Source organism: Poecilia reticulata, chromosome 2 (assembly GCF_904066995.2).
Source record: "Poecilia reticulata chromosome 2, P_reticulata-male-v2, whole genome shotgun sequence".
NCBI lineage: Eukaryota > Metazoa > Chordata > Actinopteri > Cyprinodontiformes > Poeciliidae > Poecilia > Poecilia reticulata.
Genome location: NC_088831.1, coordinates 33,966,784 through 34,027,731, shown reverse-complemented (window position 1 = coordinate 34,027,731; position 60,948 = coordinate 33,966,784). Strand labels below are relative to the sequence as shown.

Sequence of the window (60,948 nt, the reverse complement as noted above, 5' to 3'; positions counted from 1 at the left end):
GCTGTCCACCTCAGTCAGTTTATTGGTTATTGCAAAGACATTTCCTTGAGGCCAGATCCACATTGTCATGTCTGATTGAGCAAAGCACTGATGGATTCATGCCGAGTTGCCACATTGTCTTCATAATTTTGGGGATAAACAGGTTTCACTAATTTAGCAGTAAAAGCATTAAAGTTATACTAGGAGGGTGAATTCTTTAGTAAAACTGCCTCGCCCAAAGGAGAATGCTGGTTTTACAGCCAACTATTTGTGTTTTAGTTTCACACACACATGGAAAAAGAAATACAACGATCAGCTATCAAGCAATTTTGAGCATAGATAGTAGAGAGTGCTTTGCACCTCTCAACCACTAGAAACTATGGTAATACAAACTTGTTTGGGTTTTACATATTTGTAAATCTGGTCAAGGGGCAAAGTAGGATAGTTCTAAAACTGAAGTCTGTTGGCAGAAGAAAACTTTATTTTTGTAACTCTGCAGTAATAATAATGTAGATGTACATAAAATGAGACTTAGCATGCATTCACATGCCACTTTATCAGTTTCACTATTCAAGTACTAGATTAAACAGTCCTTAGTCTTAAGCACTGCGTCTCTAGTACGTTAATTCAACAATGTGTTGATTTCTGGATCTGTTAAATATTTCAGACAATGGGTAAGAGGGCAGAGCAGTTATGACAATGGAGACGAACAACTCGTTAGAAGTTTTTCATCTTCAGTTGATCCAATATTTCCAGACTGTAGGTGGAAACCGAAGTACCAACGACAAACCTATTACATACATGCACCATAAAGATAGAATTTGAACCCATGACTTTCTTTCTGTGAGGCAATAGAGCTAATTTGTGCACCACTTTATGGAGCCCTAATTATGTGCAAAACACAAAACAAGGCATCAGATTTTGAATCCTATGTATTTAATTTTAACAGCTACTGAAATCCTCGATTCATGAATACATAAAAGTTCTTCTTTAGGACTGAAACAGTTATTAATCCACAGTTGAAGTATGCATAATTTTTGTTTACTCAGTATTGCAATCTTCCATCTGTCTGATGGGAGTCTGGTCCAAACCGCATAACCAACGAGTGTTTGAAAGGATATGTGACGCACTGAACTAAGTTTGAATTTTCAGTTCTGGGCTGAAATGAAAGAGTGACTCAAGAGACTCAAACATTGCTATATGTGAAGCAAAAGGCAAATGTTGCAATACATTTCAGTCAAAACATTGTAACTCGCAATCATTTAGATAAACTTTGAGACCTGCCTAGGTAGGCAGTTCTGCAAATAATAGCTCTGCAAATCTGCAGGGCATTTGGGCCTTTGGATGCTATATGTGTGTGTGTGCACTGTATGTAAGAGTTGATTTAGTTGTGAACCAGTTTCCAGTTCCAGTAAAAGTAGGCCAGCCAGTTAGTACATGAGTCAGGCTTTTCCCTTGAGAAAGGAGACTCCCTGATGTGACAACCTCATTAACAGCTGATCCACACACTGCCCCTCTCAAGCCTTGCATCGAACTGAGTATCACACAAACATAATGAAACCATTCAAATGCACACATTGCACCATATGCTGCACACACCCAAAGTCTTGGTTCAGTGTTAATACTGTGATGGATACTGTAACCACTTGTTTCCCCTGGCGGTGAGGTCACTGACTTAAGATTGTTTTAATGAAACTGACATGAACTGTCCTGAACTCAGTAATACTTCCTTAGTTCTGTCTATGAATGCACTACTGGATGTTTTTGTTAGTGTTTTTTTTTATCTACACATTTAGCATTACATGGTTTACATATTTATCACCTTTAAAATCAACTCTTTGTTCATTAACTGGACTATTTTTACCGGAGCTTGACTGTGGTTCTACACATAAAGGCAGTTTCTCAGGAAATGTCTTCATTTCTTCAGTGTTTATTAAAATGTTACTAAAACATGCAAAAAATAAAAATAAATGTAAAAAACTCTTTAATCACCAAAGCATGAAGACTAGGTCAACTGCTTGAGCCAAAGTTTATGATGAAAAGAAAATAGCAACATTGCTTTCTGTATAAAAAACAGGAACAAGTGACTGAAAAGTATAAAACAAAAAAGCATTCACATTAAGACTCACCTTAATATATCAAAGCATTGTTGAAAAGCTGCAGTCTTCCTAAGTTTTGTTGCCGACCATCTCAAATGTACCCATCTTCCAGCAGAATAATGGATCATATCACACACCTAAAATCACCCTATTTTTTATATGGTAGTGGTTTTACTTTACTCCAGTGGGCTTAATAGTCATCATATTTCAATCCAATAGCAAACGTTTGGGATATGGTACTGTGGGGGATTTGCGTCATCAGTGTGTGGGAAGTGATCATTAATATCTAAATATCCTTAAAGATTTTCAGCATTGATGGACAAACCAATTCTGATATTCAATGACCTTTTTTAACACAAAATTTGATAGGATGTATGGGCTAAAAATCCATTCATGCACAGACTCATAGTGCTAAAGAAAACAAGCACTGGCTGACCTCAGAAAGCCACAACAGGATTTCTTCAAAAAGCCCTGCCTTTTTATGTTACATTTAGTTGTGCTCCACAACACAGCCTGATTGTTTCACAGTGTCCTCCATCCCCCTCTAACAGCTAGATAAACATTCATGTTAGTTCAGCCATCAGCTCCAAATTGCCCTGTGGTGCAAGTAGGTGTGTGTGGTTGTGTGTGTCTCACTATTAGCCTTGTGACAGACAGGCGACCTGTCCACAGTGTACGCTATCTCTTAAACATTTATTTCTGCACCAAACAACTGTGCTCTATGTGCCCTGAACATGATTAAGGAGGAGGAGGTTGGGGAGTGGTTGGGGGTTTGGGAGGGGTGGACTGATGCCTATCCCCAGCTGTCATTGGGTGACAGGCAGCAGACATCCTGACAGGTCCCTACCTACCACAGGGCAACAAAGAGATTCACAGGATGATCAACCATTCATCCACAAACTCACTCCTAAAGTCAATTTAGAGCAAGTAGTTAACCCAGAAGCCACGTTTTTGAAGCATAAAAACACGAACAGGGAGAGCATGCAGATGACACGGTGCAATATGATATGAAGTAGCAAGGTCAGCTAATGCTTCAGTCTTTTTGAGTTTCTAGAGGGATTGGAATATTGTAGAGCTGATTTTGACTCATGAAGATACACATCTTCCTAAATTATTTGGATGTTTTTTTGCTAACAATCTTGACCTGCTAATGGGTTTAAAGAACAGCATAAACACAACCTGCTGTGTGAGATGATATCACCTCATCAAATAGGTGAGATTTGTTTTTTACTGCTTATGACATTAAAATGCTTTACGCTGACTTTCCCTTATTAGGCCTTCAAGTGGAAGAGACAGAAGCGTGTTATTATTGTGATCTCTGTATGTTTCTGAGTGTTAGTTGTGTGTGCTTACAATGTATCTCCGCTAAAACCTCATAATTTCATTTGCCATCTGTGTTCCCATCAAGAAACGGCTGAGAAAATTTTTTGACAGCAGCTGACTAAAGTCAGAGCGACAAACTAAAGTCTTGCTCCAAACACATTCTTCTCCCACACATTCAAGCTTAATTTCTTGTCATCGTGTTGACTCATTATTACAGAGGCGGATATCTAATAACATAAAGCCAAGAAAAACATTTTCTTGTTATCTGCACAGGAAAAGTGCAGGATGTAACAAACCATACCCATGGGTAAAACTGTACGACTGTAAAATGATGTGCAATGTACGCACGCAAAATACTGGACAATAAGTGTGGTTACAGACGAGTGTTGCTGCACTGCTCTTTTGGCAATAAAGTGTTCAGAGCTTGTTTGGCTGAAATGATTTAAAACATTCTGGTGACGCATAAATTATGAATCTAAAGACATGGGCTGAAGATATTTACAAAGCCTATGAAAAAGTATCCACCTCCTAAATGAATCAATGATAATAATACAAAATACGAAATAAGTGATCTATGTGCACCCGTTATAAAGTAACTTATGTAATAGACGTCCAGGCGGTCGGGGTTGGTAGTCTCACAATGAATGTAATGGAGATCACTTGAATGCAGTGAGTGTGTCTCAAGTGATTGTGAAACAGAGACACATGTGTCTGGAAGGTCCATTCACTGGTCAATCAGTATTTGTGGAGACCATGACGGCATAAATAGGAAAAAACAAGCCGACAATTCAGAGAAAAGGTTGATTTTAAGAAATATTTATAAGTCGGGATGGACACCCTAAAAAAATTAATTAAATCTGTCATTAAGAAATAGATGCATTGCACCAATAGATGCAATAAAGTAATCAAAAGCCATTGTTAATCTCCAGTTCTAAACATATTTAGTTCCAAATATATTTAGATTGCTCACATATTCTTTGCCAATATGTTATTCTTATCTCCTAACTTGATAAGGAAAGATGGAAGTTAGAAATATAGATCTGTGGATGTTTTGTGATTTGTTGTCCACAAAGTATGAGCTGAACTGGGCAAGATAGCTTTCAGGTTTCTGGGTCTGGATTAATTCATAGTCAAAGCTTCAACTTCAAACTCTTGTTATATTGAAGGATTCTAAATTTTTTGTGAGCAAATTTCAGTGTGTGTTGTTGATTTTTATTGTAATTATGCTGCTGCTGTTTTGATCAGGTGTTCCTTGTTAAAGATACATATAAGTTCAATTAGATTAAACTGGTTTAAATAAATGAAGAAACATTGACAAGGCCGATTTTGGAAATTACACAAATCTGTATAAGTCACTAAAGCATTTCATAATATGAAGTGACTTTAACAAATTCCCTGACTCAGGAGGTCTCTCTTTCACTGTGATTGCCATTGGAAAGGGTACAAAACATTTCACTTGTTAGGAAACATTTAAGTAGACAAAAAAGTGTGTAAATCCTACACTAAAATTATGCACAGGTTTTATGGCTGATTCTGTGTGTAGCAGATAAAATTGCAGCCATTACAACAACCTAAGGGATTTGAGTTTAATCATGGACTCTATTAGTGATCATCTAAAACAGATCGATCTGAACTCTAAATCAATGCTTGGAATCCATTTAACTCAGTGCTGAGTTACACAAGTTGATTTACATGCATTCAGTGTATGTTGTTATCAATATGCTTGAGCAGGAAAAGTCCAAGAAAAAATAAAGATGGAATAAGCAAGGTATTTTGCTTTAAAAAAAAAAAATCTAAACAAAAGAAAAAAAAACATTAAAACTAACGATGTTGTTTAAAGTTCAAATATCTTCTGAAGATAAATTACATCTTTGACAGCCAGTAATGTAACAGTTTCTTTAGTACTTAAATTTTATTTATGGATTATCACTCATAAAAAAAGTACTGAGAGAAAATACTTTATTGTAAAGTGCTGATGGATGTCTAGATTCTAGCTTTTCTCTGTGACTCATTCATGAAAGTTGGGAGGACCGTGACATGTTGATGTGCCAGACTTAGCAGGCGTGAATAATGTCTGGCTGATGATGTGAAACAGATTAATCTGAGCAGATTAATACAGCAGCAATGTATGTTTTTGTGCAAACTGCGGCGTGTACTTTTACATTTTCTTGACAGATTCACTGACAATATCATTTTGTAACATAAGTTGTCTTTTCAAGCTCTACATTGACAGAGAGTAATGTCCGAAAGAGCTGAACCTGGCTTTATATTCACAAAATTGATGTCTTGTCACAGGGTGGTAGATCAAAAGAATAAATGAAAATCAAATAAATTCACTTACTTGACCAGATTTGGAAGGTAGTTAGCGAAACATGTGCAGATACTTCAAGTAATGCTGAAAGTGCTTTTACTGACAGATGGTTTGCTGCTGATGTGGAGTCAACATGACACATGTGACAGGCACTCAGAGCTCCTTGTGGCTGAAGTCATGCCTATTGGCACACATTTCCAGGCAACTTGGTTCAGCCAGGATTGTACTCATTCCTTATCCTGTCATGTCAGAGGCTGAGGGGGAAGTAAATTGGATGCAAAAGCAAAAACTTCATGTTCTTTAACATTTGCAAAGTGGAAAGAGCCGTTATTTCACAACCAAATTGAGTCAAAGACTGGATAAAAGAAATCAGTAATAAAATCAGTTTACAAAACGAATTAGAACATTATGGAGACGATAATTGGAATCACATTGTCTCATTCAAACTAGGCCACAAAACAGCGTTCTTGTGTTGCCTCCTTGATCCGCCTCCCCTTCAACACCTCCTACATTCACAATTCATATAAACTGTCTAATTTACTGGGTGGTGTGTTGCAATGATTCTAATTAGCAGTGCGTTTTATCCGCATGTGAAAAACTTGACATCAATGAGCTTCATCTCCGGAGAGCGTAGAATTGTTTTGCTTTTCAGCATTTCAGTTAATCAACAACACTCATTGTCTTGGCATCAGCAGGTTCAATGAAGGCACTTTAATTTGAGCTGATTGCAAGGCACTTTGCCCATAGACAGGGAGATGTGGAAGTTATTAGAGACTTTGCATAAAGCACTTCTAGGTAGAGTTGCAAACGGACTGCCACATATTCCCCTCAGTGCAATTAAAAAAAGGAGCGGCAGAAGTACCTCACAACAACAAAACTCAGCAGGAGCTTTCTCAGTACACAGTTCAAATAATATCACAGCGTAATTATGTTTGGTGTTTGACTTGTGTGCAAAGTTATGCAACTTTGTGGAAATAATGATAAAGCTCCATCTTCCTACACATCTGATAATGTGAATCCAGCTTGGCAACACCAACAAAGATCTTTCGGACATATTAAAGCTCTGTGACAAAAGAATTACAGCTTAAAAATACACTATATTCTGCACATATTGTATGTGTCACTTTGATTGGAATTTATATAAATACTACTAAAATGTGACAGCAATAAAGTACTAATAATGCTACCAAATGTTACACTATGCAGACGTTAGGTCTGCACTGATGAAGTTTCACTTACTTTGGTTAGTTGCCATGAGAAAACAGTTTGGGCAATTCAGCTATTGTTTATTTTACTCCAACACACAAAGACATTTGTGAACATATATATATATATATATATATATATATATATATATATATATATATATATATATATATATATATATATATATATATATATATATAAACCACTGAATGCAGCAGTGATGTGAAGCATACTGCAACTGGACTCTAGAGTCCTGGAGTGATAAATCATGCCCCTCTACCTGGCAATCCAAAGCATGGTTGTACAATTCAGGGTGAGGCTCTTGCAAGCAGACCAGCAATCTTCTGACTGGATTTCATCAAGTGTGAAGTTTGGTGCAAAGGGAATGGTATTTATCAGAAGTCTTGCTCTGCTCCATAGTTCCAGTGAAAATAACTCTTACTGTTTCAGCATCCGAAGACAATTTTATTCTTCTGTCTTTGTGAGAACAGTTTGGGAATGGCCCTTCTCTGTCCCAACATGATTGAGCACCAGTGCACAAATCAAGTTCCATAAAAATGTGGAATATGCAGCTTAGTGAGGAAATACTTGACTGGCCTCAACCCAAGGGAACACCTTTGGAATGAATGACAACAGAATCTGTGGGCACGGTCTTTTTGGCCATCATCATTGCCAACAGAGTGAAAAAAAAAAAATTAATAAAAAATGTCTGAACCTTAAGGACAGCCTAGATTAGTTAAACCTGTCATTACTGCAAAAAGCAAATGATTGTAATCATTAACAGCTATTTCAGATAAAGATATAACCTGTTTGATAGCTTGAAGCAGGCTAAAGGATCTGAAAATTGCAACTCACTGCGTTCTGATACAAAGACATTCAAGAACAGGTTCTTAATAAAGTCACTAATATGACAAAGTATGGATAGGTCCACAAATCCAGTTTCTGTATACAGCTCCTTTATATAGCATACTGTTCATATCAGGCATGATTAATTGAAAGTGTTGGTATTTACTGTATTCGGAAGATAAAAACCAGGTTTGAAATCATGCGGAGTGGAAGGGGTGTAGCAAGGGCTGCAGAGTTTTATTACATTCCCCAAAGAGGAGAGCATGATGTCATGAACATGTGTCTCATCTACTGTACGGAGCCTGTTTCCTGGCCAGACAGCTGAGCCGAGCATCAGGAGTTTATGTTCTCATAATTTCTCCAGAAAAGGTTTGAGTCCTCCCACTTGCCCTCATAAAAGGTGTTTTCTTTTCTCACTCAGTCACACAAACACTTCACAATATCTGTGACCAAAACTGTAAAACCACAGAGGGAGAACAGTGTGTTTTGTTTTATTTAATTTTTTTTATAAAATGAATCCTGTTAAAAACAAAGCAAGAACTCACAGCTGGATAGTAAGACATCCAACATACATAATAAAACCATTATCTCCATTTAGTACAAAAATATGTTACATAAAGTGAGTCTTTACAAAACAAATAATTTAATGTAATGATGGAAACGTTACAGACAAGAATTGAGAAAACACAAACTGCTGACTTTGTGCACAAACTTACTGCAAGTCATTAAAAATATACACATAATTAAATATATGTATTTAAGTCAAAACAATAGTCCATTAGATAAGCTTTGTACCAAATCTCATTCCCAACTGACAACATTTTGAAAGTCCTGAAGAGGTTTTTATACATTTTAGCTCTTCACACTGAAAACTCCACCATCAGATTTGTTCAAGATCACCATTACAGTAGCCCCTGTGTGTTACTTTTTGCTACATCTGCACCATGGTGACAAATCCATGTAGTTCAACATATAGTCAGCAAATAAAAATTCAATACCAAGCAGCTACATGTCAAGCTTACCTATCAGATCTATGTTTTGTTTTTGTTTTTTGTGCTACTCTGTGACATTTGAAATGATAAAATAAAATAAAAAGTTTACATAAGATCAAACAGGGCCTTAGAATAACAGTTCATTTGGCATCAAACTGCAAACAGAGAGAAGACGAGAAGAAAAATGCCCTATAGTTTGATGTAGGGGTCAATCTGTATTATTCAGTGACTGTCATAAAGCTTTAGAAAACTAGCTGAGCTTCAGATTAGACAGTTTAGGCCACAGCTATACTTCTGCAGTATTTGGTTTCTCTTTTTTTGAAAAGATTGGCATCTGTGTACTTCCCGGAAGGAGTCAGAGCATGGCTACAGAAAGGTAAGGGTCTCTAAGTTAGACACCTGTCAAAGTACTACGTACCTGCCTTACGTTTAAATAGAATAAGAAAATGTATTCCTATAAAATATTGCTTCAGCATTTCTTTCCTAGCTGCTTCACACTGTACTGAACAATATCATCTCCAGCTAATCCAAACACCCACACAATGTTTGGATACATTGAAAAATCCTTCTGCTTATGCTTAACAAATTAGAGGTGTCATCTATAGTACATAAATTCATCAGCGTTATGAAATTTGTCCCAGTGCTATTCAACTGACACAATAGCAATCTAATAAAAGTGTTCTTAATTTCATGCCACACTATACAGATGCTTCATCTGTTCTGATAAAAGTTCACTAACGTCTGCATGCTAAATGGCATTAACAGTGGCATTAACTGAATGCAGTCTACAATGATTTCTTAATAAATTAAATGATAACTATTTTAACTGAATTAAATAAGGAATTCAACTTTAATCTAAAAATCATTAAGTATGAAAAAAATTATCAGTGACTTCACAGGTGAAGTAAAGCGAATGTAAAAAGTGCACATACTCTGATTGAAATCCAAGTTAAAGTAATCATTTCAAAACCTCTATCTATTAAAGTGACATATATCATGTTCAATAAAAAAACAAGTACTTTTAGAGGGAAATAATACAAATAAAAAGTAGCAATTAATCAGATTTCTTAAATGTGAACACTCTTAGATGGATCCATATTTTAACATGCTTTGAAGAGGGCCATGGGCATGTAGCATGCTGACAAACTCCAACAAAATAAGAGTAAATGTTGTTTTTGAATCAAAAGGTGAAACTTAGGATATGGACACTTCCAAAACAAAATGTTTTTTTGATATTTCCTGTTTTGTACTTTTTCCCCAAAAAAATATCTGGACATCTCACATTACAATTGTAAAATGTTTTTTAAAAAAAGTGCTTTTTATGCTTTCCTTTTCCACAGAACAAAAACCCACTATTTTAACAAGGGTGTGATCACTTTTAAGAACCACTTTTATGTACTCTATCTTGGTGCAGTAGAACACTTTAAATTTTACACCGTTCATTCTAACAGACACACATTTGACAGTTACACATATGTGTTACCTCAGTGGAATACCAGGAGTTGATGATCTAATTGAAATAATTCTTTTTAGAAATGCCGATATACCCCGCAAAAAAAAAAAAAGAAAAAAAAAAAGCCTTGTCACAGAAGCTGTATGTTTTTCAGCCTACATTTCGTGTTCAATGAAAACTATGCCTGGCAAGTAACTCACTGCTCTGCTGTTCTTTTAGTTCCTACAGCAGCTATTGCAGACCATTTTTCTGCCTTGCAAAATATCCATGTTTGTGTGGATGGTGCCTTGTTATGCAAATGTATAATAATTTAATAAAGCAAATAAAAGCTGTCTTTGTACAGATTTTTTTTTATCACAGTATTATACTCAGAGTCTGAGACTGAGCAAAATTAACTATGACTTCATCCAAAGGATTAAGCATTTTATATACAAAAATACCCTCACAGATGTCCTCTGTTAAGATTGTCAACATAATAATTTTAGTTTAAGCAAAAAGTCCAACTATTTTTCACCAAACCTGAAGGAAAATATCTCAGTTGATTAAAAGTACACATTTGGATAGTTTTGAAGTCACTGCCACATTAAACTGAGTTTTAAAAATTACATTGATGTTTAATGTTAATTCTTGGTGGCAGGTATTCTCTAAGCTTCTCTGGTTTAACACAACTAAATTGACTGAAATGTTTGGTGCCAGAGTTTTGTAGAACTTGATGATACGCTGAAGAGGTGATTCAGCCTTTAGAGTTACATGTTTTGGAGTAGGGACACATCAAAACATGCAGAATGTTTACCTTTAATGACTGGAATTTCACTCTAGCTATTTTTTGTGTGCAATAAATGTGTCAAGTTCTGGTATGAAACAACCTGTGATTTGCAACTATATGCACCAGAAGTATATATGATGGATATTTTCTGTTCTTGAGTTACAGCAGTATGTCCGGAACAGAGTTTTGCAGTTTCTTTGGGCACCAGGGAAATACAAATATTTCTTTCATTAAAGGCTGTTTATCTGTATCAAGTTTGAAAGGGTTAATGTTTATATAGTTGCTTTGTATTGTTACATAACATGCAGGTAGGTTGCCTTGCTGTCCACTCCGATTACATTTTTGGCGATGCACCTGTAAAATCCTGTGTCCCTATGTGTCGGGTTTTGTATCACCAATGAACCCTGAGGACTCAGGTAGAGGTTGCCATAAATACGAGGCTGACCCGTCACACTCAGTTGTGTCAGGTCTGGTGTTTCCCAACTAACTGTTGCTCGCGGGGTGGCTATGGTCATGCAGGGCAGCTCCACAGCAACACCGCCTCTAGTGTAGGTGACAGGGGAGGGACCGATTGTGATGCGTGGAGGGTAGGCGATGACGATGACAGGAACCATGGTGACTGAGACTGAGGAAGAGTCAAGACTGGAAAACCTGCAGATGTAGCTGCCTCGATCAAACACAGAAACCTGTTTGATTATTAGTGTTCCATCTTCTTGCACCACATAACGTCCTAGATCGCCACTGTCACCTCTGGATAGTATCTTACCACTTGGCATCGTCCATGAAACAGAGCCCCCGGTTGTAGAGGCAGGGCAATGCAGACGGAGAGTTTCTCCATTAATGGTGCTCACTAGAGGGGCGGTGCTGGTGCGTACTGTGGGTTTGGAGACTGAGCCGGACGGTGGTGGAGAGTTTATAGAGTGAGACCTGTCTGGCACACCAAGGCCCCTCTGTGAATGCTGCAGAGGCGATACTGTCCTTGTGGGTAAAGACTGAGTTGCATCTAAATTTCCCTTCTGCGGTATTTCCACTTCTCTGCCTTGTTGGGATCTCACATCCACCACTGGTTCTGACACTTCAAGCTGGACCCGCATCAAAGCGTCACCTCTTTCAGTTTTTGCAACACAAACCAAATTCCCACCGTCACTCACCCGTACATCTCGAAACTCTAAGGAGCCGTTCCGATGCACAGTGAGTCGGCTGCCGTAGTAAGGAGCCGGCAGCATGCCATTTCCAGGAAGAAGCCAGGCCAAACGAAGTGGAGGATAACCTTGGTATGGGCATGGCAAAGTGACAGCCTGGCCTTTAACTGCTCGGTACTTTGCTATTTTCCCCCCACTCAGATGTGTGTCGGAATTACTACTTGAGGAAACACTATTTCTTCTGTTATCATTAGCTCCCCCTGCATGACTGTTCCTGTTGAAAACATGTCCTCTTTGAGTGCTTGTACCAGCTCCATTACCTGACAAACTACCACTAATACTTTGGCTATTTGTTGAAATAACAGTTAACCTGCTGTTGTCTCTGCTGGTATTAGCATCATTACTTTTCTTTCCTGCAATGACTTCATTATTATTCATCTCAGGATTCCTTTCAGTACTTTCTCCTCTGCCTGTGCTTTGGCTGTGATCTACGTTACCACTTCTACTCTGAATGCTGGGTGTGTTTCTATTTAATCCAGTACTGTCTATCTTAATGCCTGTGCTCTGTGCCTCATTTGCCCCAGCCATTATCCCAGTATTACCCCGTCGTGTTGAAAATCCTCCAGCAGGACTTTTAAACTCATGTTGGCTGTAACTTCTTAGAGTAGGATTGGAGCCACTGAACACTGAGTTGAGATTGGTATTAGGAACTATGTTTACTCTTCTACTATTGTTATCACTATAGCTGTTATTGCTTCTGCTCTTGCTTGCAGTTACAACATTAGATCCAAGATTGATTTTTCTTGCACTAATGACTCCGTGATTGCCATCAGATTTCTTTACACTCCAACCTTGTCCTTTTTCCACCTGTTCTATAATTCCAGAGCTAGAAGTCTCCACTTCCAAGGTCACCGCCATGCTCCTCATTCCAGCTGAGTTGCTTGCTCGACAAGTGTAATTTCCAGAGTCAATCTTTTGTGCGGAATGCACTTCCAGGGTTCCATCGGAAATGACCACAACTCGCTGAGAAGAAAGGCCTGATCCCAAGCTCTGTGGGATAACAATGAACGATGGAGAAAACCAGGTAACTGTTGGGGCAGGATCTCCTGTGGCCCTGCAGGGAATTGTAGCAGTTTCTCCCTGCTGCACTTTGATGAAATTGTGACCTCTGCCATTAGTGAACGTTGGTGGGGTCTTCTTCATGGCCTTTACTATGACCTGAAAAAAGTTAGGTCTTATAATCACATTTATATTGACAAAGACGACTTTGTAATAACAATCAGGTGATGAAGTAATTTTTCTGCAGAGTACATAGTGTTACATACCTTCATGGTGTCTCGGCCTGCCTGGTTCTCTGCGTAGCAGATATACTCGCCTTCATCTCCTTCATCAACTGCTGGAATCAGTAACGTCCCATTGTGAAAAACAGTACGTTGCCGTCTTTGACCCCTGCTGTCCTCTTGAAACAGCTCACTCTTCACAGTGTTTCCATTTGGTAGCGTCCAACGCACAGCTGGATGAGGCAATCCAGAGGCCTGGCAGTCTACCTGTATAGAATCCATAAGTATATTTTTCCACATCATTATTAGATGCAATAACAGTACTGCATGTTAAATAACTGGATGTTTTCTATTCATCTAATCAGTTATCAACTAAATTGCTCTTAAATGATCTTTCTAGGAGCTCACAACTACCTCTATTGAAATGTAGGGTAACACATTTTCATAATCATATAAAATCTCATTTATTGCGTTGAACTTTCATGAGATTATTTTTCACTTAAATATTTATGTGTGCATTACTGTTCCCTTAAGGCAGCTGTTTGTGATTCACAGAAGCCAGTTACATAACATGTCCAGGTTTCATTTCTTTAAATAGGAAAATCTTTAGTCTTCAGATTCAGCCCTGTTTTCACCTCATGACGTACAGTTCTCTGTAAGATCATTTTTTAGAACTTTACAAATGATCACCAGTCATATGTAGCGATGATCTAATATGCTGAAACCTATTTTTATTCAGTAGTCCAAAAAAATACACAGAAGTTCCACTGAAACATATTTTTTGTACATAAAAAAATAATGATCTTTCTTTAGTTTTACCTTCAGAGGTTTTCCAAAGGATACCATCTGATTGATTGACTGTTTTGGGTCAATCCTGGGAGACTTAGTGACCACAGACACACGCAGAATTCGATAATCATCAGCAACCTTGTTGCGTGCAATACACAGGTAGTCTCCACTGTCCTTCTCTGTTACTGCCCTCACTGACAGCGTGCCATTAGGATGCACCTTTACACGTTGGTCAAAACTTAAAGTCAAACACAAACAAAAGGCCAGAAAGTTATATTATATACAGGATATATTGAAAGAATTAACAACGACTTTATCACACACTTAGCAAATATGTACCTGTAGTGCATGTCCACAAGCTTTCTGGTGGGGGTCCTCCATACAATGGTTGGGGTAGGGTTTCCACTTACAGAGCAGTAAAGATTCAGGGTCCCCTCATAGTTAACAGTAGTAGTAGAGGGTGATGTAGAAACAATGTGGGCTTTAGTGAAGGGGGAGACAGGCTGAGGCTGCAAAACAGTTGAGGTTTTTCCACTAGTATGGAAAGAAGAAGCAACCCTTGTGCTGTTTCCTCTGGGTGATACTTTGGTGTTATTTGTTGGCACCGTGGAAGGTGAGAAAACAGAGAAGGGATTTGCTTTTTTGATGTCAGGAAAGTGCGATGGGTAAGGTTTTACAGTTTTATTGATTTCAAGAGATGAGCTAGAGGACGAGTTAAAAGGGCTTGAGCTGAATGCAGCTAAGGTTTGGCTTGGGATTACCGATGTTCTGACTTTGTTGAAAAAAGATGAATTGGATGTTTTTTTGTCTTTTGCCTCCCCATCTTTAACCGCTACCGTCACTGTCCTCTTAGTAGTCCCTACAGCATTACTAGCAGTGCACTCATAATTCCCTGTGTTATTTGACCCCACATTGCGAATATGGAGTGTCCCATTTGGCAGGACAAAGAGGTTTCCATTAAGAAACTGGGATGGTCGAACAAGCGTCCCATCTGGAATTCGCCAACGCAGAATTGGTGTTGGGGCCCCTCGGGCGGAGCAGTGAGCATAAACAGGCCAACCTACAGAGAAAAGCAGGTGTTCCTCCCTGGGTTGCTGAATAACCGGGGGCAACGAGGACACATGGAGACGCACTGAGGCGCTGGCTGCACCAGCTGAGTTGGATGCCACACAGCGATAGACTCCTCGGTCAGTGGGTAATGTCACCGAGATGTGAAGGGTCCCATTTGTGTCCATATGGATTCGATTAGAAAAGGTGCCAGAGGAGGTTAAGGTAGAACGATTAGGCAGAACCCAGGAAAGCAGAGGGGCTGGAACGCCATCTGCTTGGCACTCCAGGTGAACCTGGCCACCCTGATGAATGGTAACTTCCCGGTAAAGCATCAGCTGCATATGAGGCGGGCGAGTCCAGATTTCTAGTGTGGTGAGCAACCTGTAAGAAAGAAGAAGACACACAATACAGAAACTTTAACACATTCTACATTTCTTCACTCTCTAAATGTGCACTGGATTCTGGTAAGTATCTAAAGACCTAAATGTTTATTTGACTCAGTGAAGAAGAAAGTAAAAGCTGATTCATGATCTCATATAGACAGAGTTGTGTTTGCTGGATGAGTATAAATCAGTTATTCATTATGTTTGCAGTAACAAATAATGAATATGGTTTATTTCAAAAACATCCTATTCCTTTGAATTGCTGAACACATTGCCACCTTATCACTACAGATTTTGCTTTATTGCACTGAGTTTTTGCGTAAGAGGCCAGTACAAATGAGTGTATAATTGTGAAGCAAAGGGAAATGCTGTGTGTTTTCAAAGCCTGTTTTTAAAAATGGTCTGAAAAGTGTGGCATGCCCATCTGAGTTAATACTTTGTACAGTGACCAGTCATTGTAAATACAACTGCAAGTTAAATGTGGCAGGTTAAATGTGGCTTTGCACATTTGAATATTTCAAATTTTCCTAATACTTTTTCACAGAATAGCTCAAGATCAGTCAAACCCAACAATCTGTGAACAGCTATGTTTAAGTTACTCCACAAATTCTCAAACGAAATATGTTTCTGTAGAGCTTTCTACAGGAATAAGTAAAATGGAATAAAGAATTATTTTGGAATCATTTTAAGAATTATTGTTTTTGTGCATTTCTGTAATAATTAATAATATTAATAATAATAATAATAATAATAATAATAATAATAATAATAATAATAATAATAATAATAATAAGAAGAAGAAGAAGAAGAAGAAGAAGAAGAAGAAGAAGAAGAAGAATTCTTATTATTATTATTATTATTATTATTATTATTATTATTATTATTATTATTATTATTATTATTATTATTATTATTATTATATAATATTCTATTATATTATAATGATAATTTTAATAATAATAATTAATAATTATTGTTTTTGTGTATTTCCTCAGTCCTTATGACAGTTTGTTCATTTATGTAACAAAGTAAAAATATATTTATAATAAGAATAAATAATCCAAGACTAGCTCTATTTACTGATGAAGGGACTTCTTAAAGTAATTGGTAGCAATAGACCCACAAAATTCTGTGGTGTCTGAGTAAAGGACAATGGACATAAATGTACAAAACAACATGTTTTTTAGATTTTATTTTTAATAAGTGTGATAAACTGCTGTTTCCCTCCCAAATTAAAATGATTTATTACTTTGTGTTGGTCTATTATGCGAAATATCAATAAAATGTCTCCAGTTGTAACATGACAACATGTAAAAAAAGTTTAAGAAGCCTTGACCACTTTTGGAGGCACTGTATAGCAACATTGTTGCTATTTTTTTCCTCTTACCATATGCCTCATTGAATAAAACTGATTATAATGTATGTTGTATTCTAAATGGTTTACTATTCAGACAAGCTCATCAGTATTCATTTCTAAAATCAGCATTCCCACCTGTCACGGCCCAGTAAGCTGCTCGCACTGCAGATATATGTTCCTCTGTCCTGCACCTGTACATTCTGGATAACAAGGGTGCCATTTGGCAAGACCTCAAAACGCTGAGCCCTGGAGTGGATTGACATCACCGCTCCTGAAAGAAAGGCAAAGGGGTGAGGCAGTAAGGCAGAAAGAGAAAACAGTAATGAGAAGGCAGGGGTGGGAAGAACAGAGACAAATTTGGAAAAAAGTTCCAGAGCGAGAAAGGAGAAATATGGGCACAATGAATGGCACAGCTTGAAGTGAAGTCAGTGATGCAGTGCAGAAAATGTTCCATTACTTGCTTGCAGTGTTTTTCCCACATGGCAAGCCAGAGAAAAGCCTATTATGTGCTTGCTAGTGTATAATGTTTTGTGTTAATGGATTTTTTTTTAATATCACAGTAAAATAAGTTCCTATTTGCTCTGCCATACCAAAACTTGTTGCAGGCTTAAGCAATCAGAAAATTTTCCATCAAAGAGTGAAATTCTGATATTTTATGGCTTTCTGTATAACAGAATCAAATAATAAGCCTTGTCTTGTCTCTAGTTTAAAAACTTCTCCAGAGAAAGGTATGGAGCATATGTGTGTCTGAGTTCATGTCCTCTGTTTGGTGTGTACCTGTAGCAACCTTAGTCCATGTGATTGAAGGTTTTGGCTCTCCCTGAGCTTCACACACCAGGTTTACAGAGCTGCCTGCCGGGACTGACATGGTGCGGATGTGAGGGTCTGCGATCCTTGGCTTAGATCTGACAACCGGAACCTGTGCAGTGGATAATTAAGAGAAGTTAATCAAATAAATAAAACTTTCAAGCACCAAAATAACACTGCAACACTGGAGATATAGTATCAGTTCACCAGAATTTTGTGGGTCTTGTATGTCAATAGACAATATACAATTCTGTTGCAATGCTGCTACACAACAGTTACAAAGACAAGGATTTGTTATAGAGAGAGAGATGACAAAAATAAAAACAGCTAATGGAAAAATCAAAAGCCTTGTCGATGTCAGGGATTAAAGGATAGAGTCTGGTCTTACATAATCAAAAAGCAGTAAACTCAGAGGCAAACTTTGGCGACTTCCCCAAAATAAAAAAAGCTGCAGCGTTTCCTCTCAAGGTGTGTCTTTGTGTCTGCCAAATGTCAGTGTGTGCACAGGTGGTAGAGATGCAGTTCAGCTTTGTAAAGTCCTATGTTGGTAATTTAGGCCTTTGCTTTTACCTTTGCTTTGAACTTGATTATGGTGGATATTAATTGAAAGCTCAAGCTACAACCTTTAAAGCGATCGAGCTACACAGGGATTTTTTTACTGCCTGATTGTTTTTTGTTGATGTTTATGGGCCAAAGACGGAGCGAAGATGAGGAGAGGAGCTGCAGCTTTGAACTTTTAAACAACACATGGATTTAATGAACATAACTGTGAGTACCATCAAGTAGGTAATAACACCATACATTTTGCAGCACACACTATAAATATATGATCCAAAACCTTCCATTAGTGCATCACATATAAAATCAATATCTGGGAACAACTAATTGTACAGTCAGTAAGTTCATTTCAATTTATTTGTGGTCTTTGAAAGATTTCGTTTTAGTTTGATAGACAGCAGACTTCTGGCTATTAATTAAGGATTAATTATCTGGAATCCCATAAGACTAAGCTTTAAAAAACATTATGTTTGTTGACTGCAGATTTCTTTTAGCCATGTGGTTTTTTTTCTCTTCAGATCACAGTGTGAGGTTTAAAAATCCATCAAATAAGTGAGTAGTGATGAACCTCATTTGGATTTTATCAGACGGTCATGTGGGGACAAATTAGATTGTTTTTTGATTTGTTGTGCATTCCAGCTAAGTTTTTGCCCTCAGGGGTTTTCACAGTTGGATATTTTGTGTGTGTTTTTTTTTTTTTCTGGGTCAACACTCTTAAAGAACTGTTGGTTTACGTTTTACATTTAAGATCCACATAGTTTATTACAATATGCATTTAAAGAATTACTAATTAAATGAAAAACTCAATAATGCAGCAATAAGAAATGTGGAAAGATTTGGAATAATTTAACAAATGAACAAAAAATAGAGGTTAGGGCAGAGGTTCCCAAACTGTGGGGCGCGACCCCTAGGGGGGGTGAGGGCAACGCTTTATTGCGCTGGGTTTTTACCTTAGAATGGCCAACTCTCTGTTATTCCTATGTCAATTTGATACAGTAGAGGCTTACACACTTCCCATATATGTGTCCTAGTCACTTTTATCAGCAGTTAAAACTGTTTAATCCATTGTTAACATGTCGTAACCTGTTTTTCCGAGCCAACTTTAAACGCAACATGAGCTCTACGACACTCGCGCTGGGTTTACACCTGTGTGGCAGTGAAGGAGACCTGCTGCTGCTGTGCAGAGCTACGCAGGTGTGTGTTAGAGTCACAGCAGCAAACCAGCAAAACGTAAAGAACTTTTCACAGTTTTTCTCCCAAACTAACCGACTGAGTTGAGTAAAGTTGTTGGATGCAGGTAATGCTAGCTAAAGGATGACTAGCTAACAACAATACAGCACCTTAACCTTAACAAGTAGCCTGTATGCTACCGATGTTTTTGTCTATGTTCAGCTACGTACATTGCCCCCAAAAAAGTCGATTTCCCCCCCGCCCTCCACCCTCCACCCCTTTCACACGCGTCGTTCAACCAGACATTGTAATGCATAGGGGGGGGGGGGGGTAGAAAATGTTTGGAAACAACTGGGGGGGCGCAGAAGAAAAAGTTTGGGAACCACTGGGTTAGGGAATTTGATGTTATTCTTGTCCTGTTATGTAATTTGTGTTTATCCTTCATGATCATGCCTGATATAACCATAAAACAAAAGGAGAAAGCAAATATTACACTATTTTGAAAAAGCACCCATGAACTTGCCCCAAAAGTAGTTAACATTTTGTCTTATAACACCCATTTAGGTGTATTTTGTTAAAATGTATGAAACAGGTAAAGAAAAAATTATGTGAAAAAAAATAATACATTTATTTCAAAGTGTTTATATAAATAAAATCATATAAATTGTATTTCCAGCCCCTCTGGGACTATGTTTTGTACAACTACTGTTAAGCACAATTACAGCGTCAAGTCTCGGCTAATTTCTTCAACTGGTTCGTACATCTAAATTCAAAAACTCTTGCCCATTCTTGCAGAATGATGCAGAGCTCTGCAGCTCCAACGGAGGTAACAAAGACCCCGGGGCTGCTTCTCTGAAATGCTTTCACTGTTTGGCTTGTGTGAATAGGTGAATAGCCATGGCCAGATAGCTTTGCAGATGTGTCACACACATTCCATTTTTGGATAATGGAAAGTGTGTGAAACTTTCCACATGTCACAGTGGGACTGTGATATGTTTGTAATCTAACCTGCTTTAAGCGTTTCCACGTTATCCCTGAACTGTCTGGTTAGTTTTTCTAATTCATAGTGCCATATGTTCACCAGTATCCTCAATGTATAATTTACTTCCAATTCATATTTTTTTAATCTATAAAATAAAATCCTGATCAGATACATAATAGTTTATAGTTGCAACATGACAATTCAAGTGAAGCAGGGAAACTTACCGTTGGAGAAGCGGGAAGTGACAGGGAAGGCTGATGAAAACTGCTTCTGTGTGAATCTGGAATAGTGTTAGCTCCATGGTTCTTCCAATCAGTAGGTGACTGACTCCTGTTTTGACCATTCGCAGGGAGGTCAACCTGGCCAGTTGCTTTAGTGTTTCTTGTTATTGCTTTGGTACTTGTCAATTCCATTGTGGTGGTAGTGGAAAAAAGAGTTTTCACTGTAGAGTGTTTGGTTGTAGTTGGAGGTGTTGTGGTCAGAATGCTTTCTGTTGTAGCTGGAAGTGTGGTTTTAGAATCAGTAGATGTGGTAGAAAAAGAGGAAATGGACACTTTAGGGATGGCATTTATCGAAACTGGAGAACTGCTTTTGCTGGTAGAAGGATTAGAAGTGGTGCTTAGCCTTGTAATTATTGGCCTGAATGTAGTGTGGGAGGTCGAAGTTGAAGGGATAGTAGAGGAAGTAGTTGGCAAAGTGATTGTAGAAGTCATTGAGGTGGACAGAGCTGAAGTCTGTCTGGGAGTGCTGGATATTGGAATGATAATGGGGGTTGAAAGAGACATGGTGGGACTTATTATAGCAGCCGTGGTTGTTGTGGGGAGTGTGTCCTCATTAGTTGTAGAGGCTGGTGTACTTTTAGTGCTGCCAAAATAACTAGCTCTCTTGGGAGCAGCTGAAGAAGTAGTTATGATTTTTGCTGCACTGGTGGTGGTTAAAGATGCACTGGGGCCTGAGGGAGCAGTGAGAGAATGAGTGATTGAAAAGTGGGACTCACCCAGAACATTCATCTCTAACTCCTTGCTGTGTTTGCTCGGGGGTCTCTCAGCATGTTTGCCTAAGGTTGTTTGTGTTGCTGTATGAGCCCATGCAGCATGTGTAAATGTCCTATTATCGGGTTCTAGCACATGCGGCTCTGAAATGATAATGGTAGCATGAGTGGGGGCTGGTGTGCTGTTAAATGTAGACTCCTCAGTTATTTGTTTCTTGCCTGAATGAATCATCATGTCTGTGTATGTGTGCGGGGTTGTAGAGGAGGGACTGAGTGGAGGTGATTCAAAATTTGAAATAGTAATAAAACGAGGGTTGGAAACAGTTGGCGACACAGGAGTCACAGTCACACCATTTATAATAGTCCTAATATTGTTTCCCAGTGTAGGCATAATAGGTGGAAATGTGGTAGTTGATAAGGGCAACAACTTTGTGATTTTATCTGGACTTGAGTTAAGTGTCACTGCTTGGTTTATTGAGTTTATTGGGTCGGAGCGAGGATGCTGTGAGGGTACAGGCTGAATCTTTGGCCTGTTAATTCGCCTACGTTGTCCAATCTTCCTGCGGGTGTCCCAGGGTCTTCGAGATCGGGAGTTTGGAATCGCATTTGGGAAAAGTCCCTGTAGAGGATTCTGTGGCCTGGTCCTATTAGGGCTTAGATTTGGTACTTTCTCATTCAACACAATTGATTCTATTCCATTTGCTCCTGATAATGAAGTAAGTGTGACATGCTCTGTTTCTGTCACTGGGTTCACTGTTATTACTGTTTCTTTGCTTTCTTTCTCTGTCTGTGTTTTTATGTCAATTTCTAGATTCACGTGTGGCCGCTCAGTCACATTATATATCTCTTCAATGGTTTGTGTTGCTTGTATTATCTGTGCATCCTTATCAGGAGGTTGAATGGGTTGTGGTTGTTCTTCTTTTACTGTAGCATCATCAACTGAAGACCCTTCAGATTCAGTTTTCTCCTGTGAGCCATGAGATGTACTTCTGTCTTTATCGTCACCCTCTCTTCCTTGTCTAATTTCTTCATCTTTTTCTTCTAATATAGGTTGAGTTGTTGTTTTTTCTTCTGCAATTGCTTGACTGTTGGTGCTGTTGGCGGTCTTTTGACGAATCTTTGCCAAGAGATCAGCCCATTTCTGAGGGTCTATCCTGTGTTTCTTTGTGGTTACTCTCTGTCTGTTCTGAAAGTGGTGTTTCTTCTGCATAGTTGGTGAAGTAGATCCTCCAATCCGTTTTAGATTTCCCTCTCCAACACGACCATATCTTTGTGGCTTCTTAATTCGATATTTTCTGTTTGGGCGTGGTTGGAGAGATGTTGGATATCTTCTTTTACCAGAGGAGGGTTTCTCATCCTCTTCATTTTCTTCATCACCTGATCCTTCATCAATCTGCCCAAAATTGGGGACTGGTATCTTTGTTGACCTGCCAGCAGCTGATTGAGGTCCTCTGGGTAATGAAGTCTCAAGGGCAGAAATATGTTGTGCTTTTAATATCAGCTGCATTGACACGGTGTCACTACCATACTGGTTGACAGCAATGCAGCGGTAATATCCTGTATCCTTCAGAGTTGATGTAAGTAAAGACAAACTTCCATTTGAATGTACTTTCAATCCACCTGATACAGCTAATCCTGGCCACACAACATTTCCATCTGGCAAAATCCAACTTGCCAAAGGTTCTGGTGAACCAGATATCCTGCAGGGCAGAGTGACAGCATCTCTAATGGTTCCAGTAACCGGGAGTCCACTTAGCTCACCTGAATATGGAACGGCAGACTCTTGTACTGCCAGGCGTAATTGAAGGACATCGAAATCTCTTCCAGCTCTGGCAACACAATGGTAAAGCCCTCCATCAGAGAGCTGTACTCTTTGTATTAGTAAGCCTGAGGCTGATAGCTGGAACCTGCCATCTAAACTGCTGGAAGAAGTATTGAGTTTAGATCCATCTGGAAGAATCCATTGGACACTGTGATTACTAGAACTAAGAACAGGGCAAGACAGCTGTATGTTCCTACCTGCTACTCCTACTGCTGTAACTGCTGTGTTAGTGTGATTAGTTAAAATCATTACCCATGGGTGAGAAGTAGGGGAAGACATTGAGGGATTAAAAGTTTGATCAGGATGAGCAGAAACCCTTGTTGAGTAGATAAGTTGGACTTTATGCCTGTTAGACTGTGCTCTGTCAAGCTGAATACTAATTGCTGATTGCAGTAACCATTCTGGTCTGGCTTTAACAGAGGCTTTGATCCCAGTGTGATAATATCCATCTGTCTCTGGTGCCTGTCTGTAGCGGTAGGCCAATGCTGGAACTTTACTTAACATGATCTCCCTCTCAAGGCGAGCTGCAGTTTCACTGTAGTAAGCCAAAATCCTCCAAAGTTTCTCGTAGCTTTGTCCCAGAACAGGGCAGTCAAGGGAGAGAGACAAAGCGAGCGGGAGAGGAAAAGAGGAACTCCAGGAGAGATCTGGAGGAGGAGCAATGTCTGGGGAATCGGTAGAGTGAGTAATTTTACAACTCAGATCAACGTTGTACCCTTGTTGGTCAGAAAGACCCAGGGTGACATTCCCTAAAGGTTCTCTGAACATCTCACTTGGCTGGATTTTGCTATGGTCTGATTCCAAGGGTGTTTCTTTTCCAGGGAAACTGATGATCGGTGAAGTGCAATGTAGAGTCGTCTGATCAAGCAAATTCTGGCCCTGGAGAGACAGGGGCGAGGCACAAACTGGACACTGAGGACCACCAGGACATTTTAATAAGCCTAATGACAGAGAGTGTGAAAGAGAGAAAGAGAGAGAGTGAGTGAATGCTGTCAAAGCAAATCTCTCATATTAATAGATATATTCTTTTTTGTCATTGTATTTAAATATAATGAAATGTGACGCTTTAGTAATTTGCACATATTTTTTTTTAATTAAGTCATTGATTAGTCACACCAGTTTATTTCAAGCATTCATTACCCCTTTTTTATTTCTTGCTAATTTTCTGTGGTTGTTTCATCTTGCAAATCACAATGCATTGCTTTTTAATCACAGCACAATCATTACCCTATATATCAGCTGCCACACATCAGTGCTGTCATCATGTATTAGTCATGGCAGGTTAAGCCTGGCATATCAATGGCACACATTTCATGGTTCAGCTTTCTTTCACATTTTAATAAAGCCTACAAGACAGACTGCAAAAATAATATAGAGCCAAACAAGGACGTATGTGTGACAAAATGATGGTCAAGGGCATCTGTGTAAATTAAATCTGTCGAAAAGTAGGTTTACCCACATCTAATGGATTGGTCACAAATTTTTAGCCAGTTATAAAAGCCTTCTTGATTTTCCCATTCAATTTTCTAATCTACAGTTTGTCTTCTCAAAGACACAGCAATAAATAGTATACAATAAAACTGTAGATAAGAAGAGGCATAAAAAGAAAATCATTTTTTCTAGACTCAGCAGTCACCTGGGTGAGCAAGACTCCATGAGAGAAACCAGTTCATCCTACAGTCGCAGCTCCAAGGATTAGCCTGCAGGACCAGACTCTCCAGCAGAGGTGCTGTTGTCACACTCTTTTCAGACAGGACAGTTAGACTGTTGTTGGAAATGTCTAGATGTCTGAAAACAAAAGACACTGGCTCAAACATTGTCAAAAAACAAATCAGTTAAGCCTCCATAATCATTAACTTTCTGTGCATATATGATTCTGTTCCTTCTTTTATTTGTTTGTGCAAATAAAACCCAGCATGCAAATGTTCACATTTTCTCATGTAACTGATGAGGAATTGTCTCAAGCGCCGCCAGGGCTGTGAACTGTTATACATTTTTGTTGTCAAATCTCACCTCAAAGTAGAAAAATAATATGTATTCAGGATGGAGAGCGTGCACAGAGCGTGAGGGTGCAGCTGATGCAGCCTGTTGCCTTGCAGACGAAGCAGCCTGAGGCTAGGCAGCTGGAGCAGAGCCCGGGGGTGGATGTGTTGGAGCAGGTTGTGATCCAAGTAAAGACGCAGCAGTGATGTCAGGCCAGAGAAGGTCAGAGATGAAGAGATCTCTTTCAGCTTGTTATAGCTCAACTTGAGTATCTGCAATGGGGGGAAAGAAGAAAGTGGTGAAGTGAGGAGAACAAATTAGAAAAACAGACATCAAGGCTGACTGAAAAAAGCAAGTCTTATGCGAGGGATCGTAAGTGTTTCAGTGGCTGCCACTTGCTTGGAAATTGAATTTAGAACAATTGGGAAACAGAATAAGGATTTGAATAATAACTCTTCTTGGAATTTATGACCATTTTAGAACATACAGCTCTCCATTTCCCAGTTTAAATCTAAAAAACATTCCACAGCACACAATATGATATGAACATAGGACAGAAGCAGGGAGAACTAAAAGGATTATTTTTGCTCTGGTGGGGTGCATTGCTCCAATGCAGTTAAGCTTTTGATCCAGAATATCACACTGCTGGAAATCTATTAAAATTTAATACACATTTGAGGAATTTACCCCTCTTATATGCATACAAAATTACTATTGATGTTGTTGTTGTTGTTGTTGTTGTTATTATTGTTGTTGTTGTTCCTCTGCCCTCCAGGGAAGCTACTTAGCTGGAACACTTCCAGCTGCTGACAGATTTAGCACGTGACAATGTCAGCGCATGGAAATATGGATCCTATTATCCCAGTAAGGAAAATATATCAGCATCTGTCTCGAAGATGAAGGGTACAATTGGCTGTGTGATATCAGTTCCCCCAAGGACTCCAAACGCTGCCCTAAGGTTGCTGCTAAAGTGTCCAGCATGTTTCTTGTCACTGAAAAAAGGCAAGGAATCATGGTACGTAAATTATGCATTAGCTTGAAAGAAATTAGAAATAAATGGAGATAGGAAAAACGGAATCATGTGGACTGTTGCAGCCTTTTGACAAACATCTCAAATATTGTTAATCCCTTCCTAACTCAAGTTCTAAACTGATGAGATCATTTCTGACAAGCGGTTTGTGTTCATCTGTCACAGTCAGAGATCAATGAAGACTTTATCCTGCAATTGGAGTGCAAATAGAGTTTTGGGAGCTTAACTTACAGCAAATAAAAGAAAAAAGAAATTGAAACAGACTTCTTTCATGAACGATTGAGCTCCTCCTGCTGTTTCTCCTAAGTTCAGTGGTTAGCCAAATTTCACCTACACAGTATACAGCACACAGTAGGGTACCCAATCCCCATTGACCAGACATATAAATAAGCAATAGGAAACTTGTTAAGGTGGCTACTGATAGAAATTTCTTAAGTGCTAGCTACTGAGATGTTAATTTTGTCAGTTATTTTGTAGACATCTGTTACAATGCTACCAATTGTCTGCACATTATACTGAAAAATTGGGGAAAATAATGAACAAAAAGAAAAGAAAAAAACTATTAAAAGAAAGGACTTTATATTGGCTACGTCTTTGGGTACCATTCGGTACTGTATCTTGTTGCATTACCTGGAGCGATTTCATCTCTTTAAACACTCCATCCGGAAGATCTTGGAGGTTATTGCTGTGGAGCATTAGGAGCTCTACTCTCCTTAACCCAACCAGAGATTTGTCATGAAGTCTGCTGATACTATTAAACCTGAAAAAGCAAAAGGGCATCATTGATATACTGAGATATATATGTATACTTCATCTTCATCAGGGCAACCACCAGAGACCTGTCAATAAGACACAGAGTGGTGCGTCCTTGCAACAAGCTGTTCCAACTCTCAACCAATCGCAAGGACTGAGGATCAACGAACCCTCGGCCATGGTCTCCGTAATCTAGTTGAATTTAGTCAGCTTCTGAACCCTTGTTTTATTGAAAGTCTTGAATCACTCTTATCCTCACATCTCCCCTGAAGTCAGTTTGCCAAGGGAAATGCAACAAGCAACTAAATCACTGAACAACATTGCCTGCAGGCTCGTGAAGTTATTCAAACCTCTAAGAATGAAATTGTTTGGAGGGTTCTGCATTTTAAAAGGAGTCAGTATTCCTTAGGGCAGATCCAGAGTACACTGAAGGTACGCTGAAGTGAAAACATCTTCCTGTAATTATGTAATTATACTGTTTCTTGTGTCCGGCATATAGAGTCTGCTTGCCAACAATATGTTTCTGCTATTCAGTCTAAAAAAAACCCTTTGAGATACCTTTTAAAATATTAGAAAACTTAAGCTCAAGAATTCCTTTGTCCAGAAAAGTCTGGCTCATTTCAGGCAAAAAGGGAAGAAATCCCTCAAGAGTTACCTCTGGTTATGGGACCTCTTTCTAAATCTATTGCAGTGCAAACTAAATTCAGTTCAGTTCAGCTCATGTATATTGCGCCAATTTGCAACAAATGTCGCCTCAAGAGACTTTACAAAAAAGTAAGCACACATGCATGCCACTTTATCCTAGATATCAAACTAAACACTGAACTCAATGAATTATCCAAATTGGTTCAAAAAGTTCTCTGTCTAAGAAAACCCTGCAGATTGAGTCACTGACTAGCAGCATTCACTGCTATTCACTCCTAAATAGGAACTACTTATCTTGGCATGTGTTAAGAATATATCTTACGACTATTAAAAGATCAATTTTATATTGTATTATAGTTTGGAACAAACTACACTGTATTTCACTGCATCAGAATATGACCATTGTGTTGGAGAGAATTCTAATAATTAAAAACTAAAGTGTGAGTTCACATACCCTAAATTAATCCGTCTCGTATGCGCAGGCAGGCCAGGTGGGATGATGAGCAGTGATCGGAAGGTGCAGTGAACTTCATTGGCCTGGTAGCAATTACAGCTCCTGGGGCAGGACTGGCCACTGGACATCTCAAGTGTGAGCACCAGAAGAGCCAGCAGTGCCAGTGGTGCAGACCCAGTCTGATGCATCTTCACCCACGGGGAGAGAAGCTAAACTGAGGTTATCACCGGCAACATGAAACAGGATGTCAAGTTTAATGTAGACAGACAAGTGCACCACAACCTGCAGCTCAGATGGGAATCATTATATTCTATACACACACGCACATTTAAAAAGTTCAACACTTTACAGCAACAAAAAATCCAAAAGTGATTTATTGCTGTGCATCACATATTATACTGATTAACATGAAGACAAAATAAAAGTGGAAAAATCTATGTATGGATATAGAAAGTTACCAGGAAAGTTAACTTGCAATACTGAAATTTATTTTAGAAAATGAATGTTTATTTGAAGAAGAAGCTTTCAATTTACCCATCAACATACATTTAAACCCTAATTGCTGGTCATGAGCTTTCGGTGGTGACCAAATAAAACAAGATCACGCATACGATTGACCGAAAAGACTTTTGTCTAAAGGGTGTCTGGGCTCTCTTTTCGAGGCAGGATGAGAGGAGGGAAAAGTCAAGAGGGAGGGCCACCGCTCCTCCACATCGAGTGGAGCCAGTTAAGGTGGCCTCAGCATCTGGTTAGGATGCTTCCTGGATGCCTCCTTGGTGAGATGATCTGGGCACGTCCCACCAGAAGGAGACCCAGAGGAAGATTCAGGACACGCTGGAGTGACGATGTTTCTCAGTTGGCCTGGGATTTCCCTGGAAGAGCTGGCCTAATTGGCTGGGAGGGGAGAGTCTGGGTCATTCTGTTTAGCTACCTGACCTGACCTCAGAAAAGAGGAGGTGATGGACCGACGGACGGACGGACGGACGGACGGACGGATGGATGGAATTTTACTGGCAGCATAGTTTACAAAGGAAACTCGTAAAACCAATGTAGTGGGAATATCTCGGATTTAAATGTAGATCATTTGTAGACATCTAATTAAATCAAAAGTTTGTTTGATTGTATTGTTATTATCCTTTATCTTAGAAGGGTGAAGGTGGGGAGAATATTTTTAAGGCAAGAAAATGGACATTCAAGTTTACTTAACTGATAATCAGATATATTTTGCATGCCAAAAGAGAAACGTGTCTGTGTGTGGGGCGGTATTAAAACTGGCTTCAGCCCACGACTGCTCATCCTCCTGAATACGGCCCTTCATGAGGTTTAGGATTAGTAATGACAGATTAAAGTCACAAACTGTACACGGTTAAGATCAGTAATAAATCTGCAATAAATCATCTGAGATATATGTATATATATTTTTAATCATATATTGCAGTTTTGGACTTTGACAAATTTATTCATGATGCTAGATAGAGTTAATTTTATTGTCAGTCACTTACAGACGGAGAATGAGACATAAGAAGTCACAGAAACTTCGCTGCGCTTTCATATCCAATCTCACACAAGCGCTGACATTTACACCACTTCAACGTAAACTGAACACACGACTGAGACTTTTCGTCTTGTTCAAATCTTACAAAGACATTTTTTTTTAGAATATATTATGAATCCAATGTGATAAAAAAGAAAAAAAAACATACCTTAAACTTTTCTGGTCCGGAGGCATAAATTATTGTAAGGAATTATTCATTTTCTACATCAAATTATGATTTCAATCCATCCGTGTACTTCGGCAAATTAATCCGCACTTTTCCACCTTCATTCATCCATTTGTCACCACAGTGTTCGCAAAGAATGCGGGGGGGGGAATCCTGCAAATAAGCACTTTTTAAAACTTGAAAATTCCCACAAAACCACTCCTACCCCTCGGCAAAAAAAATAAATAAAAAATCAAGCAGGTCTTCTTGTATGTCACGGGAGGAGAAAAGGAGCGCTGCACACGCGGCAGGCGGACAGCAATCGCGTCTGGAACCTGTGTAAACGCGTTTTGTGTGGGGAACAATGAGTGTGTATTTGATCTTGGAAAGTGGGACAGGGCAGCAAGTGAAGAGAAAGACGCTCAGGCAGAGGGGTCTATCCGAAGAGGGGCGGAAACTATGAAGTAATAAGTCACTGTGCTTCAAGCTGCTTCTTCTGCTGCACAGAAATGACATTTTGTAAGTAAACTTTTTTTAAATTTATAATCAAGTACAAATATCATATCTTCTTATTCTGAGTCAGATTTCTTATTTTTGGTGAAAGTTTTAGCTCCCACGTGCCTCTCTGTCGCTGATAGTGGCAGAGAGGCAATTTGGACAGTCGCCAGGATTCACCAGGGTGTTCCTCCAGTGGTGACAAGTTGCCAGCCTTTCACGGGGAAACACAGAAACACACAATTTTTTCCTAGCCTTAAGAGAGAAATAGAGAGACTGTGTTACTCTCTGAATATGACCTCACAGTCAGGTTTATGGACTGTGGGAGCTGGAGTACCAGAAGAGAACCCACATGAAAGGGGGCTGAACATGAAGACTTGATGCAGAAAGAGCAAGCTGAGATTCAAATCCTGGACTTCCTCACTGCAACGCAGCAGTGCTACCAGCTGTTCTGTGGTGCAGACCTTATTATCCTTTATTATTTTTACTTTGAACACTTGATCCATGGTGGTACATCAGCATATTGATGCCTGGCTTTCAAAATATGTTGGGCCAATTAACATTTATCCTCTTAATTTTGGTGTTTGATAACTGAACTTTCTGGATTAGGAGTCAATATCGCCGACAATATCTCAGACAGAGATGGTCCAACATCTCTGATGCAACATTCTCAGACATCAGATCGGGACTTCTTAGAGGGGAAACCAGAAATAGACAGATGCTCCTCAGCTGCTGTCTCCAGTAAGCAACCCCCGACACTCCCACACCTCCCCCCCACTGTGTTGGAAGGCTTGTGACAGAGTGTGATTGATTCCAGACAGGGGCAGCTTTGCAAGACAATGTTTCAGTTCACTTTATTTTCTTCTTTTGTATATTTACTAGCAAAGGTCTTCAACTAATCTCATGCAGCAGCTACATCAAAGAACTGCAGCGTTAGGTGTGAGAATAAGGTCACCCAAATGAAGAGTTGTACATTTTCTCATTAGCTGCCTCAGTAATGAATGGCTACATTAATCATGTATGACTGTCAATAGCCTGCAGCTCGGCAGTCGACAAGTGAACATCTGCAGACGTCTTAGCAAATGTGATTGGATGTTTTCCAGTCACCAGCCACATTCTCTCTGATGTTTTTCAGTGCATGATCCAATCTTTGCCACCTTATCACCCTTGTCTCTGCAGGCAGCGCTGTTCTGTGAACAGTTGTCAGAGCTGAACTCATCCCCCATAGCTATATTACTGCTCCGGCTCACTTCATTACATCGCTCAATGTTATCGAAACATGGTGGACTATAACAGATGAATTGCTGCTGGTCTGACTGGAAACAAGTAAGGAATGATGACATGATGTAATATCAATGGCTCATTGGGGAAGATGAATGAATGACTGAATGAAATGAGAAGGCATACTTTGACATATTGATGCCTTTCCCTTGTAGAACAATGCATAGCTTTAAATAAATGTTAAAGTCTATAAATGAATAAATGACATTCTTGCTCGCAGATACTTAAAGATAAACATTTTTAAATTACTTTTAGTATATAATTAATTAAAATAAACCCTAAATCTAGCATGAAAATAACTCAAAATCATATTATTCTGTGGAGTGCGGAAGCACAGGGATCTCAGCATTTATGATTCAGTATTCCCAATTTGCCAATTTTTTTGCTTGTTTGTCATGCGCCTTTTTCATCTACTGTCAAATTATTATTTTTATTTTTTAAGTTGGGAACTGTCTTTCATTATTTTATTTATGCAAATCTGTATTCTGCAATAACTGAAATTGTAACATGCAACAAAAGCTTTCAATTGTAACTTGCTAAAAGTAGTTCTACAGATTCAGGGACGCTGTTACACCTAAAAACAAACACAGTGATGTTTCGAGGTATATTCACACATGACTGGTTTGAATGTAATGTGGATTTTGAAACTTTTAAATATCTATCTGAATGGTTCTGTGTTGAGGATGGAATGTCACAATTTCAGTGATGAAGAAAAAAAGAATTAAGTGCACAAATAGAAATTCATTTGAGATTTTCTCTTATCAACGCAGTTTAAAATTTTACATACAGGTTCCGTTGTATAAATAAACTCTCACTAACATTTCTTTTGTTTGTTTGTTTTTTTTTGTTTGTTTTAAAAAAATACCCAAAATAAAATCAAAACTGGTCTTTGAAAGGTTTACATTGGGCCTTCTGAATGGGCTCACCAAAGCCCAATCCTCAACTTTGCTGAGAAAGAAAAATTCTGCTGTAAGAGATGGGTGTCCCTCATCACTGTTATTTCTGCCACCCTATTGGGTAAGTGTGTAAAATTGATGCCTGAGTTTTGTTCCTGAAGCAGGGATTTTTTCCATAATGATGATGTCTTAAAGGTGGCCTTCCTAGCAAAGTAGGTTATCTGTGCCAGGATAATTTAATCTTCAATCACTGCTGCCAGGGGCTTATGCATTCTTTGCTGATATCAGCCTTGACTATCATTCTTGCTTTTTTTGTTTAAAGTAAAGTAGTATAAATATCAGTTCGTTCAATAATGGATGAACACTCAACAGATTTGTCTTTCAGTCCACCTGTACTCTGAGAAATCAGTAGCATTTCGGCTCAAAACTGATGAATTGCTTTCTCTAACTCAGGTTACATTTTTGGATGCAGTGTCAGACTTCAGTGAGAGATAAATGGATGTACAATGCACCCCTCTAGCCCATCTGGTGATTTTGATCCTGGTGGCAACAGCCTCTCATGCAGTTCATACTGAGCCTGTATGTTAACTAAATGACTGAAGACAGACTGGATAATAATTCTCTTTCTTCATACCTACTGACAGCCAAAGTGCTAGAGAAATGCATCCTTACTGAGAGAAACATCTGTGACCAATCACATTATTATAGCAGGAAACTAAATATTGAACGAGAGCCCTGCAATGTGGCTGTCTTAATCATAAAAAAATCAAACTTCTTTGGTGTTTTCCAACTGTGCTGCATTATAAATAAGATTTTTCATGACTGTAATTAGACTGGGTCAGTGCATATTATAATGAGGGAAATGTCCAGTGCTCTGAAAGTTTTTCTTAAAGATCTTTAAAAGCACTCAGCAGAGACTGGAGGACTTGTCAAAAGCACTGCAGTCATCAGTCAGCCTTTCATGGAAGAGCAGTTCAGTGGAAATCACAGAGTAAAAAGACAAATGACAGCCCACTTGGCGTTTGGCAAAATGCATTTGAAGGACTCGGTGCCTGAGGAAAACGATTTTCTGATCTGACGAGCCAAAAACTGAACGGTTAGGCCGAATTTCAAGGACTGTGTCAAATAAGATATAAGAAGTGCTCATCAGGATACTGCAATCAAGCTTCAGAGTATTATGGTGGCCCACTTTGAACAAGGGAAAGGTTGATCTTGCAATACACCAAATAATAATCTAAGCTTCAATCATCTGTAATGTGTAAAATAGACTGTTCTGTTTGCTGCCAATTCAACTCTGCAACTAATTAAAGAAATGTATGATCATGTTTAATATAGATACTGTGTGCACAGTTTGTCACTCTAAACTTTAGGTAAAAAAAAAACACAAGTGAGATCAGAACATGCCAGATGCAGCTGTGCTGACCAACAAAATGTAAAGGGTGTAAAGTTCTTCTCTATAATCCCTGTGAGATTTTAAAAAGCACTCTTGGTCATGAGTGCACTCCACCTTTTTGCTTCTGAGGATTTGTTGCAATCTAGGTCAATGACTAGAACGCTGATTCATGAATTCAGGAAGTAAACAACTCTGTGCCTAGAAGAGACCAGCCTGCTGATACATTATTTCAAATCATGCATACATTCTTTTTGATCTGGTGTTGATCTGCTAAAAAACTTTGCCTTAATGAAGTCTAAAATAACTGACAACATCCTGTTTTTTTTGTGTATGTTTTTCTTAAAACAAGATTATAGTACATGTTGTATCAGTTGGTGTCACTAAAGAACTAATGACAGAAGCTACTGTGGCAGGTCTTATATGATTCACTGCTTTAGGTGAATCTCAATAAATGGCAAAGTTATGAAATAATTAATTTGTTTCAATATTTAAATTCAAATAGAGCAACTGATACATTGTTTTGATTCACTATGTACAGTAATATATTTAAAAAAAATGTGTACAGTTTATTTTGATGAATATCGCTCATAGCTGATGCAAATTCAAACTTCTTTCTCCCAGAAAATTAGAATACAGCAAAACACCACTAGAAATATTTTAGTGTTGGTATTTCTACTGTAGATATTGTTATTTAAGAAGCAATTTTCACAGTATTTTCAAGTACTGCAGAGTAAATACACTCAATCTTAGGTTGAAGCTCCTTTTGCATGAATCAGTTTGCATACAGGGGAGGCGATCAGCTTCTGGCACAACCCAGATTGCTTTATAAGTAGCTTTTATCCCATGTGCATGGTTGGGTCTGGTCTCCCATCTTCCACTTGAAATTACCCCAGAGGTTTAGGTTTTGCCAGGTTGTTGTCCAATCAGGCACAGTAACATCATGGTTATTAAATCAGGTGTTGATTCTTTAATCTGTGTTGGCAGGTGCCAAATTATAATGGATTAATGAAATGAAATGAAGTGCTCTTAAATTTCTTAATAGACAGCTGCTCTGTTTTGAGGTTTTATGAAAATGACAATGGATAAACACGATTACCAGTGTTTGCCCATTACATCCAGCAACTCAAGTTTTTTCCCTCACAACTTTTCCTCCAGAATATGGATCCTTAATATCCAAATATAACTTAAAGTTCAGCATTGTTCCTTTTTTTATTATGTTTATTGAGCATCAACAATACAGACTGAAACCAGGAGAGATTTTATGAATTGTGACATTTCAGCATCACATTTAAAATCCACGGTTGACAAGAAGAAATAAAAAACACTGTGACAGAGTGGAAAAAAATGTGTTTCACTAGAGCTTGTTTTAAAGTTACTCTCATTGTCAAGATAACTTAGAAAAAGTGAAAACAGGAACAGAGGTATCAGACAGGGCAGAGTGCCACAGGCTATCCATAAAAAGACCAAGACCTTCAATTACATCTTGGATGACCTCACGGCTTCAAGCGCTCTGGGACTGTGGATCATTAAGGACTGGTTGAAGGACAAGACAGGTTGTCTAACACTTGTGCTGTTTGGACAGACAGCTTCACACAGGGGGGCACTCACTGCTTGGCAGGTCATTTCGTTGTCATCACCTGGAAGTATTTAAATAAGGAGATGGAACAAATGATTCATGGCTTAAAATAGTGCTCTTATTATCTATAAAACAATGCTTTTCTCCTGGTGTAGTAACAGATTAATGTTTCCATAAATTCTTAATTCAAATGTACATGTTTTTTTGGGCTTTTTTCCTGCCTCTGTGCCAGCCATTGAGATTCATAGCCTGCATAACTGTCTACCGTGATGAAATCTAACTTTGAAGCTAAGCTGAGGCACTGCCTGAAGGCAAATTGTGGCACAGGGTCCCGGACCCTGGGGTCTGTTATTGATTTGAGGCTTTCAGCACCCCATGGAGTCAAGGCATTTTCCATAGCATGAGAATCTGGAGCTCAGTGGACAGGCATGACTGGGCGCTATTGACTGATCTACACATAAGGATCAAAATTTACTAGAACATGGTAATGACCTTAGAGCTCTGACTTGAAGGTATGGGCCGGAGTGAGAGTTAAAATTTGATAGATGTTAAGAGCAAAATAAAAAACTGATAAGGACACAAGAAAATGAGGGTGGGGGTTCCTGGAGACATACAGTCTGGTAGCCTGCAGTTCCTGTATTCTCATCTTAAGGGACCTTTAAATCAGCCTGAAAGCTCGTTCCAAATGGCCACAATGGGAATTTCCTTTTCATTCACACATCAGGTCTGCTTCTTCCACTATTTTTTTCTCACACTTGTCGAGTAGGATAACTCAGTTACAGCATCATACATCAGCCCAACAAAACAGTCCAGCCTGGAACATAGATGCCTTCTGGGTGCTTCTGTGAGGTTGTACAGGGGAGTTAGGGTGCAAGGCATGTTGAAGTAAACTTGTCACTGTTACTCTTCTGGCATTCCGAGCAATGTAGTGACAGGCCTTTAAAGGTCAGCTTATGAACAGGTTAGCTTCCAGTGGATATGGAGCAGAGATGACAGATTGTGTGTATAGACCAGCTAACTATAAGTGAAACAAGGGAAAAACTCTGACTTTGATAAATATTTTTACCACTGACACAAATTTCGCCATGTGTACTAAAATGTTCCAGTAAGGCAGATCATCATGACTTTATGGAGTCACAGAGCAGTTATTAGAATAAGATAACCTTTAGATCAGAAAACATGGAGGAGTTGAGAAACCTCAAGAGACCGTGAAGGGGTTGGTCCTCAGCGATCTGCCTCTCCTGCTGACGTCTTCATTGAATACACTGCAGTCCGCCTACCAGCTTATTGGGGTAGATGACACCATCATCTACCTCTTGTTCCGAGCTTTGACCCACCCGGAAAAGCCTGGATGATGTTCTTTGTTTTCAACACAACCCAACTGGGACTTCTGAGGGACAAGCTTGGGCTGTCAGGAATGGATCACCACATGCCCCAGTGGATACTGGATTACCTCACTGGCTGCCCACGATATGTGGAAACACAAGTTGCTGCTTCCTATGTGCACAAAGAAGATTATTTAGTAATCTACTTGCTTTGATTGCCTGTCACTTTGCCGCTGTTGCACTGGAATTGCCCCACTGTGGAACAATTAAGAATATTTTGATTCTGTTCTACTTACCAGAGATGGCCCACTATGTGCTTGAGAGGAAATGTTTGACACAAATGTTACATGCAGCTCTATCAACAAATCATGAGGCAATACGATCTTTTCATAATGGAACTAAAATGCTACGTTTGCAGTACAATGCAAATGTAGCATTTTAGCATTATAATTTACTTGAAAATTTAACACAGTGTTACCATAGTGAAAAATTGTAGTTTTGACACCATAACTGCCAGATTTCAACTGCTAAAAGTATTTAAAACAAAGGAGTTTGTTCTTCTTATAAGCATATACAAAGTGTAGTCATATTCCTTACCTCAGTCATTAGTGCCTGGCTGTATTTAGTGATGTGATGACATTTTTTTTTTTTTTTTACTTTTATTCATAAGGACTCTATTATCTGGCTTAGAAATATCCTGCCATGAGCAACTCGGTCACAGAACAGCTGCCATTGTGTGATTGTAGCAGTTTGGGTGGAAATTACAAATCATTAAAAACAACTGAACAACTCTTGCTAGGCCCAGGCCTAACGTCACCAGCGTTAAGTTTCGCTGCTGCCCCTGTGCTTCCATGGCGCTGGTTTCACTGAATTAAAAGCTCACATCTGTGTTGGACATTACCATCTCTGTTTTGGATGTATGAAAGGCCAGAGGCTGTGAGGGGCTCCTTTCACTTTTTACTTTTTTGTTAAAGTAGAGGAATATAATAGAATAGAATGAGTATAAATTTTAACGTGTTTCAGAAATTCACAATGTTTGTTCTTAGCTTTGAAGTAATAAGTTCCCCTGAGTTTTATAATTATTTTATAATTTCCATAAATTTGCTGAAAATTGTCCAATAACCCGAGAACGACATCAAACCGAATTTTTATGGCCATACAAGGGTTAATTTTGTTTTTTAGAGGCAATAAATTGATTTTCCTTACTGCAGAACATGATAGGAGGGGATGTATTGCTCCATATATCATGTAACATACCTCTGTACAGCAAGTGGATGGTCAGATTAGTTCAAGCAGTGAAAACAGGAAGAAACATCTGGCCTGGCTCTGTCCAAAAGCAGAAAACAATAACAAATAATTAAATTCCTGTTTCAGTCTTTGTGCCAAGCTAATTCTGAGAACATATGTCTGCTCTAGCCTTTCAGATGAACCCTGCAACACAGGACTTGCATCACTGTGAAGAAGTGTTTCTTCAGTAAAGACCACAAATTACTCAGTGGTCTGTTTTTCTCTGCTTCTAAAATGGCCATTCAGAGAGGCAAAGCAGTACTTTTTATTTCATTTTCATCCTGGTCTTGACTGCAGATTCCACCCGTGGTCCAATTTTTGGAAAAAATTAAGACATTTCCATTAATGCAGTGAGATGCTGTGTTTTAGTTGTAACTTATTACTACAGCTAGTCTTTAGAAGTCATTCATGTGACTGAACTATTTTCACGTCTCAAGAAATCTTCTTAGCTTCCTCACTGAGTGTTGTTTTAGTGATTACCAGAGGCAAAAAAAAGGCAACTTTCTCTGAGTAAAGTAAACGAAAAAGTTCTTGCACAACCTAAAAAACATTAAATGGAATTCATTAAGAAAATATTAAAGCTGGCATGCAGGGATTATAATAACCAGCAGTGTCACAACTGGGATTAAATCTGGTTCAACAGAATAACAATTGGTTATGCTGAAAGCCTCTTGTCTACAATCCAAAAGAGGATTATTTTTGCACCATTTATTGATTCTGGAAGGAGAAATTTAGAACTTTGTTGATGCTTCAAGGAAAACACTGATTTATGCTACTCAATTCCTCTGGCGCTGCCAATGGTGAGTTCAGTGCTGAATAATAAGCACTGGATAGATATTTTTTGAAATGGGGAGCATTTCATTTTGGCTATCTTTGGTTTACAAAGACGGACTCTTAAGAGACCCCATATTTGTAAAACCGTGGAGCAAATGCAAGCACTCACATACTCAGCATGACTTTCTTTTCCCAGTAGAAAAGGGTTTCTATTTAATCAGTGGGGAAAAAAAAGGTTGAATAAAATTTAAAACTACAAGTTGAATAAACAGTCTACTTTAAATTGCTAAAATACAGTTTAATGTACTAAGAGTAAACATGTACTAAATGATTTTTAGATTAGAGAAAATTATGTAGCCAGTTTTCCAACAGTGTTTAGTTAAACGTCTTTAATTTCTTTGACTTTTATGGACAAAAGCACTTTTGAGCATGAGTAACAAAACACAAGCAAGCAATAAATAAAATTGCATTTTATAGAGAGCAGAAAAGCAAATAAAAAGGTTTGCTGAAGCACAGTTATAAAGGAGGTAACTGTTAGCACAACTGAACATCTAGCTCCCACGAGGGAGGAGAAAGAAATCATTTAAACTGCCATTTGAAATTGCTTTAAAAGTCATACAAATTTTCTAATCCATTTATTATATTTTTTCTGACTTTGCAACTAGAATTGACCCAAACACAGAATAGAGAATAAACAATGAGGAGAGTGAGTCTGCTTCTAGAGGTTTTTAGTGAGGTTGTAGTGGAGGTTGTCATGTTCTGGAACTGCCTCAGTCATGGTGGTGACAGCATGTTGGAGTAGCTCAGAAAAAAATCATTCATTCATTCATTTACTTCAAGAGCCTGTGTTCATAATTAGTTACAGACTTTAAGGTTGTCCATTTATCATTCAAGCAGGAGCAACACTTAAAGTAAGCAAAAGCCTGTACTGTGGTTGGGATATTTTTGTTGCAATAAACATTTATAGGCAGGCCAACTTGATAAAGTTGTGCTTTTAGTTCAGATAGGTAAAACATTTAGGTAATCTTTCATTTCAGCTATATTCTCTTGGTCTCCCCGACTAAGTCATGACCTTTGCAAGACCTCCTGTGGTATCTGGCACCAGAATGTTAGCAAGAAACCCTTAAAATGTTGCAAGTTCAGGCTGGGAGTCGAAGCAGCCAAACACACAGGCAACATTGGGCTTAAACTCAGTTTGGAGGTAAATGTACATTACTTCAATGTTTTAGTGTTTCAGAATACACTCTAGAATCTAAAGCTCATCAAGAGAAACATCATAAAATCATTACACTGCAAAAAGTCCCCTTTCAAAAACAAGAAAAAAAAGTACAAAAATAGGGTATAATTTTCTTAAAATAAGAAAAATTATCTGCCAACAGAACAAGAAAATTTATCTTGTCAAGATTTTCTAAAATAAGAAAAAATATCTAACCAAGATAAACCTACAATATCTTAAAATTAGTGTATTTTTACTTAAAACAAGCCAATTTTACTTATACGAGTAAGATATATTATCTTATTTTAAGAAAAATTATCTCAAGTAAAGAAAATGTTACTTGACACTGAATTTCTTGAAATAGCGTAAAATGTTCTTCTTTTAAGAAAAATGTTCTATGTATTAAGAAAATAAATCTCATATATTCTATTTGTATTAGTAAAATTGGCTTGTTTTAAGTACAAATACACTAATTTTAAGATATTTGTAGGTTTATCTTGGTTAGATATTTTTTCTTGTTTTGGAAAATCTTGACAAGATAAATTTTCTTGTTCTGTTGGCAGATAATTTTTCTTATTTTAAGAAAATTGTACCCTATTTTTGTACTTTTTTTTCTTGTTTTTGAAAGGGGACTTTTTGCAGTGATATACCTAAATCTAGTTTATTTTATTGTTGTATAGGATTAAAATATATATTTTGTCACAGCTTTACTCAAGGTTCTTATGCTAAGACAAAAATCCAAAAATTTATCCTGTGAATACTGGAACAAGAGATGTTATTGGCTTGCTGAAATGAAGACATAAGTTCAATTACTTTTAACATCTTTATTACGTTTAAGTTTCACATAAACACAATAAAACATGACTACTGGTCAGAATTTAAAGTCTGGATGGGCATCTGATTCTGAAACAATCCTGTAAAATGACAGAACAATGACGATCTGACACATCTGCCGCCCTAAGAGTCAAGCAAACCAAATTGTCCAAAGGAAAAAAAAATCTTGGGATTAGATGTCAACAATAGGAGCTTCCTACGCAATGAACTTCTTCCAATAAGCCATAGCCTTCTATATGTGGAAGTCTTGCCTCAGTTACGGACGCCGTTCTCAAGACGTCTGTCAGCAGCACAGAGAGGAGTGGCCACAGACAAGCATGCTGAAAGGTGTAGTAGCTGTGATGTTCTCCTTTCAGAAGATCAGGGCAGACATGGTTCCAATGGCCAGTAGAAAGTTGGTTTCATGATCACTGCAGAGCTGAAAAGTGGTCTTGTTTGAAGTTGTTGGGTCATCTGCTAATTGAAGCACAGACAGAAAAACAATCACAAAACAAACCACGTTTTAGGGACTAATCAGTGTAATGATGAATCAGTATCATAAATTTCTTACCTCAAGAATGTGAAGGACGGCGTCACTTGCAATTCCCAAAGTTTCTTTTAGATGGTGCAATACGTGATTGGAGACGTGATTGGCATAGGCTTCACCATGGCAACAGTTTGGTTTACTTGAAAAATAAAACAAGTCTTATTTTAGTTTATGTGCTCAATTACAATATTACATGAATTCAAGATGGCAAGAAAGTTATTTTAATTAAATCAAACAAGGACTACTTAAATTCACCAATCAAAAATAGTGTTTAAAATATCCTGGTAACAGTGTGGAATATCTAACCTAGGCTTTTTGACTCATTGCATTTAAGTTTTTAAATTACAGCACATCAAACACCCTCAGTTAGTGAAATACTAGGCGGAATTGCTCTTTAACCATTTCCCGAATCAGAAGCTACGAATGAGAAGCCACCTTAGCTATGTTAAAAAACGGAAGCTACCAAGAACTCGTGTCGATATTATTATTAAGCCACAGCTATTGTGGTTAATAACTGTTCAAAGCTCATATTCACAAGAGCGGCTCTTTAAAATTGGCATATCACGACATGCTAACTAGCTTCAGTTAGCTTATCTTAGAAAGACAGACAACTTTAAACTTACCTCCGAGTACAGCAGCTGTAGGGTCTATACACGTAAAAAAGTCCTCCATCTTCATTCATGTCCAACCGAGATTAGAGAATTTGCCAAAAGAAAATCTTGTAAAAGTACAGTAGACAAAAGCTTAGTTAGGCTGTTACAACTGAATTAACCGTTAATCAGGGCAGTTAAATGATCTCTGGCGTTGCCGTTAGTGATGTGCGGATTGATACTGAAATATCGATTCTTCCGATACTAGAACTTAATTCTTTAAAATCTATTGTCAGATCCAAGGATCAATACTTTCAACACTTTAGTAATTTGAGATAATGTAGATTAACAAGAGCAAGTTAAAAAGTAACTAAATTATTGAGATCTTGCCTAAATGAAACGTTGTTAATGGGAACTACTTTTTCTTCCGCCTGGTAAGTATGTAATGAGTAAGGACGTAATGCCCATGCGCAGCGTGCTGCTGACGCTCACTCACTCAGAAATGAACATGTTGACAGATTATAAAAAGTGACATGGAGCTATTTCAGCTGTCATTTTATAGTAGTTTTAATAATTAAACAAGGATGTGTTTAGTAGGGTTATTACTTTACTAATTTTCTTTTTTTTAGTTTGCAACTCGATTTTCACATGTTTTGTATATTTCAGCTTAATTAAAAGAGTTTATAGTAAACGAGATTGTTCTCAATGTACTTCTGAGTTTAAAATGAGTGCATCAGAGTACATTGTGTTCTTTTTATGAAGCCAAGATATGGATTACATTTATTTTTTTATTTAATTAAGAAACAAATTAACTGTCTTTGCACAAAGTATGGGATCTGTATTGCCAATACCAGCTTAAATTTTACTCGGTATTGGATCGGAAAGAAAATCTGTTGTATCGAACATTAATACTATCTCACTGCCATTTTGGGCGCTTTCCCATTTGGATTGTATTATGTCATAATTAAATCAAACAAGGACTACTTATTGTTAGTTTGAACAATAAAATATTGTTCAAACTAATATTAATAACATATAAAGTAAGAATTTGAAATATAAACCAAAAGTTAAAATATTTATCATGACATTCAGCTAATCAATATTGTTGATTCTAATCTCATTGTGTGGAATACCAGCCATTTCAAATCACACATCAATAGAAATGTCATGACATGTCAGTGAGAGGTCCCACATCTTGCATCAAGAAGATCAGATTAAGGTCCACAGCAGATGGAAACATGCCAAGAATTATCTTGATATATAAACTGATATTGTCTCTGAAATTGTTGTGTTAAATGTCAACCGTTTAAATATTAAATTATAATTTCCAGTACACTCTGCCAACTTATACAAGAGTATAAGTTCATGGGTTTTTTTTATTATTTTTTATTGACAAAAACACAAAGGATTCCATTTGGGCATAGTCTGTTTTAATTATCTGAAGACATTTCATTAAGTATGTGATTTCGCTTTATGTGCTTGAAATAAGAAATTTTTACTTATATAAAATAAGTTCTAGACTTGAAGTTTGATTGGTAAATATTGATATTCTAGATTCTAGCACATATTTACTCATAATAAGTAATATTTTCTTAATATTAAGCTTTTATATCTTACTGAGATAATTAAGTACAAAAACACTTAAAATAAGAAAAATATTCTAACATAAATCCCTCTTGGTGAGAAAAATTATCTTGTCAGAAAGAAAACAAGAAAAATCTCCTTAATTTAAGATATTTAATCTTACTAAGATTTCAGTTTTTGCAGTGTAGTTGTTCAGTTTGTGGTTATTTTTCTTTTAGTTGTGGTCTATTTCTTGACTCTGAACTAATAATCAGTGGTACATTTAAAGTGTTTTTTTTTAGATTTTTTTATTTTTATTTTTAGAAATAAATATGCCTGCAATGTTTTTCTTAAGAAAACGTTAAAGTCTTCAAAAATAGACCTGCCTGAAGTGAGAAGGTACAACTATAAAGCTATACAAAACTTAAGAAACTACGTGCCCAGATGGCTCAGGTGCTGTTGATGAGATCAGCATTTTTTTTTCATTTTACATTTATTATTTAACTTAAGCAAGATTTTTCAAGAAAAATTAGCAATGAAGTATTTTCCACTTCTTTTCTGCTACTTTCATTTGTAGAGGCAATTACTATTTCTTCCACCAGTGGTTACCACTATTAAGATTTACTCTAATGCCTACTCTCCGTCTGGTTCTGCCTGTGTGACTTTATACATTTGTATCATTTCTGTAGCACTACCAATCCTTCTAAAGCGTCAATCCAGTCTTCTTCTCAAAGTACGGGCATTTTGTTTTACTGGATGTCCATGAAGTCCGACTTTTTGTCATTTTGAAAATAAAATCCATCATAACTGACATTTCCATTTTCTACCATCATCCTTTAACTCAAAACATAATAATTTAAATTAATTAAATATAGCAATAGTCAAAGTCTGATATTTTTAAAAATCAATATTTAAATATGCTGCATATTGAAAGATTTAAAATCGTTCTGGAGGCTTTTCAGCCTTCATAAAACTCTTATTCAGTTTCTGCCAGTATTTAGATAAACAAGCTGGAGAGTAACATCCTGCAGGGTCATAATTTCCATATGCTTCAAAGTGTTGTGCCACTACTAACATGGATGACAGTTTGTTTTCACTAAATGTGTGGTCCGGTGAGGCCATTTGAGGTGGCCTGCAAAGACAGTTTTCTAGGTGAAGGTTAGTTTCAAATTAACTGTGTTTCGCTACAATACTTTGACAAGTGTTCCCTTCAAGAGGGACAATAAGAGCTCTGCAATTTTATAAAACAGAAGCATAAAAAGTACAAAGTCAAGGTCACCACCACTCGGTACCTAATAATTATGTATGGGTCAATGTTTTTTTTTTTTATGTTTGCATCCATTCAACCTGATAAGACATAAAGTATGAACAGAAAAGGGTCCATTAATAAATGCCTTGAGTCAGAACCAATCTGAAAATTCTGTGCAAGATGCACCGGTCACGACTGTGCCAGCTTTAATCCCATAATTCCATTTTATCTTCTTTTGCTCCCAGCAACTGCTTTTTATGAGCTAACCATAATAAAATTGGTTACTTTGTCGTTCAGTAATAGAGATAGTTGGAAGCACCTGGGGCAGAGACCTACAGAGGCTGTATGAGTGTGAGAGAAAGAGAGAGAAAGAAAAGGTGAGAGTTAGACCTCCACGGCACGCTCACTTATAAAATGAATCTTAGTTATTCTCTTTTTTACTTTCTTCTTCACTCGAACATATAAAATATTTTCAGACATGTTTGAGTCAAACTTTTTTAAGAAATTATTGGATGGATATCTTAGAAATTAAGAGAAATACACAGTAAAAAAGAAAAGAAAAACTCAATGTTGTCAGGTGAATTATTTAATAATGAACAGCAAATGCAATTCTAAACAATTAAATTTTTTGGACTATAGACCTTTTTGAGCAGGATGTTCGGTGTTGCTGAATTTGGCTAGGTGTGACAGGATCTCTTTTGTTGATCAGCAGATGAGCAGCTGAAATTAGGTGTGATACACTAATCTAACCTAAAATAACTTATGAGAATCTCTAAAATAAAATGCAGGCCTTAGGTTTGGCTTTAATGTGATAAAAAGAACATTTAATGGCTGTATTTGTTTGTTATCAAAATGAATGAAAATTAATCTTGCTCAGGGGAGAACAACACTAACAAAAGCATTTGGAGATTCAAATAGTAACATCCCTGTCCTCTTCTCATTTAGATTCAAGCAGTTTACACCTTCCCTGCCTTTCATTCACTGATAACTCTCAAAAAGGCTTTGCTGTGCACACAGGCTGCCAGATTGTAGTGGCAGAAAGGGCTGTGTGCCACCTGTGTGGTGGCACACAATGTTTTATTTTCGCCTACCCTTAATTCACATACACACAGGTACAACCAAGCAACTTCATTCAGACTCATGAGAAGAGGCAGAACTTTGAGGGACACTGGTTTCCTTCTAGTCTGGAAACGCCTCGGGATTCAAATTGTTCGAGTCTAAACTAAATTTTGTAAAGCTTGCATGCATAATTGAAGCTATTTGCTTTTTGTGTCGACTTTTGTTGCTTTGAGGTTGTTAACATGTTCATTTTGGTCATGTGATGTGGATGGGGCTAAGAGGAGAGAAAGTTTCAGACAGACAAGGCGGAGAGTGAAGCCAAACCATCTTTTGATCTCCCTCTCTTTATTTTTTGATTACTAACTCATGGATAAGTTGTTTTTCTTCTGCTCAGTTGCTGAACATGTTTTAATTTTTTAAACATAGGCGATCTCTCAGATATTTTTTGTTGTTCTTACTGGAGAAGAGTGATGTTGAATTTAATGGTAGCGTCAGACTCAGGTTTCGCTCAGCAAGAGTATACATCCGTGATGATGGATTTTAGAGGGTGGGTCTCTGTATTTCCCCACAGTATCTGATTTTGGATAAATGGAAGACAATAGATGTATGGATTATGTGTAGCATATACAAAGGCAGTTAGACATAACTAAGGAATGATCCTTGTGGAAAAGGAGTGCAGAGAAGACCGTTGCTATATTAAAATTCATTGGAAAGGCTTGAGATTCTTAAAATAAAGAAAATTATTAAAGCTGATCAAAACAAATTTTAAAGAATTAGTCAAAAGCAGGCAAGGAACAAGACTCAAGTTTGGCAGAATGGATGCTGCTGCTTAATTAATGTAGGAAGGAATGTAAGGAATACAAAAAAGAAAGAAAGACAAAAAGACAGAAAGAAATAAAGAACGCAACTTTTTATTGTTCTTCCTTCTTTTAACGTATTTTAGCTGATGGTTTAATTTTTCCTCGACTCTCACCCTTTCTTTTCCATCATGCCCTAAAATCAACAGATATATGACATCACTAAAAATGATGCATGAATAATAAAAGAGACTTTGTCAGAAACACAGGTGGTGCTGCAAGTAATGTCCTAAAAATCAGACCATGGAGTCTTCATTAAAGTAGTTCCTCTGCTTTGTTTTAATAACCAGCTCAGTCGCTTACTTCTGGTGAGCTAAATCATTTCTGACCAAAAGAACATCCAATAGTATCATATCTATAAACTTCTCTCTGATCTACATTTTTTCTCCTCGTCCCACCCTCTAGCTCATTCCTCAACTCGTTTCCTTCTTTTCTAATGGTTTACTGTAAAGAGACTGCGTGTTATGGTCTCTGAACCCATCTCCAGATGTCACGGGGCAGAAGGGCTGCAGATGGTCTTCGTTCCCCACTGACAGTGACAGGGAAAGTGAGACTGAAAGAGATCGGCAAAGAGAGAAGGAGAGAAGGAAAGAAAAAAGATAACACGAAGAAGAGAGAAAAAAAAGACAGGAAAAAGACTTATCCTGTCACAATATATTTGCTTGAGGGGGAGTCCTATCTATCAGTGTTATGAGTGGCATTTATTTTATTTTATTTTTTTTGCTTTTTATACCCGACTTGGCATCCTCCTCACTGGAAGTACAACTGTCACAGCTGTTTTGTGCACCATTCAAACTCTATTGCATGTCTTCAAACTGTCGAAATATTTCAGTCACTCATGAAAACTCATCATTTTCTCATTAAATGTCACCAAAATGTGTCATTTCACCTCCATATAGCCACATCACAACCTAGTCCAAGTGTCAATTCCATAGGTGGCCTTTATAAGCTATACAAGTGTATAGTGTTGTATAGTGCCCAGTTTTTGCCCAGTTGTTTTGAACTATTTAAGACATATTGTCATTCAAGAATTGAGTCAAATTAGCTGACAAACTGTGAAATAATACAAAAGTCCTAGAAAACCGGCCTGTCTTTAGAGAGATATGTCTTTTATGACTTGAAGCCCAGAAAAATATTACAATGCGCCATTAATAAGTAAATTCCTGCACAGAGAAGTCTTTGATGTGGATGTTGGCGCCTGCAGAGGAGGGAGAGGAGTGATTGAGCGAGGAATGCTGGATGGGGCAGAAAGAGGAAAAGAGAGAAGAAAAGGAGGAGTTTAAAGATGATTTGAAGGTTAATGATGAGATTGCCAGCCTCAGGGAACCGTTTGTTGGCTGCAGACGTACATGCAAACGTGCACAGACACCGTAACTGCATGGTAAAACCCCAGCAAAAGCATTTGACCTGTCATTTAGCTTATCGGTCACCCAGTAATACAAGACAATTGCCTCCTTGAGTCACATAAACTCACAAGTCAACACATGATTTTCCCCTTAGAAGGAAATATAAGTATATATGCATTCCATCATTCGTTTATTCATCCATTCATCCGTCCATCCAATCAGAAAGGTTGTCCAGAAGACCATTGAAGGATAACGTGCTCCTTGCCTGTAAGACGTATGTGCTTTGAGTAAATATGAGATACCCAAATATAAGTGAGTGTATTGAACAATAGTAAGTGAATGTCATTTTAAATAAAAATAGAATGGCAGTGGTGTTCCGAAGCCAAAAAGTAAAGCTTCAGATCGTTAGTCAAGGGAACGGTGCATCCTTTAAACCAGAGGACATCAACCCTGGTTTTCAGGGCCCACTGTGCTGCATGTTTAAGATGTTTTCCCACTCAACAACAGCTCCCTCAAATAAGTTCATTATCTATTTTGAATGCCTGCAATTGATGCAGAAGCCTGTTGGTCACCCATCAATTTATGCAAGCTGTGAAGCAGCAGGGAATACCTAAAACATGCAGGACAAGTGGATCCTGAGGTCCGAGGTTGGGGACCTCTGCTTTAAACTGGTTTACTCAGAGATAAAAACACAAACACAAATTACCCAGTACCTCTTACATACATCAATCAGACAGATATTGTTATGGACATAAAGAAAATCCAGTGTAATTCACCTCACCAGTCATAAACTTGCATCTTATTGATGTAATTGACACAACTGGAATTAATTGTGTTTTTTTTTTTTTTTTACTTTTTGCATTACACTTATTTTCTGATTTGACGTGCCTTAACTAAATGGTGCTGAATGGCTTCTGATCATCATTGACTCTGCTCATCCATACCAGCTTTCCACAGTTAACTAAAGAAAGACACGTTTAAAGCCAAATAGTTAAATAAGCACAGTATGTACAACGTCTGTATTTGTTGTTCTAGTGGGGAAATGCTCTCAGTAAACCTTGACCATCTGGAGTGAAGACAATTTTTTTTTTTACCTAATTTATTGTTTGCTGTGAGGTGATTAGTGCCACATGCAAGCACCCAAACACACACAGGGCCCATGCACACAGCAGTCCTTCACAGTGCACTGTTTCTGAATGACTCTGCTACCAAAATTGGATACAAACAGACCTAGAGAGTAAATACAGAAACTGCTGAGGTGTAAAAATGGCAATTCAGCCTGTATAAAACCAAACCCTCTGAACCCATGGTGCTCACTAGAGGCACATTCAGTGGAACAAAGCTTAGATAAATGTGTCATGTTGACTTAAATAACAGCTGGCTAATTTAACACATTTAGAGAAAATCTTTTTCATATTGTAAGAAACAGAAATGTAAAACAAATAAATATTGTTGAAGTCAGCCTTGTTCGAGCTTCGACAACAAGCAAGTGAACAATAATTATGCTGTATTTGGAAATGCTTCCACACTTAATAATATTAACTTATTGAGTTTTTGTCACCTGAAAACACTAAATCTTAATGTATTTTATCTTCTTTTCTTTTGTCATAAAACATGTAATTGAAACAGCGAACATGTGCTTATTGATCTCTATGCTAACTCTTGTTTGGCTTAAAACTAACGCTGCACATCACTTTCAACACACTATCCACACTGTAAAACATGGTGGTGACATCATGCTAAGAGCAATTTTGAAGCCAGCTATAGGACAATCCTGGGATAAAACCTGAAAGAAGCTGCAGCAGTCTGGAGTGAAAGTTCCACCAGGGCAACAACACAAAACAAGCTGGCACAAAAAAATGGTCAGCTAAAATAGCTACGCCATTTCAGACGGTATATCCAAGATGGAGCGGTTTCTGCAGTAAGGCCATAACTAACTTCTTACCTCTCCATTCAACCAATCAGAGCTTACACCAGACTGTGAAAATTAATGGCTGAAAATGTGTTTCCATGTGTATAAAGTTGGTGGACAAATGCAAAAAGTTCTTTGCGGTAAAAAATCTTTAATTTGTGGGAGCTGATTTCACAAAATCACACATTTCTGATATATATATTTAGGAAAAAAACAACAGATCTTCTCTTTCCTTGTACTTCACAATGATGTGCCACTCTGTTGATTTTTATTTGTCTTTGATTGATTGGTTGATTGTCAGACTTTTGATCTAGTGCCTTGAGACAACATCTAAATGACTTCCACTGGTCTGTGTCAACCCCAGCAGGGTGACATGCTGTTTCGAGTTCAGAGATTGGGCAGGGGATTTGACAAACAGAGCTCAAAGTAATCATGTGATCTGATGCTGACAGGCCATTGAAAGGGAAGTGGATTTGGAAGACATGCAATTGAATGGCCAAATTGTAGCAGAAGGACACTAAAAGATCCAGTAAGACAGAAAATGTGCTAGAGAGCTGAAAGGATGAAGTCCGCGTAAGATACAAAGTAAGGTCAGTGTAATTCTTTACAGGGATTAGTGCTATCTCCCTCAGGGTTTTGGTCATTAACGCACAGCTCAGCGAATCACACCACAGAAGACACAGGCCTACAGTCTGAGCATGTGCACACTCACATGGATTTATTCTGATCCTGTCATAATCACATCACATCTGAGGCTTTATGTTTTTTTTCATCACTTCTGGCAGGATGTACACCAGTTTGTGTGTCGAACAGCCTGTCCATATGTGTCTCGTCCTAAAGGAACGACAGATCCTCTCTGTGGTCTGTTCACAATCTATGCTTTGAGCAACGTTAGAACATCGAAAAATGTAATGCTTCATAAATGGAGTGAAAGGGAGGGAGGCAAATGCAGAAAATTTGAAAACATAAAAGGTAACTGAGATGTAGAGTTAAAGGATACAGGCAAAATAAACTCATTTTCAGCTGCTTTTGCAAGCAGATATTTTTATGTTTAAGCAGGGTTGTTTTTTTATTCTACTATGATATGCTGGGGTTTTCAAACAACCATTTATTGGACTTTCAGTGAATAGTAAAAAAAAACAAAAAACTAGTGAGCAGAAGTTGTGTGGGCGACAATATCTTCTTGTCCGATTTCAGAAGAGAATGAACACACTGATTTGAGATGTCAGAAAGACAACAGCTCACATCTCATATCAGGTTTGGACAACATCAATATCTGAAAGCCAACAAATAGACAATAGCCAAACAGAGAATGCCCTTGACCAGAAAACTGAAGTTTCAGTTCAAACTGACACAACAACACAGAACAGACTGGATAAACATTCCCTGCTCCTTTGAGTCTCAAATTCATCTGCAACAATCAGATGGTAGGATCAGAATTAGGGATAGAACATTAAAGCATGGAAATATCCTGCTGTTAGTGACGTATAGATGTATGAAACATTTTCTTGGCAGAAATAAAAGGTGCACTTTGCATGAAAAATATATGGCATTATGTGCATATAAATGGCCTTGATTTTAATGATGGAACAAAGTCAGACGCCACATCTGAAAACATCTAATAGCGAATGAATTGCATCTGCATCGGGAACAAAGAAATCCTGACATCCCTCAAATGTGCTGCAATGAAGAATGGTTAACAAAGTGTACAGCATAATGCCTAATAGAGACAAAAATAAACATAAAAGCTTTGAACACTATTTCACACTGTGCACATAAATTCCCGCATGTGATGTAGTTTTGTTTCATCATTAGAAAAAAAGTATGAAAAGCTGCTCATTAAAAGAAGAAATGAGAAAATGTGGAATCTTACCCTAAATGGTGTCAGATGCTTAATAACGCCTGGCTATGTCCCAACAGCTTTGGTTTATGAAATGTAATTATATCCACAGGGTAGAAACTAGACACATTATAAATTGTTGCTGTTAGTAGACTGATGCCTGAGCCTATCTCCCCCCAACCACCCCCCCTGCACTTTCTATTTAATTGATTTAACCAAAATTAATTTTTCTACACTTGACAAGTTCTCACAGATGATTTTTTTCAGTGTACTATTTAATATAGAAAATTGGTTTGTTCCTGTAAGTCTCTCCAGCTGGAAGAATGATAAATGGGATATTCTGAATTATAAAATTATGGGAATGGGGGAAATTCACAGACAAAAAGTAATAAAAGACGACTTTGTATCACCGTTGCAGGATTTAATGCGCTTTCAAGAGAGTTTTCCTTCAGCCACTGACATCACCTGAGGCATTTTGTTGCTTTTGTGGCAATGTCAGAAAACCCACAGAACAAATCTTAATTTTATTTTCTTCCAATAAATGCTGGCATTAAAGACAATATTTGTTGGATTTGTTATACACAGAGTGCAGAATGTCACCTGGTCTGTTCCTCTTGTTGTTAGCTAAGCTGACAAGTTCTGTTTGCTCTGGGCTGCCAGGTTTGTTTGCCATCTCTTTCTTGCTGTCTGGTTTATTACTTCTTATCCACAGACAGTCTGACACTTGGTAAGAACATTCATGTTAACCTCTGTTACCAATTTTCTTTTTCTTTTCTATTTTTATAATATCAGTAGTTGAAAGGAGCAAAGCTAGGAATCTCTTCCCCAGAGGCACATTAAAATATGCATGCACTTATTTCAAGCACTTTAAAATAGGCTAAAAAGGCTTAACAAAAGTCAGAAAGACATTGGAAATAACCATAAAAAACAAGCGGCACATATTTATGTGCAAAAATAGGCTATAGATTACACATTAGGCTCTAAGCATGCACAGAGGCTGTTTCTGGTTGGTAGTGCAAAATGAAAAGCCACAAGCAGGAAATTCTGTGAGATTTCCCAGAGATTTGTCTCTTCATGTGGTGAAGAGCTGGTTGCTTTTGGCCACAATGTTGTAAATACAGAGTTGAGCTGTTTTACTGGGCAAATAAGGGATCTATGCCAGACTTCGCTTGATTTACACCCAACAGACAGTAAGATTGTCGCTGATATGCTACATCAAATCAAATAATTTTAGATCAGATATCAGCTGGTTCAAATGGTAAAAATATTCCTGTCATTTTGTATCTGTTTGAAGTCTCGTGTGTTTTGCCGGTCCTGCTGGTTTTCTAAAACTAAGACAGCACACGAACCACCAGCATAAGAACACTAACTACTCATTAAGGCTTCAAACAGTCCTGTTTTAAACACAAAACAATGAGAACTTAATTTGGTTATAATTTCAAACCACTTCACAAAGGATTGTTGGGGGTGTTTTTCTTCTTCTCTTCAGTTTTCTAGCATGTTTTCTCTCCCAACTCAACAAATAGCGGAGCTTGATCAGAAGCTTCTGATCCAAATCAGGAAATGGATAAATCACATTTTTATCTACGGGATGTCCAGTTAAAGCACCCTTTTAACATGCAAAGCAAAGCAGTAATATTTCTCTTTCTGGGGGATTGATTGAGTCTGCAGTCAGTGGTTGATTGGAAAAACAAAACAGGATTTCCTCAAATATCATAATTTGACAACTGTGACTAGATATAAGATGTTCATGACTGATAAACATGAGAGTCTTTATGTTTTACCATAATCAGCCATTGTCTAACAAAAAATATTTAGCAAAATCATTTTGCTTAGCACAGCACAACAGCTGTGTTAGACCCCACAGGGTCTATTGTTATTTTTACATAGAAATTAACAAGTATGTATTCCTTTTTCCTTAACAGTTGAAATTCAGACCAGAAAATGCCGTCCATATTGGCTGAGTTCTGGCTGCAAGTTGTAAACTTTGCAATGCAAACATGCCAGTGTATGGCAGTTTATCACTGCTGCCATTCAGACTTTTTGTGCATGCGACAGCCTTATTGGATCATGATGTTGAGGTTGATTAGGAACCTTTGACTCTCAAAACTAAAGCTTAATTTTCAGTTTGAATGCTGCAAGACTTGTCCAGCTTGTAGTTTGGACTTCAACCACCCGAGAATGTTATAAATCACTCAGATTTTAAAACATCATTTTCAGTTTTTCAAGAAATCACTGCAACAGAGGTGAATTGTTTAACAACTACACATAATACACACATTCAAACTAAATGTTGTTGTCATGTTGAGTAGTTTGCATAAACATGTTTTCAAGCCAAGAGCTAGTTTTATTGCGCAGGCTGAATGATGAGTAGATGCTTTAGAGAAGTTGGTCATACAGTAGTCCAGGGAGCTTTGTGAAGATGAAAAGAAATGTATAAACTACTTACTTTTTGCATGACTGCAATTAACTCAGGAAAAGTATTGTTGATGAAAATTATCAATATTTTCTCTAAAGTTCCTTTTGGTGTTGCTGTAGGGGCCCTTGAGTTTTGGTAGGAGGAGGGACAGATGGTGCAGAACCAGTAGTTAGCATCAGGATAGCAAGATGAGTTTCCCAGATGAGTATCTGGCAGTCTGACTAAGGAAGCAGCTTAAAAACCATCAAATTGCTCTGATATAAACTCAAGGTAATTTGCAGGTGTGTGTTTCTAGGGTTAAAAGGAAGAGAAAGTAAACAGGAACTGTGAGAGCTGGATCACTGCGACATAGATGAGGAATCACTGAAGCATTGTGTGTTAAGTGCTTTTGGCAAATGCTAGATCAAGAATATAAAATAGCAGAATTTCTAAAACATGTCTTAAGATTTGAGTTACATAGTATTACCTTTCCACATACTGTACATTCCATTGTATTTACTTTCATTTATTCTTAGTTTTTATTTGCTGTGCTTTTGGACTTAATTCTTTTCCATCAGTGTTATTTTTTCCCCATTTATTTGTCACTACTTTAAGCCATAGGTCATTCTCTATGTATTCAACATTCACTTTCCCACAGCCTGCTTGTTTGTTCTACGCACTTTGAGTTCTGCACTTTCAATTTCGTGCAATAACCATTGCAGGCCTATGACTCTGGAACAAGCTGCTCCTTGATATTTGTGCTTCAGAATCTTTACAGTCTTTTAAATCTCTCCTCAAAAGTTTCAAGCTGACCTTCAATTGGAGTTCAGTTTGAGTTCCAACAGATCTGTTTGGTTTTGGTGTCTTCTAGTTAAAGTTTGTTTAGTTCTATTTTTTTTTTTTGTTCTTGTGGATCTTATTGTTGTTGTTAATGTTGTTGCTTTAACTGTTGGGAAGCACTTTGGTCAACATTGTTTTCAAATGTGTAATATAACAAATTGACAAAAACATATTCATTCTTTCATTCCTTTTCTCAGCTTTTCCCAATCACCTTTTTGCCTCATCTGCACCAAATGTCATTTTCCACCCTTTCCTCAATGCAAATAGCTCTCTGGTTTCATTGTTCTTATCTGGCTCCCATTAGACCCATTGCTCCTCCTCTCTTAACACCCTGCATCCCTTCATTATGGCTGTAAGTGAGAAGACTCAGCTCTCCAAATTGTCTCTGCGTTGGCTCCTCTATAAAACTCCACCATGACACCTAAGACTTAAATATCGGGGGTAAATTACTGACAGGATGCAGGTGGATGATTTCATACCAGATGCAGGTAGAAAAGTAAGCTAACAGGCTGAGAAAAATGAGACCAGTAAACAAGGAAAGATGAGGAAGATATAAAACCAGAGTGATAAATGCTAAATAAATAAATAATTTGTGCAGCCCACAAATGCAGAGTGTGTTAGATAATCACATTTAACTGTAACAAAAAAGCAAAAACAGAAGAAATACCTGAGGAAGCACTGTAAAAAATCTCAATATTTTTTTCAGAATTTTATTGAGACAAAAACTGTCTCAGAGTTAGAAATGGACATGTTTCATTACTTCTAAACCAATCTGCAAAGAGTAACTATTGGGGTTCAGACTCAAATCCCCAGGAATACCATGCCAAAGAGTTTACCCCACAGGAAGCAAATGACCCAAATAGAACATTTCAACACAACTGAGCAATTGGGAAATTTGGCTCGTTTTTATGAGATCATCAAGCTCTGCATCCACTGACTCAGAGCCTCCTGCGCTTCGGATAAAGAGCACACTTCCCTTCAATCTGTTCTCAAAGGGTGACCTTTGAGAAAGTAGCAGAAAACCCCCTGGAGCAAGAGCATATTCAGCATTCACTAAAGCCCTTACTAAATGTCTGCTGATGAACAAGCCTTGGACCTGTAATCCCCTGGATTACATCTAGCACAGACATGGGAGTATTACCTCTAAACTACTGGTGCTGAATTTTGTGACCTGAATTTGAATTCCAAACAAGAAAACCTACGAATATCAGCAGTTAATACTTGTAAATGTATTCAGAAAGCTATCTGAATAAAAGAAAACCATAGTAAACATTAACAGCCTCTACTGAATTGTGCAAATATCCGATACACAGGAAACCTTTATTTAAAACATGAACTGCGCAGACTTCCATCTGTAGAGAAATATTAAACTGCTTTCCACCTGTTGTCTGAGAGACAACGGAAGGAACATCAATCATCCTGGCATGCGGGTTTTAAACCTTGGTACTATTGAAAATGTAAGTCTTTCCCTCTCTCTCTCTCTCTTTCACCAAATCCTTGCTGCTATGACAACCGCCAGGGAGAGGATGTGTAAAACTCTGGTCTGTGTTTGGCGTTATGTAACTCATCCAGTCTTAAATTCTGTCCCAGCTTTCATTTTGCACCCTGAAAGGATCAACAGCAAAGCCGAGACACAGATCAGATCATCTTTGAGGTTTTCTTAAACTGAAATCCCCCTGGTCATCTAAATATGTGGCTTGGACGACTAAAGAAAGATACTATAAGTGTCATGAAAGACCTACAGCAGATGACAGGAAATACAGCACGAAAAATATGTCAACGTCAATGTTTTCCTCAGTAGATATACTTCTAATTGGGCTACAATAAACTTTACACCAGATGTCGGTGTCAATCCAAGTAATAAGAATAACAAAAACAATATACTCCATACATTACATAAAACAAGGCTTACCAAAAACACCATACCCACAAGTCAAGCTTTGAACTGGGAACATTGACTCTTTCAGCATGCAGTGCTGCAAGGATTTGAATAATCAAAAGAAGTAAGAATAAATAAATGTAGCAGGACATTCTCGATCAAGAGCTAAAAATTAAACAACGGTTGCCAAGACAACAAATCTGAACATGAATTAAAACACAAAATACTTAGGAAACCCACAGAACTTTTAGACTTTCAAAACACTTTTTTGTGTGGGAGAATGCAAGAAAATAAAAATAAAAAATCACTCCTGAGCTATGCATGCCACTAGTTGCCACAAGCGAAATTTATTTACTTTTAAATTTCAGTAAGAATCTTCACATTTATGTCATTTCACTTTATTGCACATAACATAGGGAAAAATGTCTGTTATTTATTTTTGTGATGTCTTACATATGCACAAATTATTTGGATTGAGCTTGTTGAATTGCACGTCAACATCTATGTCGAGAAGTATATTTACCGACACAGAGGATATTAGTTACAATCTGATATGTTTTAGTACTTCTTAAAAATAAGTATTAGAATTGTGAAATGAAGGCAAGATTAAATAATAAGATTAACTGTGAGTGAAATGTTTAATAAAAACCTACTTTGCATTTCTCATTCGGGCAGTAAATTTGTTGGAATGCGAAATCACATCTCACTTCTGTATCCAGCCTTTGTTGAGAATGAATGAATCCAGTGTTTAGCTGTTTGTCCAGACCTGCTGGTAGCAATAACACTGAACATCATTGAACCCCAGGTACCAATAAGACTGTTCCCTAATTCTGCATGAATATACCATTGCATTACGTAAGCTGGCACACAAACAAGATCGCTTCCACACCAAGAAATGAACTAAATTATAGGCCGCAGCATAGTAAATGACAGACACTATCAAATGTACACATCCGTCACCGACTGACTGCGCTTCACCTCTTAATCAACTCACCGTCACACACGGCTGCACGGATATTAAACTTCCCCCTCTGGCCTTACTGTGACCACCTACAGATTAATAATTACCGACACACGGAAAAACTTTTGAGCCTTAAAGAGGCGACTACAGCGCACGCACACAGTCACACCCACACTGTTAGATGCATACATGTAAAACATACACATGCAAGCAATTTTGGAGGGTGAGACACTCCAATCGTTTCACACATAAAGTGTTTAGCGCTCACAAATCAGACCTTTCCGCATAATCCCATCTGCTTGTGCTCCCTCTGATGTGGCCTGCATGGACGGGTTTGGTCGTGTAATTTCTTGCAAAACAAGTACAAGCTTTCCAGAGAAATGCGATAGCCCTGTAATTTGATGTTCGGAGATAGCTATACTTTCGCTATCGATAAATGAGCAATCAGTCACAGAGATGATCCCCGAACGGATGCCAAATTGAAATTCAGTGAAAATTTCCAATCAATCTCTTCGTCTCTTGCTTTTTAAGCTGTGAAAGAGGTTAAATGTTTAATGCAGTTTATGTCCCAGTGAGATGTCTGTGGGAAATTAATGAAGGGAAAACCTTTTCATGTGGGATTACTGTCTGAAGCCAACATCTTATCTTATCCACGCTTCCTTGTCAAATCAAATTTAGAGCCGAAGCACACTGGAGAGTATATTTTCAATTACCTGAAAAGTGTATTAAAATATGGGTGACCTAGTGCAGAAAACTTAATCACTAGCTCACTGTAAAATAAATAAATAAATAAATAAAAAATTGAATGAATTTGTCAGAAAAAACAAATTTATGTGCATAATAAGTAGCACATACAGACAGGTAGGAAAAAGCAACATTAAAAGTCAAAGACCGTTCAGTTCTTGGACAGTTTTTGACTGCTACCATAACCGTAAATGACTGCATGTATCTGCTATAACCTGAAAAGTGAGAACGCAGTCATGGTGCAAAAGAAAAAGTCTGTTTAATCTATTAAATTTAGTGGTTGGGGCATACAACTTTTACATTTTCAAGTGAAAACAGAAGGCATTATAAATAAGTTTAAATAGAGGAAAGAGAAATAAATCATTAATGTACGGTCCTCACTAAGACTGCCTGTGTGTGCAGAATAGCTCGGCCGCCTGTGTGCATACACCCAAATGAAGTACCAAGCTCTCAATTTGGAGGGAAAATATTGTGGCTCTTTTCTGCATAAATTAGCTGAAGCCAAGACCAGAAAAACACAGGGTTCATCTTTGGTCCAATTTCCATCCACACACTCCCTTCCCCACCGAAAAAACACATCCACATGCACACAAAAGGCCCCTCTTGTGACATCTGGATAACGTTCCCTTTCAAGTTTGACATGAAAAAACAGTGTTGGTTTGTTAAAAATTGTACAGTTCAATGCATTTATTCGCATCACGACCAGTGGCACATTTTTTTCACATTTTTGGTCAATTAGACATGCAATTATAATTTGTGTTTCCTAGATGCCAAAATAAGGAGAGAGAGATTTTTTTTATTTTTTTTAAATTACTGCATTCAAAGTTGGTTTAAACTACATGGTTTACCATTTATGGTTATGGTTATGGTAACCATAACCATGTAGGTTACCATTTAAAATTTAATCAAACTTAAAATCTGTTTCCTCTTTTGATCGTCTCTTCTTGGTGGATATTCTACAAGAGGTTTTACCAGAGAATGAAGCCGAGTGGAGAGAAGCTGATGTAGATTACAGTAAAGTGTGCCAAGAATAAAACGAGCTTTCCATAAATCATAGAAATTTGCTGTGAAGTGAAAACGGAGCCTGAGTTTTAGAAAAATGGAAACAAATTGTGAATATTATGAGATAATTGGAAATGATTACATTATAATGATTTTTAGATAGTAATTCCTTTACGCTGTTGTTCACATGCATTGTTCAGGCGTGTTTATACGTCGCTGTAAATTTTGGAGACCTCATAAAATACATCTTTTGATTTGTGTAAAGCAGCTTTGGAAAACAATGAGACGTCTGATTGCAAGGGATGCACAAGAAAGATATCATTCTGGCCTGTTTGTGTGTTTCCAGAAGCAATTTATGTCTCCGGAAGGTAAAATATTGCTGTTATATTTTACTTGACAAAACAGATTGCAGCTCAGCTCTAGAGTCTGGATCACCGAGTCTGAAAAAGTGGATGTTTTATGCAGGCTCCAGATTTCATTAGAGAAGACAAGCTTTTCCTGCAGGAAGAGCTTGTTTGTCTAAGTGTTTTCCCAGCCTTTGATCTCAAACCACCTATAAGTCTGAAACTTACTGAAAAGGAGACAACTGTTTCTGCTTTAAAAGTAAAATACCAGAGCTACATGCTGTCCTTTGGCTGAGGAAAGAGCTACATTCCCAGACTGGATGTTACTTTATTGCCAAAGTGATTGCAAACCCACATATGCTTTCTATCGTGTGACCTAAAGAGTGTTGCATATGGGCAGTCATGCTAAAACAGACACAAATGTCTACACAAAAAGTCACATGCATGCAGCTACATAAAGAGGCACACTTAAGCTTTATCGGGGACATAGGCAGTACTTTGAGTACTTTGAGCTGCACTTACAGAGCCACTAACATTAGCGGTAAGACTAAAGCATAGCCTCTGGTCAGATCTGCCCCCCTGAAGTGAGGCACACAAACGAAACTGCATACACACGCTTCCAAACACACTTACTGGCACACGGTCCCACGCACACACCTGTTTGTCGTCTTAGGCGTTTCCTGTGCTGGTCTTTACACACCTGCATCCATATCTTCCTGTTCAGACAGAAATTTGGGATGGAATCTGCAAAGTTTGGCAGCATCAGTCTATGAGCGTACATGCAAGTTAAAACAACAAGAAAAGAAAGAATAAATAAGGTTTTTCTTAAAAATGACAAGAAGGAAGAAACTATGTAACAAACTGGGAAATACAGAATGAAGTACATTTTT

General features: G+C 37.8%; 1 protein-coding gene and 2 long non-coding RNA genes across 5 annotated transcripts; 1 reads left to right on the top strand and 2 right to left on the bottom strand.

Moving 5' to 3' along the window:
• Positions 1–8,239: 8,239 nt before the first annotated feature.
• Positions 8,240–30,262, bottom strand: LOC103461640 (matrix-remodeling-associated protein 5-like). Of its 2 annotated transcripts, XM_081604324.1 has the most exons (12): positions 29,875–30,262; positions 28,172–28,359; positions 26,950–27,079; positions 25,320–25,561; positions 24,943–25,094; positions 20,718–24,247; positions 17,754–17,895; positions 17,112–17,247; positions 14,526–15,617; positions 14,217–14,424; positions 13,443–13,664; positions 8,240–13,335 (listed from the first exon to the last, which is right to left on the bottom strand). In XM_081604324.1, the coding sequence occupies exons 2-12, from the start codon at positions 28,357–28,359 to the stop codon at positions 11,269–11,271; spliced, it is 8,109 nt and encodes a 2,702-aa protein (XP_081460450.1). In that variant the 5' UTR covers positions 29,875–30,262; the 3' UTR covers positions 8,240–11,268. The 2 variants fall into 2 exon arrangements, with proteins under 2 accessions (XP_081460450.1, XP_081460448.1); XM_081604322.1 differs by lacking the exon at positions 29,875–30,262 and having other exon boundaries at positions 28,172–28,994.
• On the top strand, positions 30,144–32,467 carry LOC145550276 (uncharacterized). The gene is made up of 2 exons (XR_014086188.1): positions 30,144–30,390; positions 30,476–32,467. It is a non-coding gene; the product is annotated as an uncharacterized LOC145550276 (long non-coding RNA).
• Positions 32,468–40,923: 8,456 nt separating this feature from the next.
• On the bottom strand, positions 40,924–42,439 carry LOC145550251 (uncharacterized). 2 transcript variants are annotated; one of them, XR_014086176.1, is made up of 3 exons: positions 42,098–42,435; positions 41,499–41,613; positions 40,924–41,404 (listed from the first exon to the last, which is right to left on the bottom strand). It is a non-coding gene; the product is annotated as an uncharacterized LOC145550251 (long non-coding RNA). The 2 variants fall into 2 exon arrangements; XR_014086171.1 differs by having other exon boundaries at positions 41,499–42,439.
• Positions 42,440–60,948: the final 18,509 nt, after the last annotated feature.

What these genes read in the sequence shown, in the direction of transcription:
- LOC103461640 (XM_081604324.1), bottom strand. Translation starts at nt 28,359, where the DNA reads ATGCATCAGACTGGGTCTGCACCACTGGCACTGCTGGCTCTTCTGGTG. An exon ending in TATTATTTTTCTACTTTGAG is followed by an intron (nt 25,095 to 25,319) that starts GTGAGATTTGAC and finishes TTTTGTTTTCAG; the next exon opens with ACATCTAGACATTTCCAACA. An exon ending in CAGGCCGAGACACCATGAAG is followed by an intron (nt 13,336 to 13,442) that starts GTATGTAACACT and finishes AACTTTTTTCAG; the next exon opens with GTCATAGTAAAGGCCATGAA.